Source organism: Myxine glutinosa, chromosome 12 (genome assembly GCF_964187855.1).
Source record: "Myxine glutinosa chromosome 12, kmMyxGlut1.1, whole genome shotgun sequence".
Classification (NCBI taxonomy): domain Eukaryota; kingdom Metazoa; phylum Chordata; class Myxini; order Myxiniformes; family Myxinidae; genus Myxine; species Myxine glutinosa.
The window spans coordinates 20672058-20744146 of NC_136272.1; the positions used below are offsets into that span (position 1 = coordinate 20672058).

Genomic DNA, 72089 nt, shown 5'->3' on the forward strand with positions numbered 1-72089 from the left:
ATTGCTTCTGTCACCTCTTCCACCCTCATTGTCAGTTCCTCCCGTACCATCTGACATTGCCTCTGCGTCGCTATTAATTCGTTTTTAATTTCTTTTTGTGTCGCCTTTAACCCTCCTAGTACCGCAGTGTTCTTTTGAACCTGCTCCACTAACTTAGTTTGTCCCTCTGTCAGCTGCTCCACCTCCTCCGTCAGATCTTCTATTCCCCCTTGTAACTTTGCCGTATTATTTCTCACCTCTTTCTCGATACGCTTTTCGCCTCGCTTTACCTCCTCGCGTAGCCCCGAGACCTCCTCACTCATCCCTCTTCGTATTTCCTCCATCTGGTTCCCCATCTGTTCGATTTCCCGGGCGGATTGTTCCCCCATTTCCCGCAATTTGTCCTCCATCCTATTTTCTAACCCCATTAACCCATTTTTCACCCCCTCTAACTGATTCTCCTGGGCAGCCATTCTGTTTTCCACCCCCGTTAACCCATGTTTCACCCCTTCTATCCCATTGTCTAACCCCTCAAATTTCTTGTCTAATCCCTCAAATTTCTTGTCTAATCCCTCAAATTTCTTTTCTAATCCCTCAAATTTCTTTTCTAATCCCTCACCGGTACCCCTCGCTTCGTCCCTCATTACCCCCATTTGGCCCTCCAATCGCTCACCCTGAGCATCCATCCGGTTCCCCATTACCCCCATTTGGTTTCCCATTACCCCCATTTGCTCACTCTGAGCATCCATCCGGTTCCCCATTACCCCCATTTGGTTTCCCATTACCCCCATTTGCTCACTATTCTGGGCCATAAGGGCCTTCATTTGTATAAAAAAAAGGTTCAAATCCATTGGCATCTCCGGTTCGACTACCGCGACCATGGGCGTGGCTAAATGTGGCGCCGCTGTAATCACGTGCGCTAGAGCGCCATTTTGTGCACCTGAAATTCCCGCAACCACATTGCCATTTTCCTCCTCCCTTTCTTCCACATACATTTCCCCTGGTTCCTGGGTTACCCCTAACCCGTCTATCTCCCCCACCGACATCCGATCGCCTTGATTGTCCATGGCGCGATCTAAAAATTCGGGTTTTATAAAACAACACAATTTCGTCCGCTTTATAATTTTGAGCGCGTGCAGCGCGCTCCGGGTCGATCTCACTCCCCGACACCAATTGTTACTCTAATAGTACAATTGGTGTTCCAAAATTTGGGCCTAACAAATTTAGTCCCAGGTTCGAATCCAACTCCTCGACACCAATTGTTACAGTACTAACACAATTGGTGTCCAAAATTTGGGCTAAATAAATTTAGTCCCAGGTTCGAATCCCATCTCCTGACTACCAATTGTTACAGTACTAACACAATTGGTGTCCAAAATTTGGGCTAAATAAATTTAGTCCCAGGTTCGAATCCCATCTCCTGACTACCAATTGTTACGGACACGGCTTTTAGATGTTATATTGACCGAGCGGTGGTGTATTTAACCGCGTCCGAACAGTTACTCCCCGATTAAAACCCGATTCCACCCGAACGTTGACTAATCGCGCTACAGATATTCAATTGGGAAACCTCTAAAGCGACCGAAAGAGAAGAAGAGAGAAGAAAGACAGAGTTTGGAGGAAGAACAGATTTATTATACACACACAAGCAATATTTTAGAGCGACCAATATTATTTACAGCAATAGATGGAAAAGAGCAGTCACACAGTGCATTGTTAACTTATTCTATTTCATTTACTTAATCCCCAAGACAAACGAGTAGGACAGGACGTTCACACTCACACGGTGGATATTGCAGGCAGGTAATGGCTCGAGGTTGATTGCTTGAGAGGAAAGGCCAGGTCGGAGGCCGCAGCACCCCTCGCGGTTTTGGCGGGAAAACCTCCGTCGCGTATCCGCGGCCGTCACGCGCTGGCTCGGCACACCTGCTCCTCTTCCTGGGGTGGAGCCGTCTCCCTCCGTTCAGCGCGTCTCTCCAACGACAGGGGGGTATTGCAGGCAGGCAGGTAGGTAGGTAGGTAGGTAGGTAGGTAGGTAGGGCTTGCGGTGGATTGCGCTCCTCTTCCAGTTCATCCCCCAGCGTATCTCTCAAGGCCTCTCTCGGTGCAGCCTCGTTGCTCCTCTCCAGCTCATCTCCAGTCATCTCTCATCTGGACTCTCAAAGCAGTCCCCTGCAGTCGCTTTTATCACCTCCGGCGGAATTAAGCCGCCGACTCCGAGGGCACGCCTACCGGGTCACTCACCGCGGTGTTGATTGGCTGTTAGGGCCGGTTCACTCCTGCCCTCTTCTGACGAGGTGGAGACACGCCTTTCTTCTCCAACCTTACCTCGTGGCCAATGGTGGTTTGAAGAAAACCAGCCAAAATGCGGAAGGCAATTGGAAGGGAGGTTTTGGGGAAATTGGAAGGGCCTACGCTTATTTTGTTTGATACAATGCAAAGTCAATCTAGTGGAAAACACATACTTAGCCTACATGGAATAAGGAAATACACTATTTAAAAGATATATCGTGACCTGCGTGTATGTTCTATGAAATTAATTAGGAGGACGGCTGCGACCATTATTTACATTACCAGGATGTTACCATACCAAAACCATACTCTTCACATCCGTTACCCTTCCTCCAAAATTGTTACACTCCTCAAAACCCGTTACACTTCTCAAAACCCGTTACACTTCTCAAAATCGTTACAATATATATATAGACTTGGCATTTAATATGGAATATTTTTTTTCTGGGGGTGAACTTACTTTTCAAGATGACTTTGAACCAAAAGTTCATTGGAATTATGTTTAAATTATTCTAGATTTTGTTAATGTGACCTTTAAAAGAAACAAAAGCCACATTTGACATTTCGCAGCAAATAAATTGATCCTTGAAAGTGATGTAAACTGATATCGAACTCAGTTCACGGATAGTACCATGTTAAACTTCTGTACGTTTTCCAGAAGTATCTCTTTATTTTGCACATTAGCCAAATTTTTTTTTAACAAAAACAAAAGTTAAATTACAACTGGGATTACGGACAGTAAAATTACAGTTCAGTACTTCGTGTAACCCCCACGAGCATTCAGTCGAGCACGTACACGTTGAGGCATGCTGTTCACGAGATTTGCCAAGGTTTGGACAGGAATCGCTTGCCATGCAGTGACAATAGCCTGCTGCAATTCATGCACAGAGGCAGGCTGCTGGTCCAAGTTGTCGATTTGACGCGTTAATTCTGCCCACAAGTTCTCTATCGGATTCATATCCGGGGACATGGCAGGCCACTCCAAATGCTCTACACCACAGTCAGCAAGAAAGTGTTGGATCATGCGAGCATGATGAGGCCGTGCATTGTCATCTTGGAAGACAAAGTTTCCTTGAAAGGCTGCACGAGCAAATGGAAGCAATGTTTCTTCCAGAATAACCCTGTACTTGAACTGGTTCAGGTTTCCATTCAGAACAATCAGGTCAGTTTTGCCCCCTGCATGAAAAGCAGCCCAAACGGTCACCCCACCACCTCCAGCTCGGACTCTTGGCACTATACAATCTTCGTTGTGGGCTTCATGCACTTGTCTGCGCACTCGGACGCGGCCCTCTTGACGATAGACCAGAAATCTAGACTCGTCACTGAAGGTCACGTGATTCCAGTGTCCTGGCTACCATTGACGGTGCTCTCTGGCCCACTGCAATCGGCGCTGGCTGTGTTGTCTGGTCAGGCGTGGCTTTCTCAGGGGACGCCTGGCACGATAGCCTGCTGAACCAGTCATTGGTTGACTAGCCTTCTGGATACAGGCACATTTGTCAGTTGCTGCCACTCAGCCCTAAGCCGATTAGCCGACTTGGTACGGCCATTGCCGACTAACCGGTGCAGCTGGCGATCATCTCTCCTTGTGGTTCTGCGTGGACGTCCTGGCCTCGGTATTGGAGTAGGGACACCCCTCTGAGCATTTCGTTTCAGGATCTTTGACACCTGACCTTGAGTGATGCCATACTGCCGAGCAATAGCACGCTGTTTCATGCCAATAGCCAGAATTTCGTAAAGCCACCACTCCATGACAAACAGCATTGTCAAGTTGACGGACCATCTCCAGAGGAAGCGGCAATAGCTTTTGTAAATGTGCAGCAGTTGTTTTCCACTAATACAGAACGCAACAACCCTTATATACCCGATTGTGAAGCCAATCGTCAAATGTACCTGTCCTTGCATTTTGTCACGCCATCTGTGATATAATCCTGTTATTGACTTCTTGCTGCGAAAGACAATCAGTGACATGGTTCTTTCAACAAAGACATCACCGAAGGGTAAAAGAAACTCACCAGATTGATATACTGAGTTCAGAAAGTAAACCCAAGTCAAGAAAAAAAAAATTCCATATTAAATGCCAAGTCTGTCTATATATTGCCCTGCCATTGTCAATAGAAGTTTTTTTTGAAGGTGTAATCGTAAACTTCAATACTTCAGCCTAAAGGAGGGCCTCCCACTATGAAGCGTTATTACGACAAAGTTATTCACATGCGATCCGACATGCACAGTTCAATGGTTCAGGCAACACAACATGTTCTCAATTTATAGCAAGACTGTCAGATTTGAAACATCCATAACCTCAGCAATTTGAAAAATTCCACAATGTCGAAAGTGATATTCAACAAGCAGTCAATCACAGCTAAAGAAAATAACAAAGTTAAACAAACCATTTATAAATTTAACAATTGCAGTTCAAGTTGGGTTACAATGTTCCCAGATAAAAATAAAATAAAATTAAAAAAATCAGGTAATTTATACAAATCTGGAAATTCGAAAAACATTCAACCGAAAAAAAAAACTTCAGTTGTTTTTATTGGTAAAAGTGAAAATGAAGTTAATCTACACTGTAACTTCAAGAAACTAAGCAAAGACAGGCTTCGATGGGCCCAATGGCCTCCTCCTGCAATGAAGCTCCTCGTAAGAAATCTCATTTATATTATTATCCATGATTAAAACTTCACATCCCAAGAGATCATGTTTACCCCAAGTGTAGACCCTCGGCTGGGTCTCCTGCAGTTTCTTTCAGTCAATAAGCTTGTGGGTGCGGAAGTACCGCCGCAGGAACACAACTTGGAAGAGCGCAAACAACACCGCACACACACTGCTGAAGAAGCCCATGTTGAGGAGCCAGAAATTGGTAAACTCTAAGAAGAAAATAAAAAGGGATGGGAAAACAAAGTTTCGAAGTTGAATGCTTTCCTTTTCAACGACTTTCCAAGCATTGTCCGCATTCAGATAACCTTTTTCTTGGTCCGAGTCATTTTACTGTTACAAGCATAAAGCATTGCAGACGGTTGAAGGTTTCAAGGTTTCTAGCAGAACACCGTGGTTAAAAATACCATGATAGAAAGAAAAGAGAAGGAAAAGGAAGCCTTTATTCTTGCGCTGGTTGAAATATATCAAATTGAGGTTCAATAAGGAATATCGAGTTGTTGTATGCACCTGGCACTAAAAGAAGAGCAAGATGAGTTTTATTACTGATAAATTGAATTTTTTTTATTGGGTTATATGAAGATCATTTTTGGCTTTGGAACGAAGTACATACGGGCTATCCACAAAATGTTGTTCCGGTTTGAAAATGGGCTGTATTTACATACATACCGTACTGTATACCTATACCGATTCATATATTATGTTTTATTTTCATACCTTATACTTATAAATGGTATTGTTTTTCTTTTTCAAATCTTCAAGCCTTTTCCCCTATGGGCCTAAGCCCTGCTTTCTCTTCCCCAAGCAGTAAGGACAATGGATGTTGTGGGTTCAAATGTGCACTCTTAAGGACTCGGATTACAAGATGTTGAAAACTAAACCTCGGCCTCAGGAAAATTACTTTGTTGTTAATTGCCATGACGCTCGTCAGTAAAAACCCAGCTGGCTCATTACTGACCATCAGCGGGTAATCCGCTTTTCCCACTTTGCCTTTCCTACACGCGTGGCACCAGTCTGTACTTTCATAGTAGGTGCGTACATGCTTTTAAGGTAATTTTAGAAGATAACACACACAGGTAGAAAAGTATCGATGGCCGGGATGAGTAGGAACAGAAGAGGCCGATACTTTTCCCAGACGTTTCTGATCTCACCCCCTCATCATCCCCCTGCTTATCCCTCACATCCCATCCTTGTGCACAAAAGCACATGCAGTGTGTATAAGGAAAAAACAAGGCACATACAAGTTTTTAAAAATCCCTCTTTTTTTTTTGGAGATGGCATACTCACTATTCAAGGTATCTAGTCTGGATTCCATTACTGAAAGGGTAGGATTAAACTGAAAATTGTCATCGTGGTGCTTCACAGGCTTAGTGTTGCATCAAAATGTGCAGTCATGTGAAGCAACATTAAGCTGGCTGTCATTGTGCCAATGTGCCAGTACTCTGGACAGATTCCAAAATCCTACCACCCTGTCCTAACAGAGGCACGGTATCCACAAATAGCCATGCCCCAGAAAATGCAACCCAGCAGACCGATTGTGTCACATTTTGATTGCAATCAAATAATAAATTAAATGTCTAATACTGAAAACTTAAATTGCAGAAGAAAAAAGCAAAGAAAAAAAAAAAAAAAAGCAAAGTGAACTGAACTTTTCCTTCTCTTTTTTAACGCACCTGAAAAACTTTTAAAACAGGTTACGCTTCATTAAAATAAACTACAAAACTATGTCAACAGCACTTTCACATTCGTGCACTGGCCCTGGAGCAACAAGCCCTATAATAGGCCCGGTTGGTAAGGTTTTAAGAGGTTTGAAAAGAAAACAGTCACACATCAAAGAAAATCTTGCCACGCTGACGGCAGACAAAAACGATAACCCGGGGTTCAACATGATGGGAACGAATGATAAACTACGTGAAGCAACGGCACAAGATTGAGGGTCGGACACCATCAAAGGGCCCACAACCACACCAGGCGTCTCAAGGATTTCTTTGAGCAATAACTGTGTAGCTTCAAACATCAGCCAAACTGTAGCTTATGCAAGCCATACTTACTGATGCGAGGTACAATAGGGTGATCCCACCATAGGTGACGCTCAAGTAGTTCTAAGCCTCAGGTCCATGTGCAAGGCATTCTGGGAGATCTCGGAATTTATGGGGTTGTACAAAATGTTCTTTATCAGCTTCAATTACATAGTTATGCAAAAAGGAGGAGTTGTGACACCTCGCCCACCCTCCTCCCACATCCCTCGTCCATCAGACTATACATCCACTTGCATGCCTCAAACATTACTGTCCTTTCTTCTCCCTTTCACCTTTTTACCGCCATACTTAAAAGAAAAAATGATTAGTGCCAGGTCGCAATGCCATCTTGCCTTTCATTCCATTCGCTTTCCAATGGAAATCTTCAGGCCAAAGACCCGAGGAAGTCCATGATGCATGCAAGTTTTAAACTTTTAAAAATTCTGCAACCGGCCTGGACAGCATCAGCGCCGGTGTCCTGGAAACCCACTCTTGCACATCCTCTTTTTAGTCTTTTCACACTATCATTTGTCCAGGGCCATATTCCTTCTGCTTAGAGGTCAGCCAGCATCACTACATTGCATAAACAAGGTACAAAAACTGATCCCCCTAACTAAAGGCCTATCAGCATACATCAAATCATCAGCAAGGTCATGAATCCATCATCATTGCAGTCGATATGAAATCCATCCTTTTCCCAAACAACCTCAACTCAGATCACCAATTTAGTTTAAGAACAGATAACTCCACCTTGGACATGCTGCTTCTACTCACCTAACAATGGATGGAGGCCCTCAATATCAGACATGAGATCAGGGCCTACTCTGCAAACATCTCGAGTGAAATAAGTTGGTGGGGGAGGAGGGGCGAGATAACGAGGGATGCAGAAATGGGAGTAACAACGAGACAACACGGGGAAAAAGGCAAAAAATCATGAAGATAGTGAGTAAAACGACAGTACCACAACACTCGACGGAAGTCAACAGATGCACACAGCCGCTACTACACCACACCCTAAACTGACACCACAAAGAAGGGAGAGAGAGAGATGGCAACTGCACATTTACACTCACCCTATAGTCAAGTTACAATGTCACACACAACGTACTCTCCCCACCACACAATCTCACCGTTGCTCCCTCGTCGCTCCCTTCTCCTCGTCTGCATTTGTTCAAAGTAATCTTGCAGTTCCTTTGCCACCTCTGTCAATTGCTGCACCTTTGTTTCCAAGGGTTTCAACTTCTGCATGTGTGCAATCTGTCCAAGACACATCACCACTCAGATTCTCTCATCATGAAGTTCCTACATCCTGCAAAAGTTTTTCTCTTGTTTAGTTTTGGCAAAACAAAAATCGGAACAAACAAGAAAAAGAGCAATCAGAGATTGAAAACCCTCGCCAGGATGTATTTTCAGTGGTTTTTAAGGCTTTTGTGTTTAAAAAAAAAATATATATGGCGGCCGAACCACGTGACCGATGACATCATCTTTTTTTTTTCTAAACTAATTTATTCCTAGATTATGCTCAAGAAATTTAATCTTGATCGGATGAAGTTTTATACTTGTCGAATTATGTCATCATAATGGAGGCACCTATGACATTATCATTAACATATTGTATTCCCCATGGAGAGTTCTTTACAATGAGCCATGTCTCAGTTTTTTCTATTCAGCGCTTTCGGAGATATAGAGGTGCAAAGTTTTTAGATTTTTCCAAGATGGCGGCCGAACCACGTGACATATGACGTCATAATTATCATTAGAAAATTCTACAGGTGGAGTTGCACCTATGGTGAAAATTTCCTGTCAATCGGACTAACGGTTGCAGAGAAAATCATATTTATTCTGTGCGGACAAACAGACAGACAGACAAACAGACAAACAAACGGACTCAAATGCAATACCCTCTCCTCTGGCGAGGGTAATTATCTGTCTACATGATAATCACATTTAATTATAATAATAATGGAATTTGTTCATTAATCTGTTGTTGGTGCGGAAGGATCATTTGCACATTGAACTTTGTTACTTTGATTTCTGGTTCATAATGGTGATCTGGATCATAGGGGTTGGAGCTCTGAAACCTGAACATGGTGGCCCTGCTTTGACTAATCTTATCAGAGAATCGCCGAAAGCTTAGCGGCGGATAATTAACTAGACCACCCAAGGAAGCATCAACGGCTTCGTGCAGAATTGTGCCTGAGTAGGATTGGGGAACCCTTGATGGAGCAAATGTTATCAAAAGGTGGACAAATTTATACTGTAGATCAATCGATGGCATCCCCATATGACTTGAACAGATTATTGTACTGCGAAGGCTAATACAAGGAAGTAATGGCCACAACCTTCCTGCAATAATTACATTCATTGACTTCCGAAAAACCTTGAATCCTCCAAAAAGGCAGGATGATGAAAATCCTATCAGCATATGGAATCCCCAATGAACTTGTGAAGGCGATTTTGAATATGTATCAGGATACGCGCAAATATATGTCATACGTCATAAACGATACGATACGTCATAGCAAAGGGTATGAATACTTATGTCAATGTGATATTTCAGTTTTTTCTTTTTAATAAATTTGCAAAACTTTTGAAAATCCTGTTTTCTCTTTGTCATTATGGGGTATTGAGTGTAGATTGATGAGGGAAAAAGTGAATTTAAACGATTTCAGCATAAGGCTGCAACATAACAAAATGTGAAAAAAGTGAAGGGGTCTGAATACTTTCTGAATGCACTGTATATATGCGTCGGAAAATCATAGAAAGCTGGACATAATATACCTCCACCCACATCAAGTCTTTGCTTACTCTAACTTTGACCTAAAACCTCAAGAACATTTGACCTCAATATCTAATCTGGACATATGTATCATGGTACATTGGTACATGTACATAGTTTAGCACAAATCCCATCGGCAATAGTATCACATAAACAGGAGTTTTAATGTGACCTCTGGCCCTTGACCTTTGAGTAAAAAAAAAAAATCTATCATGGATGGACATTGGACGCCCTGACGGATGCGGATCCGATAATTTTTTAAGTGATTCTTCACCATTGAGAGATATCAAAAATCTTTGATGGAGATCCTCAATGCCAAACAGGAAATCAGAGCCGTCTCCCTTGACATATCACGTGCCTTCGATACGGTCTGGCACCCAGCTCTGCTCACCAAACTCTCCTCCTATGGTATCCATGGAAATCTCCATGCATGGCTTGTGGACTTCCTCTCTGGTCGTAGTCAACGTGTGGCCCTGAATGGATTTCTCTCATCTCCCCTTCCTGTTCAGGCTGGAGTTCCCCAAGGCAGTGTTCTGGGCCCTGTGCTTTTTCTGGTCTTTATCAATGATCTCTCCGACTCTCTGGAAAATCCTCTCTATTTCTTTGCTGATGATTCCACTCTCTGCCGCTCCATTCCTCTTCCCTCAGATCGGCAGTCTGCAGCCTCCTCACTCTCTGAAGACCTGGACAAAATCACAGACTGGTCAAACAAGTGGAACATGTCTTTCAATCCTGACAAATCTCACACTCCTACTATGTCTCTCCGAAAAGATCGACTGGACAACCCTCCCATCTACTTTCTCAACAATCCTCTCCAAGAAGTTCTGTTACTCAAGCTTTTGGGTCTCACTATCTGCCATGATCTTTCTTGGGAAAACCACATTTCCAAGCTGGCCTCCAAAGCCAGTCGCCGACTGGGCATCCTCCGTCATGCGAAGTCCTTCCTCGGCACACCTGAGCTCCTCACCACATACAAGGCTTTCATCCGCAGCTCAATGGAATACTGTTCTCCCCTATGGGCCGGTGCTCCTGCCTCACACCTAGCTCGGCTTCATGCTGTTGAAAGCAAAGCTTTCAGAATCATTGGAATCTCCCGCGATGAAGCTATCTCTGGGGGCCTTTCACTCACTCACTGCAGGCAGGTAGGTGGTCTTTCTGTCTTCTACAGACTCCTCTCCGGCTTTGCTCCCCCAGCTCTCTCTGTGCTCTGTCCCCCAAATATTCCTACAGGTCGCACAAGATCTGCCAGCAACCCTCTGATGGTTAAACTGCCGAAATCTCGGCTCTCTGCTCACCTTCACTCTTTCATTCCTCTTTTCTCCCGCCTCTGGAACAAACTCCCACACCCTTCAATCCCACTCCTCCCTCCAGGTCTTTAAAACAGCTGTTCACCACCATCTCTTATCTTCCCCCATCCAAAACCTTGATCTTTTCTACCCCTGCTAATTCACCCCAGATCCACCTTGTTTGAAATCCCAACTTCTTTCCTGGAAGTCCTGGCAGTGTCCATATGTTTTATACCTATCCCACCCCCCCTTACCATGCCTCCCCCCCCCAAAGCCCTCTCCCTCCCACAGATCTCTCGATGTCTCTCGGTCCCTGCTCTCAAATGTTGTGTTTGTGTCCTTCCCCCTCTCTCCCCATCTTGTCTACCGCTCCCGATGTTATATGTTTTATGTGTCGGTTTGTCTTTCTGTGTGATTAATCTTAGCTCTTTCACGAGCCTCGATCTTGTATACAAAAAAAATAAAAAAATAAAAAATGATATATAGTAGGATATTTTAAACAGTTGTGGATGGGTTATGACAAAACTAAGTGAATGAGTTGGTTTGGTAACAAGAACAAGCAGATTAGATTTTGGTTCAGGTCCGAATCCAGATCCATGCTACGCGTGGATACAAAACGTAAACTGTTCATCCTGGCGGAGGTATGCTCTCTACTGAGTGCCCGTTCTGGTTGGAATGTGCAGTAAAAGGCATGCCGGGGCAGGTCCCCGAGAAGCTCGTTTGTGGCATCAGATGCAATGCATTACAATGGTTCAGAGAGGCCTGCCGGGTCACACAGCTGTTACCTGTTGTTGGCAAAAACAAACACAGACTCTCTTATTACCATAGTAAAATCTGGTAACCTATGGGATGAAATTTACCTCTTTATAATACTTTGCTTCCACGCCATGTTTCAAAGTGAGATGTACAAGCTGATCAGGAAGGAAGGTTCCCATTGCTGAAATGACAAAAGTGTGAACAAAACCTTGTGTTGTTATTAAGACTTCAATTTAAGGAGTTATATGATTGCTGGAATGGCATAATCTAACACGATAACAAGTACTTTTGCAGCAAAATATTCAGCAAAGAAGAAAAAAAGATTAGTGACATAAATCATGGTGGAACTTTGGGTCAGTTGATTCATTACGTTTCCATAGGGTGAGTGGGGAAACATTGATAAAATTAAAACTGAGAAAAGGAAGAAAAGAGACAATAGGAGCGAGAAAGTAGGTTAGGGGTGTGTGGGAGGAAGGGGGGAGATAAGAGAAAGAAGTTTCTGAGATGATCGGAATAAGGCACTTAAGAGAGCAGTGAGAGTGAGATTATTATATAAACTGTGTTTCAAAAGAAAATGTAGAAGAAACTTAACACCGCTCATGCAAAAAGACATGTCTTTAAGAGAAAATGATGTATCGTGAGCTGGTGTGGGTGTCTAACTTGAGCGAGGCAATGATGGCTTCACAATCTTATAAGGGTATAAAACAATTTCTAGAGTGTTGAAAGTTCCCAACAGCAAAGTGAGCTCCATAATTAGGAAATTGAAAGAACATGGAACTACCCAGACTCTTCCTAGAGCTGGCCGTCCGAGCAAACTGAGCAACCGGGCAAGAAGGACCTTCGTCAGGGTGGTGAACAAGACCGAATGACCACCCTAACAGAACTACAGAGTTCCTTGGCTGAGATGGGAGAACCTGCCGGAAGGACAAAAGTCTGCAGCACTTCACAAATCTAGGCTTTTATGGGAGAGTAACCCTACAGAAACCAATCCTGAGAAAAGGCACATGACAGCACACCTGAAGTTTGCAAAGAGGCACGTGGAAGACTCAGAGCATGAGGCAAAATGTTTTGTGGCCTGATGAGACGAAAATGTAACTCTTTGGCCTGAATGCTAAGTGCTACGTCTTGCTGAAACTGAGCACAGTCATCACTCATCTAAGACCATCCCTATCGTGAAGCATGGTGGTGGCAGCATCATGATATGGGGATGCTTTTCAGCAGCATGGACTGGGAGACAATAAATGGAGCCAAATACAGGGAAATCCTTGAGGAGAACCTGCTTTGGAGTGCAAAAGACCTAAGACTGCAATGAATATTTATGTTCTAACAGGACAATGACCCCAAGCATACAGCCAAAATTACACTGGAATGGCTTCAGAACAAGAACATGAAAGTCCTTGAGTGCCTCAGCCAACCAAAGACCAGACTTGAATCCCATCGATAATTATCTGTGGAAAGACTTGAAGATTGCTGTTCATCAACGCTCCCCATCCAACTTGACAGAGCTTGAGCCAATCGGCAAGGAAAAATTGCAGAAACTCCCCAAATCTAGATGTGCAAAGCTGATCCAGACAGACCCAAGAAGACTCAAAGCTGTAATCGCTGCCAAAGGCACTTCTACAAAGTATTGACTCAGGGGGCTGAATACTAATGTAAACAAGAAAGAGCAATCAGAGATTGCAGACCCTCGCCAGCATGTGTTTTTAGTAGTTTTTAAGGCTTTTGTGTCAGAACAAATATGGCGGCAGAACCACGTGACCAATGACATTATCATTATTGTTTTTCTCCACCAATTTATCCCTAAATGACGCTCAATTTCATCTTGATCGTATGAAGTTTTGTACTTGTCGAATCATGACGTCATAATGGAGGCACCTATGACATCATCATTAACATATGTTATTCCCTATGGCGAGTTCTTTACAATGCGCCATGTCTCAATGTTTTCTAGGCAGTGCTTTCGGAGATATAGAAGTGCAAAGTTTGTCGGTTTTTCCAAGATGGCGCCCATACCACATGACCTATAAACATCATGATTATCATTATAAAAGTCTACAGGAGTAGGTGCATCTATGGTGAAAATTTCCTGTCAATCGGACCAATAGTTGTAGAGAAAATCATACTTATTCTGTGCTGACAGACATACAGACAAACAGACTCAAATGCAATACCCTCTCCTCTGGCGAGGGTAATTACATATGTCTGCATTTCATTTTCAATCAAGTTTTAAAAAAATTCAAAAAATATGTTTTCACTTTGTCATTATGGGCCATTTTGTGTAAATCGGCGAGTTATTATTATTATTTTTTTTACAAAGAAGCCCAGAAGGCAATGGCGTCTGGAACAGCGTTTGTCTGTCCGTCCAGTGCATGCATATATGGATGTCCCTTCCGCCGGCATTTTGCAGGTTTATTCCCTTCAAAATTAGCTTTCTCTGCAATCGTTCTTCCGATTGACAAAATTTTCACCATAGGAACCCCTCCTCCTGTATCATTTTTAATGATAGTGATATCATCGGTCACATGGTGTGGGCACCATCTTGGAAAAACCAAAACAATTTGCACCTCTATATCTCCAAAACCGCTCCATGGAAAATAATTTTAAGGTGGCTCATTGTAAAGTACTCCCCATTGTGAATAACATGTGTTAATGAAAATGTCATAGGTGCCTTCATTATGACATCATAAATGAACAAGTAGAACACTTGATCCAGTATGAAATTCAGAATGAAATTCCTTGAGCGTGATCTAGAGATAAATTGGTCGAGAATTTTTTTTTGATGTCATCAGTCATGTGGTTCGGCAGCCATATTTTTACAGTGCAGCCCATAGGTCAATGCTATCTGGAACAGCGTTTGTCTGTCCGTCCCAGCGGTGTATGTATGTCCCTCACAAACGTCCACCAATCAGAGCTGAGGATCTGGTCGCATGACAGGGGGACAGCAGGTCCTCCACTCAGCAGATCCAAGCCCGGCTACGCCGTTGCTGGACAAACATGTCTTGTTTTTTATTTAATCCATTTTAAATACAGGCTGTAACACAACAAGTGAAAAAGTCAAGGGGTGTGAATACTTTCTGAAGGCCTTTTATAGGAATAGTCTCAGAAAATTACAAAATAATTGCATACAAAGTCGAGGCTCGTGGAAGAGCTAGACCACAGAATGGATCAGGGCAATAGAACAAGGGGAACAGTAGAAAGAGAAGGAGGAACACCAACTGCAAGGTTGAGAGGCTTCAAATAAATTTAGATTTCATCAAATGGCCAACGATTTAATGCTACACTAGTGTACCAGATAATGCATCATGTGTATATACCACGAGATGAAATATCTGTTCCATGCCTGGGGAAATCTGTGTATGTGGGAGGGGGGAGGGGGGAGGAGTGGGGGTGGGAGAGTGGGTGGGATCGGGAGAAATGTGGAGGGGGTTGTTGAGGGGTTGGGGGAGCAGTCTGTTTCTGCAGTCCGTGCCCTTGTCATCTGCTGGCGATTATCATCTCTCCTGGCTGAGAGAGCCTCTACTGTTTCTCCAGTCCGTGCCCTTGTCATCCGCTGGCGATTATCATCCCTCCTGGCTGAGAGAGCCTCTACTGTTTCTCCAGTCCATGCCCTTGTCATCCACTGGTGATTATCATCTCTCCTCGCTGAGAGAGCCTCTATTGTTTCTGCAGTCCGTGCCCTTGTCATCCGCTGGCGATTATCATCTCTCCTGGCTGAGAAAGTCTCTACTGTTTCTCCAGTCCGTGCCCTTGTCATCCGCTGGCGATTATCATCTCTCCTGGCTGAGAAAGCCTATATTGTTTCTGTAGTCCGTGCCCTTGTCATCCGCTGGCGATTATCATCTGTCCTGGCTGAGAGAGCCTCTATTGTTTCTGCAGTCCATGCCCTTGTCATCCGCTGGTGAATATCATCTCTCCTGGCTGACAAAGCCTGTATTGTTTCTGCAGTCCATGCCCTTGTCATCCACTGGCGATTATCATCTGTCCTGGCTGAAAGAGCCTCTATTGTTTCTGCAGTCTGTGCCCTTGTCATCCGCTGGCGATTATCATCTCTCCTGGCTAAGATAACCTCTGTTGGTTATGCAGTCTGTGCCCTTGTCATCCGCTGGTGAATATCATCTCTCCTGGCTGAGATAACCTCTGCTGGTTCTGCAGTCCACGCCCTTGCGATTTGCTCACGTGTACATGCCCCGTGTAAGTGTGATCTCGCGAGATCTCGGAGATGGTGGGAGGGATTTTCGAAGCTCCACACGGTCTCCACGTTTTTCGAAGTTAAGTCTGTTCACAATTGTATTTTGTCGAAACTGTATTTATCTTTCGGTGTGTGAAGTTATTGTGTGCAACTTTGGTTGTTTCTCGGTGTTTATCTTTCATAAATTGATCGTCTGTTTGCCGTGTCGCGAGCAAGGCCTTTGCCGCGTCGCGAACGATTTGAAATCGAAGTTAAGTGATTGTTCCCATTTGTATTTTCGTTAAAACTGTATTTATTTATGGTGTTGTACGTATATTGTGTCCCGACGAAGATTTTTCGGTGCAAATCTTTCATACCTGTATTGAAAATCGTGTTAATTCGTGTCGTGTCTTGAGGCCTTGTACAGTGTACACTGTACAACCTTGAGGCTTTGTTTTTTCTCTCAGCGGTCCGTCGTTTGTGATCCAATAACTTTCGTTCTCTGTATTCCCAGTCTTTTCACCCATAGCCTACTTCCTTGTGTAAATCTCAACTCAAAAAAAAACAAAAAAACAAAAAAAAAAACATTTCCTTCTCTGTTCTCATTCGTTTATTCATTCTTATTCGTTCGTTCGTTCTTTGACCACGTGTTTCTCCCCCATTTCCCCAGATAGTTTTCACTGTTATTAACCTTCAATGTTTACACTTTCCCCGCAAGTTATGTATTCCGTCATATTTTATAACACCTTTTTCTTCTTCTTCTTTAAAAGGCTGCTTTCGACTTGCTTACCAAATCAATTCATCCCAAAAAAAATTCCATCTCCTATAGTGCCTTTTTTCTACATTCCCTAAACTCTCCTGCATTCCATCCTTCATCCAGCGTCCTTAAACGTATTTTTAACTCGAAGGTCACAAGAAACTCATTTTGCAATAAATGTTCGTTTCCCATAAATCGTACACTTTCTAAAATCCAATCTCACCCCTCCCCTCCAAATCTTCCCCATAACCCCTCCCCTCCAAATCTTCCCCATCACCCCTCCCCTCCAAATCTTCCCCCTCACCCCTCCCCTTCAAATCTCCCCACCCTCATTGCTTCTCAATTTCCCCCCTCTCACTCCCCCTCCTCAAAGCATCCTCCCCGCTTCTTCCCCCTTCCAACTCTCACCTCCGTCTCCCCCAACCTTCTGCCTCGCTCTTCCCCCTCCTCAAATAACACCTCATTGTGCCTCACCCAATCACCATCAAACCTTTTGTCCGCCCCATCCTGCCCTTTCTCCGAGCTATTCTGAAATCTCTGACACACCTTCAACAGCTCTCCCTACCTCTTCCACCTCTTCCACATCATCTTACCCTACCCCTCCTCCCCCCTGTTCTGTATCTGATGCTCCCCCTTCCTCTTCATTAACGGTATGGACCTCAAACATCCGGGGCCTTCGTTCAAACTTAACTGATCTCTCCATACAGGTTGCTTCTGTCAAACCAGACGTGATCTGCTTAACAGAAACTTTCCTCCTTTATGATGTCTCTGATTCCTTAGTATCTCTCCCGGGCTACTCCCTCCTCCGGTATGATAGACCTGAGCCTCGTCCTGGAGGTGGGGTTGCTATCTTTATCAAAAACTCTCTTCCTCACTCGCCCTGCACTGCACTCTCTCCACCTCACCCCCAGGAATACCTCTGGCTACGGCTTCCCCTTCGCTCCCACCTCTTGTTCATATGTGTGTTGTACCGTCCACCAAACAGTGATGACTCCATCTACATCTCGCTGTCTGATAATATGGACCAACTTCTATCAACTCATCCCAACTCTCTCTTCCTCATATGTGGTGATTTCAACTGTCATCATGCCAGTTGGCTGGGTGTGGGTACCTCTCTCACCAGCCATGGCTCCTCAGCAAAGGACTTCTGCGACTCACTGGGACTGACACAATCTGTCAATTTCCCGACCCGGATCTCAGTCAACGGAACATCTTCTCTTCTGGACTTGGTTATGACTAACTTCCCTGAAAATGTCTGCTGCTCTTCTTCTGCTCCAATCGGATCATCTGATCATGTCCTTGTTAAAGTGGACATCTCTCTGACCATCCTCAGGGAGCCTGCTCAGCGTCGACGAGTCTGGCATTTCACTCAGGCCAACTGGCACGGTCTTCAAGCAGCCATCAATCATCTGGACTGGTCTCCCATCTCTACCACCTCTGACATCAACTCATCCTGGGAATTCTTCCAAAGTAAATTGCTCTCTCTCATGCACAGATTTATCCCATCTCGTCTTCAGTTGTCATACCCTTCCTCCCGTCCATGGTACACGGAATCTTGTGGTGAGGCTGTTGCCCAGAAACAACTTGCCTTCGTCTCCTGGAAAGCAAATCCAACGGAAGGAAATCTCATTTCCTTTCACAAAGCCCGAAACAAGTGTGTGTCCACCCTCAGGAGAGCTAGGAAACAATATCTCTCTGTTCTCAAGACCGAACTCTCTTATCTGTCTCCCTCTTCCAAATCCTGGTGGCGTCTGGTCAAATCCGTTTCTGGTGTTTGTTCCCCCTCCATCCCCTCCCTTACCTCAAACGGCTACACAGCCGACTCCGCACGTGAAAAGGCTGAATGCCTCAACTCTGTGTTTGCCTCTAAATCTTGTGTCCCAAACCCATCCCTCTCTGTACCCACCATACCCAGTCGTACCCTGCTGCTCCTGGACTCCGTGTCCTTTCCTCCTGACAAGGTGAAAAAGTTTCTGTCAACCCTCGACTCTGATTCTGCAACTGGACCCGACGGCATCAGCCCACGGGTCCTAAAATCCTGCTCTGCCGCTCTATCTCACCCTCTCTCTGTTCTCTTCACCCTCTCTTTTGCTCAAGGTCAACTGCCATCTGCTTGGAAATCAGCCAACATCACCGCTATGCACAAAAAAGGTGCAAAAACAGATCCTAGCAACACAGACCAATCAGCCTTCTCCCAATTATCAGCAAAGTCATGGAATCCATCATTGCTTCGGATATGTAAATCTTTCCTCTTCTCCAATGGCTTGATCTCTGATCATCAATTTGGTTTCAGACCAGGTCACTGTACTCTGGACATGCTGCTTCTGCTGTCTCAACAATGGATGGAGGTCCTCAATGCCAAACAGGAAATTAGAGCTGTCTCCCTCGACATATCACGTGCCTTCGACACGGTCTGGCACCCCGCTCTGCTCACCAAACTCTCCTCCTTTGGTATCCATGGAAATCTCCACGCATGGCTGGCGGACGTCCTCTCTAGTCGTCGTCAACGTGTGGCCCTGAATGGGTTTCTCTCATCTCCTCTTCCTGTTCAGGCTGGAGTTCCCCAAGGCAGTGTTCTGGGCCCCGTGCTTTTTCTGATCTTCATCAATGATCTCTCTGACTCTCTTGAAAATCCTCTCTATCTCTTTGCTGATGACCCCACTCTCCGCCGCTCCATTCCTCTTCCCTCAGATCGGCAGTCTGCAGCCTCCTCACTCTCTGAAGACCTGGACAAAATCACAGACTGGTCAAACAAGTGGAACATGTCTTTCAATCCTGACAAATCTCACACTCCTACTATGTCTCTCCGAAAAGATCGACTGGACAACCCTCCCATCTACTTTCTCAACAATCCTCTCCAAGAAGTTCTGTTACTCAAGCTTTTGGGTCTCACTATCTGCCATGATCTTTCTTGGGAAAACCACATTTCCAAGCTGGCCTCCAAAGCCAGTCGCCGACTGGGCATCCTCCGTCGTGCGAAGTCCTTCCTCGGCACACCTGAGCTCCTCACCACATACAAGGCTTTCATCCGCAGCTCAATGGAATACTGTTCTCCCCTATGGGCCGGTGCTCCTGCCTCACACCTAGCTCGGCTTCACGCTGTTGAAACCAAAGCTTTCAGAATTATTGGAATCTCCCGCGATGAAGCTATCTCTGAGGGCCTTTCACTCACTCACCGCAGGCAGGTAGGTGGTCTTTCTGTCTTCTACCGACTCCTCTCCGGCCTTGCACCCCCAGCTCTCTCTGTGCTCTGTCCCCCAAATATTCCTACAGGTCGCACAAGATCTGCCAGCAACCCTCTGATGGTTAAACTGCCGAAATCTCAGCTCTCTGCTCACCTTCACTCTTTCATTCCTCTTTTCTCCTGCCTCTGGAACAAACTCCCTCACTCCCTTCAATCCCACTCCTCCCTCCAGGTCTTTAAAACAGCTGTTCACCACCATCTCTTATCTTCCCCCATCCAAAACCTTGATCTTTTCTACCCCCGCTAATTCACCCCAGATCCACCTTGTTTGAAATTCCAACTTCTTTCCTGGAAGTCCTGGCAGTGTCCATATGTTTTATACCTCTCCCACCCTTGCCCCCCCCCCCCCCCAAAGCCCTCGCCCTCTCTCAGATCTCTCGATGTCTCCATGTCTCTCGGTCCCTGCTCTCAAATGTTGTGTTTGTGTCCTTCCCTCTCTCTCCCCATCTTGTCTACCGCTCCCGATGTTATATGTTCTATGTGTCGGTTTGTCTTTCTGTGTGATTAATGTTCGCTCTTTCACGAGCCTCGATCTTGTATACAAAAAAACAAAAATACAAACAAAAAAAAAAGCCGATAGTGAGCGTCTTCTTATATAGATGTCGATAACCGATACAGATGTAATTTTTTTTAAACAACACATATATGTTATACAACACAAAAAAAATTATGATGAGAATACCAGTTCTGCTCTTTATACTTACGGATTTCCACCTTGCTCGAAAAGCAAATAAAGACAGCTGAGGTCCGGTCTGAAGTAAAAGAGAACTTTCCGTGGGAATCTTTGTGAGTGAAGAGAATATTATTGTTGTCATCGGTTATCTGTAAAAAAAAAAAAAAAAAATAAGGCCTGAAGTCTAACAGCGGCGCAGCTGTGCTTGTAAAATATTATAAACCACAAATACACATAATTAGCTTTTTAAACAGTCACTAATGCTGTTTATAAGATTAAACAAAGAAATTCGGAGGAATCCTGACATCCCTGAGGTAAGCTTTACTTACAAAACTGAGCGAAGATCTACTGTAATCTATATACCCCACAAGGGTTGGGTAAATAACATGACCCTTGCTGCCGCAAAAGTGGCGTTTTTCGTTGCGGCCTTTTGAAACCCACCAATTAAAGTTTTCTTTTGAAAACCACCAATGAAACCCAATTTTCCTGCCGTTTAACACAAAACTGAAAGGGAGGAAGCCCGGGGTGTGCTCATTTACCAAGCCGCTAGCTAACGCTTGCCAAGCCAGCCGTTCCTTACCGGTTTTGAATGGAGTGCTTGGTCGAATGATTAAACCACTTGGCGATCTCTCCACAAGAAACTTGGTAAATGAACACACACCCGATGTTCTTGAGACCCGACCATAGATCGACTGTAATCTATATACACCAAAGAGGAATGCCCCATCCTGCCCCTCCAGTAGTGAGCGGGTGTACTAGTAAATCAAAATGTCGGTCGGTGGAGGCAGCCGTCGTAATGACATCATAGACGTAATGACGTAGCGTGACGGCCAGCCACAAAACTGCCGCTACTTTAATACAAAGAAGATGACGATGCTTTCAAGATTTAATGGTCATTTTAACAATCGGTTTGTTTGCGTTTCACATTGAATGAAAAACGTAAAGGTAGAGCACGGCGATTGTGATATATGACAGGTTCGGCTATATGTTTGGCCTGAGCGACATTGGAATTACAATGCCGGAGTGTGGAGTCAGCTGTTGTACGCCGTAATGCCATCAGACGTAATCACATCACCCTGTCATGTGACCAGATCCTCAGCTCCGATTGGTATACGTTTGAGGGGACAAACATACATACATACATATGGACGGACAAACACTGTTCTGGACTGCTTTGCCCTATGGGCTACACCGTAAAAAAGGGTCAAGTGAACAAAAAAATTTAACAACAACAAACTTCATGTATTCGTATTCTGAGCTACTGCTTCCACTCTACCCACAAACAACCCTTCTTTGTTCTTCCGATGTACCATACTCTGTTCCAGATGTACCATACTCTGCTATTGAAGCAGTTTCTTGGCAAGGATGGTTTGCCATTTATCCAATCCCCACTGGGTGGTTTGCCATTGCCTTCCGAGCAGTAGTTTGGGCAGGAATTTGTAATTTGGGCAAGGTGCCGGCTATAGCTCACCTACTCTTCATGAAGAACACCGTGGAGATCTTTAACATCCACCAAATAATGTCGGTAGAAGGGATGCCCCGTTTAACACCCATGGGAGAGACGGCACACACTGATGATTCACCCAATCTGTGAAATACTGGGATGACAGTTTATAGCTGGGTCAGGATTCAAACCCAGGCGAAAGACCTTAGAGGAAAGTGTGTATACTTTTAGGCGATTTTGTCAGCCCAAGTCATATCTTAATGCACTGTTAACTAGGACACTTGGTAGAGCGCATACCTCTGCCAGGCCGAACAATACTTATAGGCTGGATCTGAACCAAAATCGAATTGGCTTCTTCTATGTCACTACTCAACTCATCCACCTCGTTTCGGCCGAATCCGTCCACAATTTTGAGACATCATGCTTTATATCGTTTTTGGTCCCTATGTCTCAACGGGGAAGAATCACTTCAAATATTTCATATCCGGATCTTCACCAAGATCTCATCATTTCGTTCTCAACACTCATCTATCACATCATGTCCACCAAAATTTCGACCAAAATTCCGTCCGCAACTTTTCAAGATATCCTGTTCACAGACACAAAGGAGAAAACTTAACCTCTGCCAACCTTTGGTGGCAGAGGTAATAAACAGACCGATTCCATATGTTTAAAATCTATCCCATTGGGCATCATGTTCTTCTTCTGGCTGAATGTTGAGCTTTTCAAACACAGAGCAGGAAGCGGCCACCGGAAATGGGAGACAGTCGAATGTACGAACGCACGGACAGACACCACACGGCATTATATAATAGACTAATGGGGCACCCGTGGCAAACCCACAGCCGTAGACTTGTATGACATTTGGACATCTTGAATTAGATGCTGCACATAGAGTTTTACAAAATGATTACTGGCAATTCATCAGATCTGGAAATAATGTAATCTACACAATTTATTTACTTCACATAATATGTGAATACATGTGCATGCACATGTGAAATACAGTTTGTTTATAAATCCTGTACTTGCACACCATTCAGCCTTCAAAACGTTTTTTAAAATTAAAGACCACGATTTTCTTTCCTCTGCATTATGAAAACGTACCATACCTTTTTTGGGCGGTGTATAAAATACCGCTGCCACGATCGCTCCGAAAGAAACATGCATTACCTCGTTTCCTTTGCACGAGTTGTAATTAAAATGTACCTTTGCTTCTTCAAAAGGTAACTTCTTATTCAATGATATGTTACGTACTCCCTCCCTAAACCCCGGCCACGGTGTACCACCTCTGAGCCTCGAAAGGAGTCACAGCAGAAAGATGTGCTATTATGTGTGGGTCCCAATGACCAATGGTAAAACCACACCAAGCAATTGATACAAAACAAATTATTGCATTCAAAACTCACACAATAATAACACTTAATGCAAGTACAAGGAAACTCTCACTTGCACATCATAAACCATACAATTCCTATGATGGTACCACCAATATTTTCCTTAATCAATAACTCACAGTACTCCAACGTGAGTGAACTGTAACATTCCCCAAAGTCACGGTGTCACGACACAAGGCCAAAGTCGATCCGCGCTCTGGCGATCAACACGAAAAGGTCGTACTGGGACCTGAACCCAGGTCGATCGACAGTCAAAGCAGAGAAGAGCCTCGGGCGAGAGGTCGGGCCGAAGTCGGTCCGGTAATGATTCACCCAAAAGGTGAGTGGAAACTCAGACATTCCGTTCAACCGACAATGAAGCCGACATGAACAATCGGCGGTTCCCACGCTGAGGTCGGTCCGGGAAAACCCACGACACACGTGGAACAGGGCGAATGGCTTGTGCGAGGTGAAATGGTGGACCTGCTGATAATGGAGGCATCAGCTTGCTCTCCAACAATGATTCACTCTTGGAACCAAAACCCGTCATGCAGGTTTAATTGCAACTGCAATAACGACACTGTCACAGAAATCCCTTTCCCAGGGAAACCAACTTTCGCTCACGACCAATGTCCAAAAGGTCCGCTCGCCACCACGAAGCAGAGGCAGAGAAGCCCTTCTTCTCCAATCTCTCTCGATTCCCCTCGCCCACCTATTTTATCTTTTTCCGGTTTCTTCTTCACCCATTTCGTTTTTCTTCTGAAACACTATGTTTACCTTTGAAGAAAGTTATCTTCATTTCACACCAAAACCGTAACAATAATAGTACCTGAAACTAAAAATGCTTCAAGTACATGAAAACCACAAAGACGGAAGTGATGAATCCGTAACGGATAGAAGACACGTTGATTCAGTCTTCAAATGGACACCAGTGGCCTATGGAGCCTCAGCTTTGCTGAGTGAATAAAATGGTGGAGATTTTGAAGCCCCTCCCTGAATGGGTGAAGCTCCTCCCTGAAAGGGGGAAGTCCCACTTTAAAGGATGGACAGACAGACCAGAGGAGAGGAGAGTATTATAGTGTAGATGGTGAAGATAAAGTTGGGGAAGAGTCATTCATGCCTTGATTGCACAAGTAACGAACCACTTGGAGCATCACACTGAGCTCTACTGGAATGCTGCACTGAAAACCATCAAGGATGAGGGATTTTCTTTTTCTATACAAAGTCTAGGATCATGGAAAAGTGAAATGACTGAGGGCAAAATGGTAACATATGCAGAAACGAACAGACAAGAAACAATAACCCGCAAGTACGAAGGTTGGTTTAGGTAAGGTTAATAGGAGCATAAAAGATCATTAGTAAAAATGGGGGAATGGCACAAGATGGTGACGCACTACTTCCTGGAAAAAAGAGAGGAATTTAATAGTCTCAAGAAGGCAGTTCCATAAACAGAAGAGGAACAAAAGATAGAAGTGTGGAGAAAGCCTGGATTTGGAGAAGTTTAACCCAGAGTAGGTCACTGTAAGAACAGCATCCTGGAATTGTGAGGGGAACGATGCATCCCATGTAGGAGAGCATTGCTCCATTTAACTACCGACAAAGCCCTTGTAGGTTGAGAGTTCTCATTTTTCAAGGAATGACTTGAAGGTCAGCTTTGCTACATTTTCAGCCGAGGACATGTCCCGGCTATTCGTGAAGCCTAGAATTTCAATAAACCAAAGTTTTTGGTAAAATTGGCTTTAATTAAAATTATACGAGGTCGGTGATCTGGATCTTTAACCCAGGAGGCCTTATGGCCCATCAAAGCCTGCACTTATGGTTGTTTATGTGTGCTCTATCCTTTTTAAATGATGAGCATCAAGCAAGGAAGCAGCTCCCACCATTTTTAACTTCGACGTCGACAGATATGCCTCCACCCACGTTATTACATCATTATACATACTAGTGTACCAAGTTTGATTTAAATCCCTTCAGCTGTTCTCAAGTATCGATAGCCTGGTATTGGCTTAGTGGTTAGGGCACAGGCTTGGGATCTAAGGATCCTAATTTCGAATCCCGGTCGATTGCAAAATTACCGCCAGAGGGGTTGACTCAGCCTGACATCCTTCCGAGGTCCGCAAATTGAGTACCAGCTTGCTGGGATGAATGATTTAGAATAGGTACACCGTATCCCTGCGCATTGTAAGAGGTGACTAAGGGTTGGCGTCAGGAAGGGCATCCGGCCATAGAAACATTGCCTCAAAACAGGGAACCACGATTGTCATGGGGCCCGCAAGGCTAACCCCCACTCTAGCGGGGAAAATGGCCTTAAAACGATCATTCATTCATTCATTCATTCAGCTGTTCTCAAGTATCACATTTTTACCTGGCATGACCTTTGACCTCTTGATGCCGAAATCTAATCAGTTCATCATTTCATCATAATACATACTTATACCAAGTTTTATCAAAATCCCATCACTGGTTCACGACTTAGCGCAGTAAGAGAAATTTACCTAACGGGCCCAGTGACCTTTGACCTCTTGACCCCATAATCTAATCAGTTCATATGTGCATCATTTTACGTAATTGTACCAAGTTTGATTTAAATCCCTTGAGCTTTTCCTCAAGTTATTGCGTGAACGAAAACCTATGACAAACGGACGGACGGACAGACAACCCGAAAACATAATGCCTCCGTTGATTTTGTCAGCGGAGGCATAAAAGGTCTGTGGTGTGACTCGACTGGGGTTCGAACCTCCAATCTCCTGGACTCAGAGAAGATGCTCTCTGAGCATCTGCACCAGACGCAATCCGAGTTCAGGTACAGTACTGAGTTGGTACATTGTGTTACACCTTGGAACATACCTGCTTGAACATACCTTGCTTGGAACATACCGAAATGCAAAACTACAAAGCAACGCAAAATCTAGGGGCCATCTATTACGTACGCAAATATAGCAGAATGTTCGATGTGATGTAACGCGCGAGCGACCCCATGCCCTCCCCTCGGAGCGTCGGAGGGTCACCATATCTGAACGGCAGTTTTTATCGATAGACAGGCTACAAGTGGTACACCATATCCTACCACATATGCTGTGGCTGCACAAATTCCCTTCATGGATCGTACAACGATGTGCAAGAGCTGTACCTTCAGCGTGTTCTCAATGGGGTACACGGGATGCTCCAAAACGGAATATTCTCCTGCCACAAGGAGGTTGGGTAATACGTCATCAATGAGACATTTCTCCGTGTTGGATGACAGGGTGAAGCTGATGGAAGACACTTTGGGCAACACAATGGCCAGAAGTGCGCAGAGAGTCGTCCATTGAGGCATAACCGGGACGCAATGCCCAAAACGGACGGCGCGCGCACTTGCCAGGTGTCACTCACACACGCGCAAATGCGTGAGTACCTACCTGCCTTCCGCATTCACAATACACACACACACAGGTATGATTATTACACGTCTTCTTCTTTTTCTTTTATCCCAAAACATTTAAGAAGAAATTATCCCTCTGATTAAAAAAAAAATTGATATACCTTCAAATTCAATTAAAACGAATAATGAATTTTTAAAAAAAATCGAATTAAAAAAATGATTAATGATTGTGCTTATCATGTGTGATACCTCATAATTAATTTTAATGCTGCGAATCGAGAAGGGTTTTTAATGTAATCGAAGATGAGGTTTCACTGTCGTGTATAAGCCACCCAAAAACGGTCAATGATATGGATGAAGACGAAGTATAAACCCTATTAAAATTCCCATTAAATGGCCTCCTCCGGGAGGAAAGTTTTCTAAAGTTTGACAGCCACGCCCATGTCACGTCACACTCCGCCACGCCCACGCCAAGTCACACTCCGCCACGCCCATGCCACGTCACACTCCGCCACGCTTCAGCTCGCAACAACAGGCTGTCTTCAAATTAAATTGCATTTTGAAACATTAACTTTATGAAATATCTAAAAGTATTTAAAGTTTGAAACCACCAATAGTTAGCACAATTTGACGTGCTCTTAAAAAAGGCGCTCACGATCTTACAAAGCTGGGAACCATTAAGCAGGAGGTTTATACACCGTCCAAAATATTGTTGCGATTGCTTTCTTTAGCGAGTAAGTGTAGGGTTTCAACGCTCTGTCTCTTGTCACTCCAATAAGCTATTACACCAAATGCAGTTAACTCCTCCCCCAACCTGACTCCCGATCTCGACAATAACGCCAAATGAGATAAGACGACACACAAACCACATCACGTGGTACAAGTCCTGCGCAACATCGGATATATCCAAAGCAGGTTCGGTGAAGTGAAGGTGTAATTAAAACACTACACTCGGATTGAGATAAATTGTTTTTTCTACCTCAGCGAAAGTGTGCATGCGTACGTTATGTTTGTGTATCTAATATGTAAATTAAAAAAATTATAATGCCATCCCCTCCTTTAAGGCAAATGTTATCCCCCCCCCTCCCTTTTCTAAAATGGTGCTTCCCCCTGATGCGAAACTTCCCTCTGTGAAACCAGTTGTGATTTATATACATATATATATATATATATATATATAATATTATATTACCGTCTTCCAAGGTGCTGTACGTATGGAAGTAACATTTTGTGGTTTACATTCCCAGACAGTGTACACGTCACAAACAACCGCAATAACGTCGTTTCCATGCCAACAGTTTCTTTCTCTCTCCTTCCGCACAGACCTTGACATTTGCTTTTCTTGGCCCAACACGGTGACTGCATGTCTCTTTGCCATTCATTTTATTTTAACCCAATTACATCAGGGAAGTATTAAATGGAATTAAAAAGCCGTGAAATCCTGCCAATAGATTAGGAATAAATTGGAAATCGCCATGGTGACAAACACTGAAACGGGAAGCGTCCAAAACAAAGGAGAAACAGAGAAACCAAGCAACCTGAAAGCAACACACACACACACACACACACACACACACACACACACACACACACACACACACACACACACACACACACACACACACACACACACACACCAAATAAAAGAATGCCCAGAGACAAAAAAAAGGTGAAACATTTACTTCACATGGATGATTTAAAACTTTTTGCACTAAACGGCGAATTTTTTTTGTTTTGTATACAAGATCGAGGCTCGTGTAAGAGCGAACGAACATCAATCACACAAAAAAAAAAAAAACCCGAAAAAAAACCGGACACAAAACACAATAAAGGGAGCGGGAGACAAGATGGGGAGAGAGAGGGAAGCACACAAGTACAACAGAAGAGACCAGGGACATTGCGAGTTCTGTGGGAGCGAGAGGGCTTGTGGGGGAGGAGGTATGGGAACGGGCTGGGGGGCGGGGGGGGGGGATGGGAGGGTGAGGTATAAAACGCATGGACACTGCTAGGACTTCCAGGAAAGAAGTCGGTATTTCAAAAAAGTGGATCTGGGGTGAATTAGCGGGGGTAGAAGAAATCAAGGTTTTGGATGGGGAAAGACAAGAGATGGTGGTGAACAGCTGTTTTAAAGACCTGGAGGGGGGAGTGTGATTGAAGGGATCGATGGAGTTTGTTCCAGAGGCGGGAGTAAAGAGGAATGAAGGAGTGAAGGTGAGCAGAAAGTCTTGGTTTTGGCAATTTCACCAGAAGAGGGTTGCTGGCAGATCTTGTGCGACCTGTGGGAATATTTGTGGGACAGAGCACAGATAGAGCTGGGGGAGCTAGGCCGGATAGGAGTCCGTAGAAGACAGAAAGACCACCTACCTGCCTGCGGCGAGTGAGTGAAAGGCCCTCACAATCAGCTCAGGAGATTCCAATGATTCTGAAAGCTTTGGGTTCAACAGCGTGAAGTCAAGCCAGGTGTGAGGCAGGAGCACCAGCCCAGAGGGGAGAGCAGTATTCCATTGAGCTGTTGATGAAAGCCTTGTATGTGGTGAGGAGCTCAGGATTGCCAAGGAAAGACTTTGCATGACGGAGGATGCCCAGTCAGCGACTGGCTTTGGAGTCCAGCTTGGAAATGTGGTTTACCCAGGAAAGATCATGGCAAATAGTGAGACCCAAAAGCATGAGTGACAGAACTTCTTGGAGAGGATTGTTGAGAAAGTAGATGGGAGGGTTGTCCAGTCGGTCTTTTCGGAGAGACATAGTAAGAGTGTGAGATTTGTCAGGATTGAAAGACATGTTCCACTTGTTTGACCAGTCTGTGATTTTGTCCAGGTCTGCAGGGATTGAAGAGGCTGCAGACTGCTGATCTGAGGGTTGAGATATGGACTAGCAGAGAGCGTGGAGTCATCAGCAAAGAGATAGAGATGATTTTCCAGAGAGTCGGAGAGATCATTGATGAAGACCAGAAAAAGCACAGGGCCCAGAACACTGCCTTGAGGAACTCCAGCTTGAACAGGAAGGGGAGATGAGAGAAATCCATTCAGGGCCACACATTGATTTCGACCAGAGAGGAAGTCTGCGGAGGTGTGGAAGTCATGTGTGGAGATTTCCATGGATACCATTGGAGGAGAGTTTGGTGAACAGAGCGGGGTGCCAGACCGTATCGAAGGCACGTGATATGTCAAGGGAGACAGCTCTGATTTCCTGTTTGGCATTGAGGACCTCCATCCATTGTTGAGACAGCACTGGCAGCATGTCCAGAGTAGAGTGACCAGGTCTGAAACCAAATTGATGATCTGAGATCAAGCCATTGGAGAAGAGGGAGGATTTGATATCCAAAGCAATGATGGATTCCATGACTTTGCTGATAATTGGGAGCAGGCTGATTGGTCTGTGGTTGCAAGGATCTGTTTTTGCACCTTTTTGTGAAAGGCGGCAATGTTGGCTGATTTCCAAACTGATGGCAGATGACCTTGAGCAGAAGAAAGTGTGAAGAGAATACAGGGAGGATGAGATAGAGCGGAAGAGCAGGATTTTAGGATCCATGGGCTGATGCCGTCTGATCCAGTTACAGAATCAGAGTCGAGGTTTGACAGAAACTTCTCCACCTTGTCAGGAGAGAAGGACACAGAGTCCAGCTGCAGCTGGGTTTGACTGGGTAAGGTGGGTACAGAGAGAGATGGGTTTGGGACACAAGATTTTGAGACAAACACAAAGTTGAGGCATTCGGCTTTGTCACGTGCGGTGGCAACTGTGTAGCCATTTGAGGTAAGGGAGGGGATGGAGGGGGAACAAACACCATAAAAAGATTTGACCAGACACCACCAGGATTTGGAGGAAGGAGAGAGGTTTGAGAGTTCAGTCTTGAGAGTGGAGAGATAGTGCTTCCTGGCACTCCTGAGGGTAGAATTGGCAGAACAACTCAAATTAGTGAAACAGTACTCCGATGACATTCAAATCGAATGTGGCCTGGAGAAGTGTGTGAAGTGCACATTCATACAAGGTAGATAAAAGAAAAATACTCAACATAAAAATCGACCTAAATACAACAATACAGGAGCTAGACAACGAAGCATCATACAAATACCTCGGAGTAGAAGAGGGCCACCAAATACGTCACAAACAAATGCGCAAACAATTACCAAAGAATACCTGCATAGAACGAGGCTGATACTGAAAACATATCTCACTCTAAGGAACAAAATCAAAGCCATAAATCAGCTCGCAATACCAGTATTCCAGTACAGCTGTGGAATAATAAACTGGCCACAGTCAGAAATCAATAAACTCGATATCAAAACAAGGAAGCTCCTCACCATCCACAAGATGTTTTACAACAATCAAAGCATCCTGAGAATGTACCTGTGGAGACGAGAAGGAGGTAGCGGCCTGATGGAGCTCAACAAAGTGTGCAGAATGACAACTGTAGGATTGGCTGAATATGTAAAAAGTGCAACAGACAACCGAATCCAATTTGTAAGCAAATACAAAGACGACAAACCAGAGAAGGTATCCCTAACTCACCTCGAAAAAAAAAATATTCCAAAGACAGGTGTGAATGGAGGACATCATATAACGAACCGAAACAACAATGGGTACAGCTGGGGTACAGCCCCAGCAATTGCAAAAAAGAAGAAAGAAGAATACAAAACAAAATATGAACAGGTGTACACTGACAACTGGGAAAACGATAAAACAGCAGGAAGGTATTAAAAAAAAAAGAGTTCGACAGATTTGGGATAGACAAAGAAGGCTCTTTGGAATGGTTAAGAAGAGGTAACCTCAACTGGGATGGAGAACGTATCATTATAAGTGCGCAATACCATGGACACTGCACCAATGTCTTTAAGAGGATGGTGGGACTGAGTCAATCAGACAAGTGTAGGTTCTGCAAGGTAGAAACAGAAAGTACGAGTCACCTCCTATCGGGATGTAAAAAAACTCATGTAAGAGCAGCTGTACACCAAAAGGCACAACAAAGGTACGTAGGGTAATCCACCGGCACATCTGCAGAAATGTCAATATCCTCGTTCCAGAAAACTCATGGAAACATGAATCAAAAGCAATCGTTGGAAAAAGGACATAATGCTCACCATCAAGGACTTAATGATCCCATCAAATGTGAACATAGAAAACAAAGCATTGCAACCGGATATAATGCTGAGGTACAAAAAAAAGAAGAAAAGTTCAAAAGCCTTTGACAGAGTTTGGCATCGGGTCTGATATCAAAGCTTCCCTCTTTCGGCTTTCCTCCTTCACTCTGCGCTCTCATATCAAGTTTTCTCTCCGACCACTCTATCTCTGTAATTGTTGATGGTTCAACATCTCCCTCCTTCCCTATCAACAGCAGTGTCCCTCAGAGTTCTGTTCTGTCTCCAACACTCTTGCTTCTTTTTATCAATGACCTTCTTTCTTCTACAAATAACCAAATGTACTCGTATGCTGATGACTCGACATTACATTTCTCCATGTTTTTCCCATCTGTCCCCATCTTCCCTCACTGGATCTACATCTCATTTGATCACAGCCACCTCTTTGAATCCGAACTTGGACAAGATTTCCCAGTGGGGGCAAATGTAACCAGGTTAAGTTTAATGTTTCTAAAACTCAAATTCTTCCCATCTCTCTCTCTAAAACTCCAATCAACTCTCCAATCTTCCTTGAAAGCTCCACAATTACACCATGTGATAAATAAACCTACTAGGTATTACCCTAATATCAAATTTATACTGGAATCCACACATTACACAAATGGCTAAGTCAGCCTCTAAGAAAGTAGGAGTCCTGTTCAGATGGCGAAGATTCTTTGACTTCTCTCAAGAGTTTCTTCAACTATGTAAAGGATTTATTCGGCCTTGTGTAGAGTACTGCTCTCACATCTGGGGAGGTTCTAGCTCCACATATTTACTGGACGGAATTGAATCCAAAGCAATCCGACTTATCAACTCTCCCAATCTTACCTCTGACACACGTGCATGGGTCGTGATTGACATGTACACATGCACGAATTTGGTTTATATATGTTTGGCTTTGGTTTTGCTTTGGCATGTTTTGCTTTGTTTCGCATGACATCATATGCAGTGTATTGATTGTATGCACACATTATTTTTATGCGTCATATACATATATACATATTGTGTACATGTTGTATTGTGATTGTGTACACGCGTCTTGTGCGTGACATATTGCCCATATTTTGTGCACACACACATACATGCACACACACGTACAACATGTACACACACACACACACACACACACACACACACACACACACACACACACACACACACACACACACATTGAGACCTGGGAGGGGTCCGTTTCACCTTCTGAAACCCACAAATAGAGATAACAACCAATCGGATGTTCTATAAATCGGTGAACTTTGTAATAATAAACAGTTATTAGTCTAAGGTCAAATCCTGGATCTTTTATTCTTGGACTGGACTGGAGACAGACTGTGAAGAAGAACCCCCATTTTGCTGTGTCATTCCGTTGTCATTCACGACTGATGCACTCCATGCAGTTCCCATAATGATTCATGGGTTATGACTTGGTGGAACATGCTAATCGAGACTGATGTAAAAAAGGACTTGCAATCGATTTATGGATTATTTCGGTCATCTATTTATTTATAACTCTGCTTTAAAAGAAGAGCAGATTAGAACTGGTGCACATTGGGGAAGAGGGGGTGGGAATCAATATTTTGCTAAATAGGCGTACGCAATAAATAGATGACATCTTACGTAATAAATAGATGACATCGTATTGCGTGAAAACAGGATGAGATAGGGATATGAGATCTGCAGCTTAATTTCCTCGTAACGAGTGTTTCTTGAAGTTGACGTTTATCGTCCCTCCCCCCTATCTAAGGGGCTGTCTGTTTATTACGTACGCTAATATTGCGACATTTTCTTACCCTGCGCCCCTACCTGTAATTATGCTCCATCACATGCATTCTAGGATCTTCTTTTCCCTCCTTTTAATTCACTCGTTTCCCAATCTTTCTTTCTCCACCCCTCCCCACCATCCTCTTATCTTCCCTTTAATTTTCCCTTCTATTCTCAATTATTTAAGCGTTGGCAATGTAGCCATCCCGTGCATACGTAATAAAAAGATAGACGTTATACAATTTACAAAAATAAAAATTCAATATTTTTTTCCTAATTCATGCGTAAAAGCACTTTCTTTTTTTGCACTTTTTTAACCACCTCACCTTTTCCTTTCCCTAACCTAACCCCAACAACCTAACATTAACCCTAACCCTAACAACCCGTCTATCCAGTAATATACACCTTCTTTTTCACAAACTTCAAAGGTACGCCTTCTTCTTCACAAACTGAAACTGGCTGAGCTGTGCTCCTCCGGTCTCCCCCATCCGCGTAAAAAAGGCAGGCCTTCCGTGTGGGCCCTAAACACCCATCCGCACACTCCCTCCATTCTCCCCCATCCGCACACTCCCTCCGTTCTCCCCCATCCGCACACTCCCTCCGTTCTCCCCCATCCGCACACTCCCTCCGTTCTCCCCCATCCGCACACTCCCTCCGTTCTCCCCCATCCGCACACTCCCTCCGTTCTCCCCCATCCGCACACTCCCTCCGTTCTCCCCCATCCGCACACTCCCTCCGTTCTCCCCCATCCGCACATTCCCTCCGTTCTCCCCCATCCGCACACTCCCTCCGTTCTCCCCCATCCGCACACTCCCTCCCCTCCTCCTCCTTACCCGCCCCCTCCCTCCCCCTCCTCCTTACCCGCCCACTCCCTCCCCCTCCTCCTTACCCGCCCCCCTCCCTCCCCCTCCTCCTTACCCGCCCACTCCCTCCCCCTCCTCCTTACCCGCCCACTCCCTCCCCCTCCTCCTTACCCGCCCACTCCCTCCCCTCCTCCTTACCCGCCCACTCCCTCCCCCTCCTCCTTACCCGCCCACTCCCTCCCCCTCCTCCTTACCCGCCCACTCCCTCCCCCTCCTCCTTACCCGCCCACTCCCTCCCCCTCCTCCTTACCCGCCCACTCCCTCCCCCTCCTCCTTACCCGCCCACTCCCTCCCCCTCCTCCTTACCCGCCCACTCCCTCCCCCTCCTCCTTACCCGCCCACTCCCTCCCCCTCCTCCTTACCCGCCCACATCCCTCTCTCCTCCTTACCCGCCCACTCCCTCCCCCCTCCTGCTTACCCGCCCACTCCCTCCCCCCCTCCTCCTTACCCGCCCACTCCCTCCCCCGCCCTTCCTTACCCGCCCACTTCCTCCCCCTCCTTACCCGCCCACTCCCTCCCCCTCCTTACCCGCCCACTCCCTCCCCCTCCTTACCCGCCCACTCCCTCCCCCTCCTTACCCGCCCACTCCCTCCCCTCCTTACCCGCCCACTCCCTCCCCCTCCTTACCCGCCCACTCCCTCCCCCCCTCCTTACCCGCCCACTCCCTCCCCCCCTCCTTACCCGCCCACTCCCTCCCCCCCTCCTTACCCGCCCACTCCCTCCCCCCCTCCTTACCCGCCCACTCCCTCCCCCCCTCCTTATCCGCCCACTCCCTCCCCCCCTCCTTACCCGCCCACTCCCTCCCCCCCTCCTTACCCGCCCACTCCCTCCCCCCTCCTTACCCGCCCACTCCCTCCCCCTCCCCTCCACCTTACCCGCCCACTCCCTCCCCTCCCCCTCCCCCTTACCCGCCCACTCCCTCCCCTCCCCCTTACCCGCCCACTCCCTCCCCTCCCCCTTACCCGCCCACTCCCTCCCCTCCCCCTTACCCGCCCACTCCCTCCCCTCCCCCTTACCCGCCCACTCCCTCCCCTCCCCCTTACCCGCCCACTCCCTCCCCTCCCCCTTACCCGCCCACTCCCTCCCCTCCCCCTTACAAGCACCACTCCCTCCCCTCCCCCTTACAAGCACCACTCCCTCCCCTCCCCCTTACCCGCCCAATCCCTCCCCTCACCCTTACCCGCCCAATCCCTCCCCTCACCCTTACCCGCCCAATCCCTCCCCTCACCCTTACCCGCCCACTCCCTCCCCTCACCCTTACCCGCCCACTCCCTCTCCTCCCCCTTACCCGCCCACTCCCTCTCCTCCCCCTTACCCGCCCACTCCCTCTCCTCCCCCTTACCCGCCCACTCCCTCTCCTCCCCCTTACCCGCCCACTCCCTCTCCTCCCCCTTACCCGCCCACTCCCTCCCCTCCCCTTACAAGCCCACTCCCTCCCCTCCCCCTTACCCGCCCACTCCCTCCCCCCAGTGTAGAGTGTTGTGTGTATTTTGTAGAATGTAGCTTGTAGTGTGTATCGTGTACAGTGTCGATTGCAGAGTGTATCATGTAGAGTGTATAGTGTAGCTTGTAGAGTGTACAGTGTAGATTGTAATGTGTATAGTGTAGTTTGTAGTGTGTATAGTGTAGATTGTAGTGTGTATAGTGCAGCGTGTAGTTGTATAGTGTAGATTGTAGGGTGTATAGTGTAGATTGTAGTGTGTATCGTGTATAGTGTAGATTGTAGTGTGTCGATTGTTGTGTGTATAGTGTAAATTGTAGTGTGTATAGTGTAGATTGTAGGTTGTAGCGTGTATACTGTATAGTGTAGATTGTAGTGTGTATCGTGTATAGTGTAGATTGTAGATTGTAGTGTGTATCGTGTTTAGTGTAGATTGTAGTGTGTATCGTGTATAGTGTAGATTGTAGAGTGTAGATTGTAGTGTGTATAGTGTGTATTGTGTATAGTGTAGATGGTATAGTGTAGATTGTAGTGTGTATCGTGTATAGTGTAGATTGTAGAGTGTATAGTGTAGATTGTAGTGTGTATCGTGTAGGTTGTAGATTGTAGTGTGTATCGTGTTTAGTGTAGATTGTAGTGTGTATCGTGTATAGTGTAGATTGTAGAGTGTAGATTGTAGTGTGTATCGTGTATAGTGTAGATTGTATAGTGTAGATTGTAGTGTGTATCGTGTATAGTGTAGATTGTATAGTGTAGGTTGCAGTGTGTATCGTGTATAGTGTAGATTGTATAGTGTAGATTGCAGTGTGTATCGTGTATAGTGTAGATTGTATAGTGTAGATTGCAGTGTGTATCGTGTATAGTGTAGCTTGTAGCGTGTAGATTGTAGTGTGTATCGTGTATAGTGTAGATTGTATAGTGTAGATTGTAGTGTGTATCGTGTATAGTGTAGATTGTAGAGTGTATAGTGTAGATTATAGTGTGTATCATGTATAGTGTACATTGTATTGTGTAGATTGTAGTGTGTATCGTGTATAGTGTAGATTGTATAGTGTAGATTGCAGTGTGTATCGTCTATAGTGTAGATTGTAGAGTGTAGATTGTAGTGTGTATCGTGTTTAGTGTAGATTGTATAGTGTAGATTGCAGTGTGTATCGTGTATAGTGTAGATTGTATAGTGTAGATTGTAGTGTGTATCGTGTATAGTGTAGATTGTATAGTGTAGATTGCAGTGTGTATCGTGTATAGTGTAGATTGTAGAGTGTAGATTGTAGTGTGTATCGTGTATAGTGTAGATTGTATAGTGTAGATTGTAGTGTGTATCGTGTATAGTGTAGATTGTAGCGTGTATAGTGTAGTTTGTAGTGTGTATCGTGTATAGTGTAGATTGTATAGTGTAGATTGTAGTGTGTATCGTGTATAGTGTAGATTGTGTAGTGTAGATTGCAGTGTGTATCGTGTATAGTGTAGATTGTAGGGTGTAGATTGTAGTGTGTATCGTGTTTAGTGTAGATTGTATAGTGTAGATTGCAGTGTGTATCGTGTATAGTGTAGATTGTATAGTGTAGATTGTAGTGTGTATCGTGTATATCGTGTATAGTGTAGATTGTATAGTGTAGATTGCAGTGTGTATCGTGTATATTGTAGATTGTAGAGTGTAGATTGTAGTGTGTATCGTGTATAGTGTAGATTGTATAGTGTAGATTGTAGTGTGTATCGTGTATAGTGTAGATTGTAGTGTGTATCGTGTATAGTGTAGATTGTATAGTGTAGATTGCAGTGTGTATCGTGTATAGTGTAGATTGTAGAGTGTAGATTGTAGTGTGTATCGTGTATAGTGTAGATTGTATAGTGTAGATTGTAGTGTGTATCGTGTATAGTGTAGATTGTAGGGTGTAGATTGTAGTGTGTATCGTGTATAGTGTAGATTGTATACTGTAGATTGCAGTGTGTATCGTGTATAGTGTAGATTGTAGAGTGTAGATTGTAGTGTGTATCGTGTAGAGTGTAGATTGTATAGTGTAGATTGTAGTGTGTATAGTGTATAGTGTAGATTGTATAGTGTAGATTGTAGTGTGTATCGTGTAGAGTGTAGATTGTATAGTGTAGATTGTAGTGTGTATCGTGTAGAGTGTAGATTGTAGAGTGTAGATTGTAGTGTGTATCGTGTATAGTGTAGATTGTATAGTGTAGATTGTAGTGTGTATCGTGTATAGTGTAGATTGTATAGTGTAGATTGCAGTGTGTATCGTGTATAGTGTAGATTGTAGAGTGTAGAGTGTAGATTGTAGTGTGTATCGTGTATAGTGTAGATTGTATAGTGTAGCTTGTAGTGTGTATCGTGTATAGTGTAGATTGTATAGTGTAGATTGCAGTGTGTATCGTGTATAGTGTAGATTGTAGAGTGTAGCTTGTAGTGTGTATCGTGTATAGTGTATAGTGTAGATTGTATAGTGTAGATTGTAGTGTGTATCGTGTATAGTGTAGATTGTAGAGTGTAGATTGTAGTGTGTATCGTGTATAGTGTAGATTGTATAGTGTAGATTGTAGATTGTATAGTGTAGATTGTAGTGTGTATCATGTATAGTGTAGATTGTATAGTGTAGATTGTAGAGTGTAGATTGTAGTGTGTATCGTGTATAGTGTAGATTGTATAGTGTAGATTGTAGTGTGTATCGTGTTTAGTGTAGATTGTAGTGTGTATCGTGTATAGTGTAGTTTGTATAGTGTAGATTGTAGTGTGTATCGTGTTTAGTGTAGCTTGTAGTGTGTATCGTGTATAGTGTAGTTTGTATAGTGTAGATTGTAGTGTGTATCGTGTATAGTGTAGATTGTATAGTGTAGATTGTAGTGTGTATCGTGTATAGTGTAGATTGTATAGTGTAGATTGTACAGTGTAGATTGTAGTGTGTATCGTGTATAGTGTAGATTGTATAGTGTAGATTGTAGATTGTATAGTGTAGATTGTAGTGTGTATCGTGTATAGTGTAGATTGTATAGTGTAGATTGTAGAGTGTAGATTGTAGTGTGTATCGTGTATAGTGTAGATTGTATAGTGTAGATTGTATAGTGTAGATTGTATAGTGTAGATTGTAGTGTGTATCGTGTTTAGTGTAGATTGTAGTGTGTATCGTGTATAGTGTAGATTGTTGTGTGTATCGTGTTTAGTGTAGATTGTAGTGTGTAGCTTGTAGTGTGTATCGTGTTTAGTGTAGATTGTAGTGTGTATCGTGTTTAGTGTAGATTGTAGAGTGTAGCTTGTAGTGTGTATCGTGTTTAGTGTAGATTGTAGTGTGTATCGTGTTTAGTGTAGATTGTAGAGTGTAGCTTGTAGTGTGTATCGTGTTTAGTGTAGATTGTAGTGTGTATCGTGTTTAGTGTAGATTGTAGAGTGTAGCTTGTAGTGTGTATCGTGTTTAGTGTAGATTGTAGTGTGTATCGTGTTTAGTGTAGATTGTAGAGTGTAGCTTGTAGTGTGTATCGTGTATAGTGTAGTTTGTATCGTGTAGATTGTAGTGTGTATCGTGTTTAGTGTAGATTGTAGTGTGTATCGTGTTTAGTGTAGATTGTAGTGTGTATCGTGTTTAGTGTAGATTGTAGTGTGTATCGTGTTTAGTGTAGATTGTAGAGTGTAGCTTGTAGTGTGTATCGTGTATAGTGTAGTTTGTATAGTGTAGATTGTAGTGTGTATCGTGTTTAGTGTAGATTGTAGTGTGTATCGTGTATAGTGTAGTTTGTATAGTGTAGATTGTAGTGTGTAGATTGTAGTGTGTATCGTGTATAGTGTAGAGTGTATAGTGAGTGTATAGTGTATAGTGTAGAGTGTATCGTGTATAGTGTAGAGTGTAGGGTGCAGTTCAAATAAACAAGGGTTGCGTCGCATGAACTGGTGTCGCAAGTGGCCGATCCGGTCCGACCTCAGCACGGACCGACCGACTCCCTGTGCGCGGGCGGAGATGTGAGCCAGAGCCGTAGGCAGCGCCTGCCGGGAAATGGAAACGCAGACGTCTGTGCTATGCGCAGCTTACGGGAACACCCCGGGCACTTTCCCAGCAGCGGAATGCGCCACGGGCGAACGTTCCTCGCTCGGGTCCGGGCTGCATGGAGCTGGGGTAACGCATGAGACCAGAGCAGCAGCGTTAAAACAGTACGAGGATGACGTCATTGAGCCCACAGTTCATCACTCATTAACATCAGCAAATGCTAAACCACCTGCATTTTGGCGAATATGTTTCAAAATAAGTTTCCGTGAATATATCATTCATTTATACAAGAGGAGTAATAATCTCGGAAATTCATAAACTTTACTTGCAAATGGATTGTGCCCAATATGGATCTACCAAGGCTCGTTGTGTTTATGATATAGTAATTGGTAGAAATAACAAATACACCAGCTCCCTGTATCAGAGACTTTATCTCGACGACGGTGGTACTCGTGGGCTGCAAACAAAATTAATTTTATGACGTCACGACTTTACTTCGGATGTTACTAGCTCTTGTGTAATATCCGCAGTATGCAGTTCTCATTGCGTCATAATGATATAGTAGTACAGTATGTTGCATAACCACGAAAAAAAGGTTATATTATATATATATTTACAGTCGTGGCCAAAAGTATTGGCACCCATACACTTTTTCAACTAATGCACCATTTCTTCCAGAAAAATTTTGAAATTTAAAAAATCTTGTGGTGTCCACAAATGTATTTCTTTGGTTTGCAGTGGAACAAAACCAAAAAAGCTGAAAAAATTACTAAATCTTAGCTTATTCCACACAGAAATCCTAAAATGGCCCGGACAATATTATTGGCACCTTTTCGAAGTTGTTAGAAGTGATTACATTTCAAGCAGGTGATTCTCCTTTACTTTGGACTCATAAAAAAGGTAATTTTTTTTTGGGGGGGGGATCACAAACACTCCTGGGAGTTTCCCCAATTCAACGTAGTTGGATTTATTGAAATCCGTTAATCCATTCTCAAGTTATAACACGACAGACAGACAGACAGACAGACAGACACTGCTCCTTCTATAATATAGATGATCACCGCAGTTAAATTCACCATGAGACCAAGTTTATTTAATTTAATAAGTAGCAGGGACCCGTGGAAATTCCACATAATGTAAAATGTGACAAAGTCCCCTCTCAACCCCCCCCCCCTTACTCGCCCTCCCAAACCCCAAGTCCTCAACCTCCGCCTCCCAAACCCCAAGTCCTCAACCTCCACCTCCCAAACCCCAAGTCCTCAACCTCCGCCTCCCAAGCCCAAGTCATCAACTTCCCCATCCTAACCCAAAGGCGTCAATCCTCTGCCCACTCCAAACCTTCAAACAACCTCCCCACTCATCACGTTCACCTGTATAACTCACAATCCCACAAGATATGTGGAAAAGGTATGTGACCATGAGCAGGTCATGGCCCGTCAGTCACCTGTATAACTCACAATTCTGCAAGATATGCGGAAAATAATATGCCATGACCAGGTCACGGCCCATCATGGTCACCTGTCCAACTGACAATCCCACAAGATACGTGAAAAAGGTATGTGACCATCAGCAGGTCACGGCCCATCATGGTCACCTGTCCAACTGACAATCCCACAAGATATGCGGAAAAGATATGTGACCATCAGCAGGTCACGGCCCATCATTGTCACCTGTCCACACAAGCACAACAGTATAGAACAAGGACGTCGGTAGATCTGTGGAAGGGGGAGGGTTGGGGAGGAGGGAGGGGTACACGGTATAAAACAAATGAACACTTCTAGGAATTTCAGGAATGAAGTTGGGGATTTAAAGAGGCAGATTTGGGGTGTTTTGGTATATATTCGCATATACACCCGGTATATATTTGTATACATACGATTTGGGGTATATATTCGTATACACACGACTACTACATGAGCCTCGACTAAGTATACAAAAAATATTAACAATATTTCCTCCTTTCCTCTTTGTCGATACCCACGTCCCTTGGTGGTCTGTCAAGCATGTTTCTCTTGGTCGCTTTGCTCCTTCAAAAGGTAAAAACTCATAAACGTTCGTTATTCAGCATGATGGGACTCCACCTGTGGTATTACTGCACATCGGGGTGTTGAGCTACCCATGGACCAAAGGGAGCATCACTTTGTGCAGATGATCCCCAACGAGGATGAAATGTGCTCACAGCTGCCCTCCGGATGCTCTCTGTGGCTATGAATCCGCCATGATGGCTGAAACACACCAGAGGTGCTCAGTAGGTGTCAGACAGGAACTCACTGTTGTTTTTCTCAAGTTTTAACACGCAATAGTTATTTTGATGAAAGTTTAACAACCGTTTTCAGTGTGTCGTGTATGACGTCATGACATGTATGATGACATGGGTGATGACATGGTGACATGTATGACGTCACTTGGGGGTTTCGTGCTGACATTGCTGCAAAGTTTTGTTGTTGGATTAAATTATTCACCCAGAATTTTTATTTATTTATTTTATAGAAAGGTTGTTTACGTTTGGGTTTTTTTCAAAAACAACTTTCTTTGTTATGTATATTTGAGTCCAACATTTTACGTGCACACAAATCATGGCAATGCCCACCTGAGTTTTAGACAAACACTAACGATAAACGATCTGAGTTTTCCACTGACGTTTCCAGCCTCGTTGGAATAAACGACCTTATTCTTAAATAAAGAAACCGTTCAATTCAGAGCTCTGGTCCATCGTGCGTCGCACGTGCAGCGTATATACCAAAGCGATTATGACGTCACGTGCGGCGGAACAGCATCCTCCTCGTCGCAGAATCAATTGTGGTTACAGGGGAGGGCCGGGAGGAAGTAGAGTTGCCTCTCTCGAAGGTGGATGCAAATATAGGTGTGCCGTCAGAATGACGCCCAAAAGCTAAGTGAGCGGAAACGTAAACAGGCTCTCGGCGCCCCCAGCACCTCCCGCACCTCCAGCACCCCAAGCACCTCCCATCACCCCCAAGCACCTCCCAGCACCTCCCAGCACCCCCCGCACCCCAGCACCTCCCATCACCCCCAGAACCTCCCAGCACTCCCCCCAGCACCCCCCAGCACCTCCCATCACCCCAAGCACCCCCAGCACCTCCCAGCACCCCCAGCACCTCCCAGCACCCCCCCAGCACCTCCCAGCATCCCAGCACCTCCCATCACCCCAAGCACCTCCCAGCACCCCAAGCACCTCCCAGCACCTCCCAGCACCCCCCGCACCCCAGCACCTCCCATCACCCCCAGCACCTCCCATCACCCCAAGCACCTCCCAGCACCCCCAGCACCTCCCAGCACCTCAACATCCCAAGCACCTCCCAGCACATCCCAGCACCCCCAGCATCTCCCAGCACCCCCCAGCACCTCCCAGCATCCCAGCACCTCCCATCACCCCCAAGCACCTCCCATCACCCCCAAGCACCTCCCAGCACCCCCAAGCACCTCCCAGCACCCCCCGCACCCCAGCACCTCCCATCACCCCCAGCACCTCCCAGCACTCCCCCCAGCACCCCCCAGCACCTCCCAGCACCTCCCAGCACCCCCAGCACCTCCCAGCACCCCCCAGCACCTCCCAGCACCCCCCAGCACCTCCCAGCATCCAAGCACCTCCCATCACCCCCAAGCACCTCCCAGCACCCCAAGCACCTCCCACCACCCCCCAGCACCTCCCAGCACCCCAGCACCTCCCATCACCCCCAGCACCTCCCATCACCCCAAGCACCTCCCAGCACCCCCAGCACCTCCCAGCACCTCAACATCCCAAGCACCTCCCAGCACATCCCAGCACCCCCAGCATCTCCCAGCACCTCCCAGCACCCCCAGCATCTCCCAGCACCTCCCAGCACCCCAGCACCTCCCATCACCCCAAGCACCTCCCAGCACCCCCAGCACCTCAGCACCTCAGCACCACCCAGCACCCCAAGCACATCCCAGCACCCCCAGCACCTCCAGCCCCCAGCACCCCCCCCCGGCACCCCAAGCACCTCCCAGCACATCCCAGCACCCCAAGCACCTCCCAGCAGCCTCGCTCGATGATTCAGGGCGCAAATGAGAGGAGGGCTCGCGGTTTGCATCTCAGGACAACTTGCACCGACCCCTCAACCATCGCGTTGTGTGACCCACATTCCTGGTGCAATCTGGCGGGGAAAACGCAAGTTTGGAAAAATCATTAAAAACCCCGGGAAGTCTGGCGAGAAGTATAATCAGGCAGAACCTTAAGCGATGTCACGATCGATGCGAGATGAACTTTGGGAATGAATGTTTTTCTCCATCGCACACTCCATTTGTGTTTATAGGGAGCACCATTGTGCGAGGGAGATACAATGCTTGCACACCTTATCTCGCGGTACACAAACCGTAGTCGAGATAAAGGTCCCTTGGAAGGCGAGGGTTGTGGTGTTGGCGGTTGGGTGGGGCGGTGTAGGGGTGTTGGCGGTTGGGTGGGGCGGTGTAGGGGGTGAGGGGTTCAGGAGGACGAGGAGACGTCGACAACATCCCGTGTCACGTGACTTTTGTTAAAAAACACAACGCACTCATTGCACAACACAGTGAGTTCAGCTGTCTTACAGGGGACTGGGAGTTCTGTCTGGCAAAGGGATGGGAGTGGCGGGGTAACGAATGGGTCACGTGAACTACCCCTGCATTCCATCTTATTTTGATACAAAGAACGAACGGGTCCATCCCTTACACTCTTACAGTACAACTCGTGTCTTTACGTCTTTACGTACAAGATATGTTATAATTGTCAGCAATACAATTGGGAAATTTAAAACAGGATCAACCCTCCAAAAATTGGTATTTGGGCCGTTATATTATTATTATTATTACATTTTTTTTTGGAAGAAATTCAAAATTCCTATCCTGACTTCCGAAGTCGGAGTGGCGACTCGACCATATATATATATATATATGAACGAAGCTCGATAACTGCTTCGGCTGAGAAGGCAATGGCAAACCACCTAGTGTAACCCTTGCCAACAAACTTTCAGCAGCACCAACGCTCCGCATAAAGCATGGTACATGGTGATGATGATGATAATGATGATTATTCTGATGAGGATGATAATGACGAGGATGATACTGATGAGGATGATAATGACGAGGATGATACTGACGAGGATGATACTGATGAGGATGATAATGATGAGGATTATTCTGATGAGGATGATAATGACGAGGATGATACTGATGAGGATTATTCTGATGAGGATGATAATGACGAGGATGATACTGATGAGGATTATTCTGATGAGGATGATACTGATGATGATAATGACGAGGATGATAATGACGAGGATGATACTGATGAGGATGATAATGATGAGGATTATTCTGATGAGGATGATAATGACGAGGATGATACTGATGAGGATTATTCTGATGAGGATGATACTGATGATGATAATGACGAGGATGATAATGACGAGGATGATACTGATGAGGATGATAATGATGAGGATTATTCTGATGAGGATGATCATGACGAGGATGATACTGATGAAGATTATTCTGATGAGGATGATACTGATGATGATAATGACGAGGATGATAATGACGAGGATGATACTGATGAGGATGATAATGATGAGGATTATTCTGATGAGGATGATAATGACGAGGATGATACTGATGAAGATTATTCTGATGAGGATGATACTGATGATGATAATGACGAGGATGATAATGACGAGGATGATACTGATGAGGATGATAATGATGAGGATTATTCTGATGAGGATGATAATGACGAGGATGATACTGATGAGGATGATAATGATGAGGATTATTCTGATTAGGATGATAATGACGAGGATGATACTGATGAGGATTATTCTGATGAGGATGATACTGATGATGATAATGACGAGGATGATAATGACGAGGATGATACTGATGAGGATGATAATGACGAGGATGATACTGATGAGGATGATAATGATGAGGATTATTCTGATGAGGATGATAATGACGAGGATGATACTGATGAGGATGATAATGATGAGGATTATTCTGATGAGGATGATAATGACGAGGATGATACTGATGAGGATGATAATGACGAGGATGATACTGATGAGGATGATAATGATGAGGATTATTCTGATGATGATAATGACGAGGATGATAATGATGAGGATTATTCTGATGAGGATGATAATGACGAGGATGATACTGATGAGGATTATAATGATGAGGATTATTCTGATGAGGATGATAATGACGAGGATGATACTGATGAGGATGATACTGATGATGATAATGACGAGGATGATACTGATGAGGATGATAATGATGAGGATTATTCTGATGAGGATGATAATGACGAGGATGATACTGATGAGGATTATTCTGATGAGGATGATAATGACGAGGATGATACTGATGAGGATTATTCTGATGGGGATGATACTGATGAGGATGATAATGACGAGGATGATACTGATGAGGATGATAATGATGAGGATTATTCTGATGAGGATGATAATGACGAGGATGATAATGACGAGGATTATTCTGATGAGGATGATAATGACGAGGATGATAATGACGAGGATGATACTGATGAGGATGATACTGATGAGGATGATACTGATGAGGATGATACTGATGAGGATGATACTGATGAGGATGGTAATGACGAGGATGATACTGATGAGGATGATAATGACGAGGATGATACTGATGAGGATGATAATGATGAGGATTATTCTGATGAGGATGATAATGACGAGGATGATACTGATGAGGATGATACTGATGAGGATGATACTGATGAGGATGATACTGACGAGGATGAGGATGATGAGGATGATACTGATGAGGATGATACTGATGAGGATGATAATGACGAGGATGATACTGATGAGGATGATAATGATGAGGATGATACTGATGAGGATGATACTGATGACGATGATACTGATGAGGATGATAATGACGAGGATGATACTGATGAGGACGATACTGATGAGGATGATACTGATGAGGATGATAATGATGAGGATGATACTGATGAGGATGATGAGGATGATGATGATGAGAATGATATTGATGAGGATGATCATGATGATAATGATGATAATACTGATAGTGATAAGCATGATATTGATGATAATAATGATGTTGATAATGATGATATTGATGAGGATGATAATGATGAGGGTGATAATGATGATAAGGATGATAATGATGATATTGATGAGGATGCTAATGATGATAATGCTGATAATACTGATACTGATAAGGATGCTAATAGTGATGGCAATGATGATAATTATGATATTGATGAGGATGAAAATGATGATAATAATGAGGATGATGATAATGATGTGGATGATAATGACGAGGATGATAATGATGAGGTTTATTCTGATGAGGATGATAATGACGAGGATGATACTGATGAGGATGATAATGATGAGGATTATTCTGATGAGGATGATAATGACGAGGATGATACTGATGAGGATGATAATGACGAGGATGATACTGATGAGGATGATAATGACGAGGATGATAATGATGAGGATTATTCTGATGAGGATGATAATGACGAGGATGATACTGATGAGGATTATAATGATGAGGATTATTCTGATGAGGATGATAATGACGAGGATGATACTGATGAGGATGATACTGATGAGGATGATACTGATGATGATAATGACGAGGATGATACTGATGAGGATGATAATGATTAGGATTATTCTGATGAGGATGATAATGACGAGGATGATACTGATGAGGATTATTCTGATGAGGATGATAATGACGAGGATGATACTGATGAGGATTATTCTGATGAGGATGATACTGATGAGGATGATAATGACGAGGATGATACTGATGAGGATGATAATGATGAGTATTATTCTGATGAGGATGATAATGACGAGGATGATAATGACGAGGATTATTCTGATGAGGATGATAATGACGAGGATGATACTGATGAGGATGAAACTGATGAGGATGATACTGATGAGGATGATACTGATGAGGATGATACTGATGAGGATGATAATGACGAGGTTGATACTGATGAGGATGATAATGACGAGGATGATACTGATGAGGATGATAATGATGAGGATTATTCTGATGAGGATGATAATGACGAGGATGATACTGATGAGGATGATACTGATGAGGATGATACTGACGAGGATGAGGATGATGAGGATGATACTGATGAGGATGATACTGATGAGGATGATAATGACGAGGATGATACTGACGAGGATGATAATGACGAGGATGATACTGATGAGGATGATAATGATGAGGATGATAATGACGAGGATGATACTGATGAGGACGATACTGATGAGGATGATACTGATGATGATAATGACGAGGATGATACTGATGAGGATGATGAGGATGATAATGATGATGAGAATGATATTGATGAGGATGATATTGATGAGGATGATCATGATGATAATGATGATAATACTGATAGTGATAAGCATGATATTGATGATAATAATGATGTTGATACTGATGATATTGATGAGGATGATAATGATGAGGGTGATAATGATGGAGAGGATGATAATGATGATATTGATGAGGATGCTAATGATGATAATGTTGATAATACTGATACTGATAAGGATGCTAATAGTGATGGCAATGATGATAATTATGATATTGATGAGGATGAAAATGATCATAATAATGATGATGATGATAATGATGTGGATGATAATGATAATGATGAGGATTATATTGATGATGATTATTATATTGATGATAATAATGATGATGACAATGATGATAATGATGATGCTGGTGATAATGACGATGAAAATGATAATGATTATGAAGATGATGATGTAATTGGTATGGAAGCCATACTTTTGGCTTTGGAAAAATAAAATATTTCAGGGAAAAAAAGTTTTGATTACCCTCTCATGTACACGATCGATCGATCCATTATTGTTTACATCAGAGCATTCCAGCACATGCACATCCATTGGGTTGGCAGAAGGAAATTGTAATATAACAATGGCGGAAAATGCAATCCGACTGACTACTGGCAATGTAGATTGGAGTGCGGATCACACCAGACACTGGTCCGAACATGCAGTGGATTTGGATCGCTCCGCTGGAGTCAAGGTACCACGTGCAAACTTTACACTATATGATGGTAAATTCACTTTACCCAATCCGTGCTAATTTCGAATGAGTAAAAACTCACCTTTCCAACCCCTGCCTCTCCCTGTTGACTACTCTATGCACATTAATACAATTATCTCATCAACACACTGGCTATTTACCCAAAGGAAACCAAGAAAGCTTACAAACACCTGGACGTATGTAACTACCTACTCCATGTTGGGACATGTCAAGGCATGTTTTTACCATGTAATTAAGGAAGCTCGTCCGTCAAGTTGCATTTTGAACACTAATTAATAACCTGTTGGTGTTGGTTCAATAATTAGCTCCAGGGGACAGTTCGGAATCCTGAATATTAGAAGCAGACAAGTATATTTTGAGTCGATATAACCACTTACCTTATGAGAGAGACGCTGTTGTCATTGCATCATCTCTCAAATCCATATAATAAAGCAGTTCTGGTTGTCCGTCCGTCCCCAAACTTACTCCCTCAGTTTTGGGGCTAGCCCCACCCAACTTCCTGTGGAACCTTTTGGGGTCCCAGCGGGTGTCCTAAAGTGGGTGGGACTTTTCATAAATTTCTCAATACAATTTTGATTTTGAGTTTCCACCCGTACGAAAATCTGCTCTCTCTCTCCACATGGAAACTCATTCACGGGTTCGCCATTCGCAGTTTCGCCATTTAACGCACGTGGAAACATTCGCTGGTTCGGTGATATGTTATCAACTTGATCCCCCACAGTTTTGGATCCAGACCCACCAAATTTTCTGTGCAGCTTTTGGAATCTCCGCACATGTCCTAAAGTGGGTGGGAGTTTTCATAAAAAATTCTCAAATATTTAAATTTTGAGATTCCGGGCTCCCAACTGTGCGTAGCCTGTTGACTAGATGGATTTATGAAAGAAAGGCCATGTATAAGCTTCTAGGTGCATTTTTGGGTAAAAGTTGGGAACCTCACTTTTTAACATAATTAGGGTATGCTGAATTCGATTAACCCGGTTCCCAATTCGAAGTTTGCGTTTTTGACCTTCTAATTAGCATAAACAAAATGGCCGCCAAATTGTTATTTTTGGACAATTAATTTGAACAAGCATTTATTTATCATGTATATACATGCAGCTCTTTTACTTTAACTTTACAACTTTTAACCCAAAATGTACCTAGAAGCTTATACATGGCCTTTTTTCATCAATCCGTCTCGTCTATATTATGGTTGGCGACATATTGAAAGAGACATTCAAACTGATATTGAAATTGGACACTATAAAATGGGAAATGGTTTTAATAAGACAATGTTTCATACAACCATTTATTCTAAAATTAAGTATACATGGCCATGAAGCACAAACATTCAGGAATGTCACACATGTTGTTTTGCCAAACTACATCAAATTCATACAAGGGGTCTGATCATCAGTCTGTTGCTGACAGGCACACATTGATGTGCACCTCAACTCTGAATAGCGACATTTGCAGCGTCGAGTCTTGCATTGCTTCTGGCAAGCACAACAAATCATCTCGAGGCAACTTTCTGGGATTGGACTCAGTGGCATCAGAATAGGCTCTAGTCCTGAATCACCACGTTGCCATCCCATTTACACAGGTGCAGGAGGTCAGGTATGGCACAATGAGCATTTCTCCATACCATGGCTTGATAGTGTACTCGCATCAAATGGAAATGAAGAGCATCACTTGTCGGTGACATTGCTTCTGGTTTACCAGTCTTGGAGAACAACATATGTCGTGCTGAATCAACAGAGATTGTTCTGTGCACATTATATATTCTGAAGACGAACACTTCTGCAGATTTGATTGTCTCCTCTGTGAGTTTACCAATGCCCAAGTTCTTCAGCAGTTTATGATGTTCTTTGAAGACTTTCCATGATGTTCGTTTGGTGTGATTTGCAAAATAGGAGGTGGTGTCACACCCAGTTAATGCGTGAAATGGTAGCAGTGCTGTGGACAAACTTCTCGGTAGATTGTTTAAAACAGCATCAATTGGTGTATAACGCATAGAGCTGCACGTATATACATGATATATAAATGCTTGTCCCAAGAATGTGTCAAAAAATGGCAATTTTGTGGCCATTTTGTTTATGCTAATTCGAAGGTCAAAATCTCAAAATTCGGCTTGGGAACCGGGTTAATGGAATCAGCATACCCTAAATATCTAGATCCAGGTAGATCTGCATAGGTAGGTGCTCGACTGTCGTGATAGGGAATCTACCTGTAATAAGTTCTATGTTTAGCCATATGTCGGAATAAGTTCTATCTGTGTCCCCACCACGAGGGGGTGGGGCATGCTAATTAGTACAGGGATTATGGGTAAAATTCCCTTGTTTGTCGTTCCCTCTGTGAGCAACCCAGTATCCCTTATGGCAACACACTCATAAACATTAGATAGATCCATTAGTGCACACATTAATTAATTCCCCTCCGCCACAATAAGACTTACAGGAAGAACAGGCAGGAAGCCAGATCGGGGCACCGCCGATGGGGCCGCAGCCAGCCACATCACCAGCTGGCATAGCAACAAACATCGTGCAAGGCAGGCTGGAGCCACGCCCAGAAGAACGTGCGATTGGTTGGGGTAAGAGGCTGGCCACTGATTGGTGAAAGGAAGGTGGAAGGAAGCGGCACACTGATCAGCCACCGACCATTGACACCTCGGCCAATAAGTGCGGAAGGCGCAAACACTCGGCCAATCAGTGCGGAAGGCGCAAACACTCGGCCAATCAGTGCGGAAGGCGCAAAACCACTACTTAGAAGTAGGTCGCTGATTAGAGGGGAAGGGCCGGTGGCGTCAGAAGGCGGGAAAAGATGACAAAGAAGTGAGGGACTGGTTGATTAGAGAGGAACAGAGCTGACAGAGGGAGCACAAGTGACAAAACGACTTGTCCGCGGGCATTGTCGTCGTCATCTTCCCTGGGTTCTTCTTGGTGATCTTGGTGCTCTTGGTGCCTGGTGCTTGGAGCAAGGCTTGGTGCTACGAGCAAACGGGACCTCGCATGCGACCGACGAGCGAGGCATGCCACTGAGCGGACGAGGCCAGGGCGAGCGGGTGGTTCGGGGCCTGGCAGCGGGCGAGCGGGGGCACATCGAGGCCTTTCTTCGCGCCAACCGTAGCTGCGTTGGATGACGTGCTCGAACATCGACCCGACGCTACACTGCCAGACAGACAAGCTCGCACCCACCGACACGCACACAACAGTTTCTTTCTTTAATTCATTCCCCTGTGCTGTAATTGAAGTAAGGTGTGCGGGATCCCGATTTAGGACATTTATTTACCGGCGCGTCCATTGTTCTCAGGTTCCGTTCAATAAACGTGTTTCTTTTTGTACCATAAATTCCATTTTCGCTCACTTGATTTCATTTCCTACAGGATCGAGGGCTGCCGTCGGGGCTACAGGTGAGAGCTCGCCGCTTCTTCCTCTTCCTTCTTCCTCCCGTGCTTGTAGAGTCAAAATCCGTAATTGATCGTTGCCTCCATTAAAGTTCGTTTTGTCATCCGCGAGCCCACCGTATTAACTGAGGGAATCGCGCAGCATTATGTTAAAAAGTGATGTTCCCAACTTTTACCCAAAAATGCACCTAACATTCACATTTCTCAGAAATCCGTCTAGTCTAATGGGTACCTCGCTGGTATGGAGATAAATTAAGTGGAACCAATGGAACAAAATTAAAATGTACAAGTAAATATCACACAGGGTCGAGGTGCGAGTACCCTGACGTATGATGTTCGATTCAATCAACCGACTCCAAATCAAGAAGTATTTGAATATTGATGATGATTCAGACCCACCATCCATTCAGATCTGTTCACCATCCATTCAGACCCACCATTCAGATCTGTTCACCATCCATTCAGACCCACCATTCAGATCTGTTCACCATCCATTCAGACCCACCATTCAGATCTGTTCACCATCCATTCAGACCCACCATTCAGATCCATCTTTCAAAGCGTTGCATCGTTAATAATATTCAGCACTTGGATTCGTGTTGAATGAGTTTTCTGTGGTTTTGGCACGCACTGTCACGACAGGCACACACACATACACACACCTGCACTTTGCAGTCGCTTAGAACTGCAGCCACACCTTGGATTTGTTTCACTTTTGACATCTGCATATGACACATTCTGTGTACTGTCTAGGAACTGGATTATAAATATATTGCAGTTGTTGCAAATCATTATTGTCCAAACACCTGCCATTGTCTGCTGGTATTGGCAGATCTGCGTTGGGTATGATTGTTGATCTGCAGACAAATGCCTGGAGGTGGGTCCTCGCTGATATGCTGTCAGCTGTCAGAATATCTGCTGTAGGAGGTCAATTGTAAGGGCCCTTCATCCCTTTAAATATGAACTTGTATCCTACACTACCGGCCGAAAGTTTTAGAACACCTCAGTTTTTCCAGTTTTTATTGAAATTTAAGCAAATCAAATCCAGTGAATAACCTGAAATGGTACAAAGGTAAGCAGTAAGCTGCTCGAGGTTAAAATAAAAGTTTAGGTTAGCAAAAACGGGAAAATAATGTAAATTGCCCAGTTATATTGTAAAAAAAGGCCTTCTTCAGGGAACAAGTAATGGGTTAACAACTTACAGCTGTTCTGCAGCAATGTAAGTAAATTAAGCCTTGAAGGTTGATGGAAACAATTCCTACAGGTGTCCCAACCTCTGCTGATTACTTGATTACAACCCCCCTGTCTGTATAAAAGTAGTATTGGAACAGACTGTTATTACACCCTCTGAAGCATTATGGACAATATTGCACTGCAGGAAGTAGTACATTGGAAACTGGAGGAAACTCTGACAGGAAGAGGTCTGGCAGACCCAAAGCCACAACAGAATCAGAAGACAAGTTTCTGAGAGTCAACAGCTTGCGTGCTAGGCGGCTCACAGGACAACAGCTTCAAGCACAGCTTAACACTGGTCGAAGTAAGCAAGTCTCGGTTTCAACTGTGAAGAGAAGACTTTGACCTGCAGGTTTGACAGGTCGAGTGGCAGTAAGAAAGCCATTGCTAAGATGGCAAAATAAGAAAAAGAGGGTTGCCTGGGCCATGAAGCACCGCCATTGGACTACTGAAGACTGGAAGAAGGTCTTATGAACCGATGAATCAAAATTTGAAATCTTTGGCTCATCACGCAGGGTTTTTGTACGCCGTCGAGTTGGCGAAAGGATGGTTCCTCAGTGTGTGACACCAACTGTGAAACATGGAGGAGGAAGCGTGATGGTCTGGGGCTCTTTTGCTGGATCCAGAGTCGGCGATGCACAGAGTGACTGGCACCCTGAACCAAAAGGGCTCCTGCAGCATTTTGCACCATGCAATACCCTCTGGTATACGCCTAGTTGGTCAGGGGTTCATCCTACAGCAAGATAATGACCCTAAACACACCCCCAGGCTATGTCAAAACTCCCTTTGAGGAAAAGAACAAGACAGTAGGCTTCATATCATGGAATGGCCAGCACAGTCTCCAGACTTAAACTCCATCGAGCTGGTTTGGAATGAACTGGACAGAAGGGTGAAAGCAAGGCAACCTACAAGTGCAACACATTTGTGGGAACTTCTGCAACAGTGTTGGGAAGCACTTCCCGAACAATATTTGATTTCCATTGTAGAAAGAATGCCACGAGTGTGTTCGGCGGTTATATCTGCAAAAGGTGGCTACTTTGCTGAGTCAAAAATTTAAATTAAATTTTGTTAAACAAAATGATTCTATGATTTCTTTTTTATCTCCAATTGTTTATTTGTTCTATGCTTAATTTCAGAGTACATTGAGGCATTAAACTGCGTAAATTTCAATAAAAACTGGAAAAATTGAGGTGTTCTAAAACTTTTGACCGGGAGTGTACATTAAGATTCAGATGATTCAGATGACACGTAAATACTTCTCCATTATGTGGTGCATATATATATGCTATCAGATCACCTATTCCGAGGTTTTCCAGAAATAGAAGTGCCTGTTGTTCTCAAAACAACAAAATTAAGGTTTAGATGTCTAATAAACGATATCGTGGAGCAGATAAGCGATTATTTTTTCAATCGAATCATTCAAATAGTGATGCAAGCACAAACATTGGTATACATGTTGTTACAGGCCACTGGTCGGTCTGGTTCATGAACTGAACTCAGTGAGTCACTCAGCGACCAGTCGTCTGTCACTCCCACCACAGAGATTCCTGGCTGGGTCCTCGTGCCCAATGGCATGTTACCGTGCCGATTGGAATCTCTGGGCCGGGCGAGTGACGTGCCGTGGATAACACGAGAGATATACTGTTGGCTGGCCAAGCAACCAGCTTCCCATGTTGCCATACTCTTAGCATTTCATGATCACGCCAATCTCTATATCAAACAGATGCCCCAAGAGCTGCCAGATCTTATCTTCCCCCATCCAAAACATTGATCTCTTCTACCCCTGTTAATTCACCCAAATCCCCCTTTTTTGAAATACCGACATCTTTCTTTCCTGGAAGTTCTAGCAGTGTCCATGTGTTTTATACCTTTCCCACCCCCTCTCCCCCCGCCTTCCCATGCCTCCTCCCCCCAAGCCCTCTCCTTCCCACAGATCTTCCACTGTCTGTGTTCTCTGCTGTTGTACTTGTGTGCTTCCCCCTCTCTCCCCATATTGTCTCCCGCTCCCTTTATTGTATGTTGGGTGTGTCCGTTGTTTTTTTTTTGTGATTGATGTTAGCTCTTACACGAGCCTCGATCATGTATACAAAAAAGAAGATGAAACCGTTGTGAGCAAGCAGGATGAGTTGAGGCCAAGTCCGGTTCAACAATTGTATTTGTGTGATGCAGAATACACATGTAAAGAACAGCGACCGCACTAATAAATCCTCAATAATTGTTAACCCATACCATATACATGTCCCAATGAGCAAATCATTGACAGTAAAAATCCTTACTTATCTACACCTTAAGGCCTCAAAAATATGCGACTAAAGACTAGGCATCAAGGCAGATGATGAACACACCATGGTGGGAGGGCCATGACGCTGGCAGGACAAGACAGTGCTGGGCTCCTTGTACAGCTCGTCCGAGTGCATACTGCTTCATTGAGCACAGACATTTTTCCCCTGTGTCTCTTTTAGCCAATTCATTTTATAACCATTGCCTCCCACCTCAAACAGTGATGCATTCCGCCCCTCCTCGCTCGCCTGCTATTGGTCCGAGTCCCGACTGGGCACGGGAATTACTCATATACCAAGTTATGTCGTGGTGACTTTTGGTACTTTGGCATATACGACCACCTTTTCATGCCTAAACTCGAGGCTTATGGCCTAGAAAACACATTTTAAGGCACATCTATCAGCTAAACTAAGGTAAGAACATGATATGAAGTTCAAACAGCATGTAATAATTTCAGACACACACTGGGGTGGGTTTCACATCTCATGCTATATAAATTAGTGACGCATATATTTACCCTAACATTTAATTACTTTCACGCTTACTCTAAAGTCCAAACACTCTTGGAAATAACTACCGTTGGTATGCTATAAATCTATAATAAATGCGTTATTAAACGGAGTCATATCCGCTACAATATCCTCTTTGTGTTACTTATTCAGAAGAAAAATCTCACCAGTGTCCAAAGGAAGCAGTTCAAATTGGCATTTTATATGAAATAGGCAAAGCATAGAAAAGAACGAAACCCATTAGAATTACCCATTAGAACCCTTTATAATTACTCTTTAGAAACCTTTAGAATTACCCTTTATAACCCATTAGAATGACCCTTTAGAACCCATTAAAATTACCCTTTAAAACCCTTTAGAATTACACAAAAGAAACCTTTAGAATTACTCTTTAGAAACCTTTAGAATTACCCTTTATAACCCATTAGAATTACCCTTTAGAATTAATCTAAAGAATAATTAATCTTTAGATGAATTAATCTTTAGATTAATTAATCTAAAATTAATTAATCTAATTACTCTTTAGAATTAATTAATTAATTACCCTTATAAATTACCCTTTAGAACCCATAAGAATTAATGGCTCTTCAGCAAAGGACTTCTGTGACTCACTGGGACTGACACAATCTGTCAATTTCCCGACCCGGATCTCAGTCAACGGAGCATCTTCTCTTCTGGACTTGGTTATGACTAACTTCCCTGAAAATGTCTGCTGCTCTTCTTCTGCTCCAATCGGCTCATCTGATCATGTGCTTGTTAAAGTGGACATCTCTCTGACCATTCTCAGAGAGCCTCCTCAGCATCGACGAGTCTGGCATTTCACTCAGGCCAAATGGCACGGTCTTCAAGCAGCCATCAATCATCTGGACTGGTCTCCCATCTCTACCGCCTCTGACATCAACTCATCCTGGGAATTCTTCCAAAGTAAATTGTTCTCTCTCATGCACAGATTTATCCCATCTCGTCTTCAGTTGTCATACCCTTCCTCCCGTCCATGGTACACGCAATCTTGTGGTGAGGCTATTGCCCAGAAACAACTTGTTTTCGTCTCCTGGAAAGCAAATCCAACAGAAGGAAATCTCATTTCCTTTCACAAAGCCCAAAACAAGTGTGTGTCCACCCTCAGGAGAGCCAGGAAACAATATCTCTCCGTTCTCAGGACAGAACTCTCTTATCTGTCTCCCTCTTCCAAATCCTGGTGGCGTCTGGTCAAATCTGTTTCTGGTGTTTGTTCCCCCTCCATCCCCTCCCTCACCTCAAATGGCCACACGGCTGACTCCGCACGTGAAAAAGCTGAATGCCTCAACTCTGTGTTTACCTCTAAATCTTGTGTCCCAAACCCATCCCTCTCTGTACCCACCGTACCCAGTCGTACCCAGCTGCTCCTGGACTCTGTGTCCTTTCCTCCTGACAAGGTGGAAAAGTTTCTGTCAACCCTCGACTCTGATTCTGCAACTGGACCTGACGGCATCAGCCCACGGGTCCTAAAATCCTGTTCTTCCACTCTTTCACTCCCTCTCTCTGTTCTCTTCATCCTCTCTTTTGCTCAAGGTCATCTGCCATCTGCTTGGAAATCTGCCAACATCACCGCTTTGCACAAAAAAGGTGCAAAAACAGATCCCAGCAACTACAGACCAATCAGCCTTCTCCCAATTATCAGCAAAGTCATGGAATCCATCATTGCTTCAGATATGAAATCTTTCCTCTTCTCCAATGGCTTGATCTCTGATCATCAATTTGGTTTCAGACCTGGTCACTCCACTCTGGACATGCTGCTTCTGCTTTCTCAACAATGGATGGAGGTCCTCAATGCCAAACAGGAAATTAGCTGTCTCCCTTGACATATCACGTGCCTTCGATATGGTCTGGCACCCGCCCTGCTCACTAAACTCTCCTCTTTTGGTATCCATGGAAATCTCCACGCATGGCTGGCGGACTTCCTCTCTAGTCATAGTCAACATGTGGCCCTGAATGGGTTTCTCTCATCTCCTCTTCCTGTTCAGGCTAGTGTTCCCCAAGGCAGTGTTCTGGGCCCTGTGCTTTTTCTGGTCTTCATCAATGATCTCTCTGACTCTCTTGAAAATCCTCTCTATGTCTTTGCTGATGACTCTACTCTCTGTCGCTCCATTCTTCATCCCTCAGATCGGCAGTCTGCAGCCTCCTCACTCTCTGCAGACCTGGACAAAATCACAGACTGGGCAAACAAGTGGAACATGTCTTTCAATCCTGACAAATCTCACACTCTTACGATGTCTCTCCGAAAAGACCGACTGGACAACCCTCCCATCCACTTTCTGAATAATCCTCTCCAAGAAGTTCTGTCACTCAAGCTTTTGGGTCTCACTATCTGCCATGATCTTTCCTGGGAAAACCACATTTCAAATCTGGCCTCCAAAGCCAGTCGCCGACTGGGCATCCTCCATCGTGCGAAGTCCTTCCTTGGCACACCTGAGCTCCTCACCACATACAAGGCTTTCATCCGCAGCTCAATGGAATACTGCTCTCCCCTCTGGGCTGGTGCTCCTGCCTCGCACCTAGCTCGTCTTCACGCTGTTGAAACCAAAGCATTCAGAATCATTGGAATCTCCCGCGATGAAGCTAACTCCAAGGGCCCTTTAGAATTACCCTTACCCTTTAGAATTACCCGTTAGAACCCTTTTGAATTACTCTTTAGAAACCTTTAGAATTACCCTTTATTACCCATTAGAATTACCCTTTATAACCCATTAGAATTACCCTTTACAACGCAATAGAATTACCCTTTAGAACACTTGATAATTACTCTTTAGAAACCTTTAGAATTACCATTTAGAACCCATTGGAATTACCATTTAGAACCCATTGGAATTACCCTTTAGAACCCTTTATAATTACCCTTTAGAACCCATTAGAATTAACCTTTAGAATTACCCTTTAGAAGCCTTAGAGTTAAACATGGTGGGCTAGGAAGGTTCTTATTCTTCATATTTTTGACGGAAGGAGGGACATAGCCAAATATTGAAGCGGCTTCACCGCTTAAAAAAAAATTGACCAATTTAAAATTCAAAATGGCGGTCTTTTTAAAGATGGCCGACATTTGGTAGGTTTCACTTTAAAGTGTCCTTATAAATTGACAGCGATGTGCAATTTAATGATGTTTGGTGTAGTGTCTCCTACGACCTACTACACTATTTTGATGTCATGTGACATGTGAATTTTACCATGAGTGTGGTTTTACCGTTTTTACCAAGCAATCATCATTTTTCTTTCTGGGTACTTTCTCCACTCTTTGGCCTGGTTTTGGAAGGAGAAAAGGTGATTTATTTTATTTTTTGTCCGATCTTCATCGAGAGAGAATGACGTTACTTGGTATGGAAAGGACAGTGTCGTGGCCTATCAGCTCAAAGGTGAACTAGGACGGCACTCTTTGACATCATGACGTCGACTGATATGCCTCCGCCCACATTATTACATCATTATAATACTTGTATCAAGTTTGATTTAAATCCATTCAGCTGTGCCCAAGTTAGCACATTTTTACCTGACATGACCTCTGATCTTTGACCTATTGACCCCAAAATTAAATCAGTTAATGTTTACATTATACATACCTGTACCAAGTTTTAAATTAAACCCCCAGCTGTTCACAAGTTCTCACATTTTTACCTGACATGACCTCTGACCTTTAGCCTTTGACTTCCGGACCCCCAAAATCGAATCGGCTAATCGTTACATCATTATACATACCTGTACCAAATTTGAATTAGATCCCTTTAGCCATTCTCAAGTTATCAACATATTACAGACTTTGACCGTTAACCTTTGACCTCTTGAACCCAAAATTTAATCAGTTAATCCTTACATCATTATACATACCTGCACCAACTTCGAATTAGATCACTTCAGTCATTCTCGAGTTAGAGACCTATTACAGACTTTGACCTTTGACCTCGACCCAAAATTCTAATCATTTAATCTTTACATCATTATACGTACCTGTACCAAGTTTGAATTAGATCACTTCAGCCGTTCTCAAGTTATAGATCTATTACAGATTCTATTACAGACAGATTATTACTCGTCCAACAGGGATTGGGCAAGGAACGGAACATCGACTGCTGAAAGTAATACCGACGGAAGTCAAAATAAAATGCTACGAACTCGTCCAACGAAGGCCAAGTTGAAACTTGGTGCCCAATCTTCCTCTGCCACCATTTGGTTCGTGGATGTTAAAGACCCAGCGGTGTCCGTCGTGAAGAGTCTGCGACCTGTCGGTGGCATCACGATGAAATTACAAATTTTGCCAGAACTACTGCTGGGTCGGCATTGGCAAACCACCCAGTGCAACCCTTGCTCAAGAAGCAGCTTGGTACATCAGAGTACATGGTACATCAGAGTACATGGTACATCAGAGACGTACATCAGAGTACATGGTACATCAGAGTACATGGTACATCAGAGACGTACATCAGAGTACATGGTACATCAAAGTACATGCTACATCAGAGTACATGGTACATCAGAGACATACAGCAGAGTACACGGTACATCAGAGTACATCCTACATCAGAGTACATGGTACATCAAAGTAGGCTACATGCTACATCAGTACATGGTACATCAGAGACATACAGCAGAGTAAATGGTATATCAGAGTACATGGTACATCAGAGTACATGGTACATCAGAGACATACATCAGAGTACATGGTACATCAGAGTACATGGTACATTAGAGACATACATCAGAGTACATGGTACATCAGAGTACATGGTACATCAGAGACATACATCAGAGTATATGGTACATCAGAGTACATGGTACATTAGAGACATACAGCAGAGTACATGGTACATCAGAGACATACATCAGAGTACATGGTACATCAGAGTACATGGTACATCAGAGTACATGGTACATCAGAGACATACAGCAGAGTACACGGTACATCAGAGACATACATCAGAGTACATGGTACATCAGAGTACATGGTACATCAGAGTACATGGTACATCAGAGACATACATCAGAGTACATGGTACATCAGAGTACATGGTACATCAGAGACATACATCGAGTACATGGTACATCAGAGTACATGGTACATCAGAGACATACATCAGAGTACATGGTACATCAGAGTACATGGTACATCAGAGAACATGGTACATCAGAGACATACAGCAGTGTACATGGTACATCAGAGTACATGGTACATCAGATGCATACATCAGAGTACATGGTACATTAGAGTACATGGTACATCAGAGACATACATCAGAGTACATGGTACATTAGAGACATACAGCAGAGTACGTGGTACATCAGAGTACATGGTACATCAGAGATATACATCAGAGTACATGGTACATCAGAGTGCATGGTACATCAGAGTACATGGTACATCAGAGTACATGGTACATCAGAGATATACATCAGAGTACATGGTACATCAGAGTACATGGTACATCAGAGACATACATCAGAGTACATGGTACATCAGAGTACATGGTACATCAGAGTACATGGTACATCAGAGACATACATCAGAGTACATGGTACATCAGAGTACATGGTACATCAGAGTACATGGTACATCAGAGCACATGGTACATCAGAGACATACAGCAGAGTACATGGTACATCAGAGACATACATCAGAGTACATGGTACATCAGAGTACATGGTACATCAGAGTACATGGTACATCAGAGACATACATCAGAGTACATGGTACATCAGAGTACATGGTACATCAGAGTACATGGTACATCAGATACATACATCAGAGTACATGGTACATCAGAGAGAAAGAGTAGTGATGGTGGCGGCAGGTGACGTATCTCTGAAGCAGGTAAGTGTGTTACAATGTGGATGTGACGTCATATATGATGTTTTCCTTGTGCCTCGATTTGTTTTGACACTTTTAACAAGACGAGCCCAGGACCGTCCGACGCAACAGGGTGTGGAGGACAAAAAAAACTTGAAACAACTTTCCATTTGCACCCGCCTCGGCGGAAAACCGCCATTATAGCTTGGAAGCTTTGGCGTAAGCAGAGCTCGATGACGTAACGAATGTGTGATGACGTAACGTAACGAATGCGTGTGCTCGTGCATCACCCTCCGCCGCTCACTCCTCCGCGTTTCAGGCCTGTTAATGGGAGGTTGGGACGACCATGGGGGAGGGAACGTGTTGTTGTCCCCAATGGGCACCGGCTTGGTGCTGAGTGCTGCTTTGACGCAATGCGGGTTCATAGTACAGGTGCGCACTTCGGTGCAAAACAACATCGGCAGGTGCTGTGGCATCGCACCGACCGGCTGTTCATATGGAAAAGAAGTCGCATGCAACTAAATTTGCACTTCCATTGAAAAATGCCTCGAATTCAACCCCTGGATTATGACGCAGGGAATCCCAGGTTCAAATCGCAGACACTCACTCTCAGTCTCGTTAGACATCCTTGTCTATTGTCTTGTCTACTGCAGTCCTTGAGATTATTGTACACTGGCATGCAGACGAGACTTGTTGTCCTGCTTCCTCCATGAGTCTTGGATTAACGTGAAAAAGATAAACACAAACAGCTATGGACAGACCACCCACCACATGTTGTGATCTCCGGAATAATATTCCACAGTGCAGTGAACTTCCAATATGTACATAACGCAGGGATAATCAATAAGTCTGTGGCCTGACAATGACAATGCTTTTTTTGTATAAGAAGTCGAGGCTCGTGGAACATAGAACGGATCAGGACAGCAGAAGGAAAGGAATCGGATAAGAGAGGAGGGGAAACAACAACAGCAGGGATGAGGGACAAAATAGAGGGAGACGTGTGGGAGAATGAGGGTCGGGGAGGATTGGCGGAGCTGCTGGATTGGCGGAGCATCGATGGCATGGAATAGAGGAATGTTTGTTGCAATTTTGCTTCAACTATCCTGTTCTGGACTGCAGGAAGTTGGGATGGAGAAGAGAGATACAGAAGCAAACTCTTATGAAGGGAAAACTGGAAGTCTTGGAAGAGGTCGGCTTGGGGATGGTAACTCAGGGTAGGCTTTTGTCATCTATGGTTTTTTTTTGGGATGGGCGATGGTGGTGATCACCTGTCTTGAAGACCTGGAGGGAAGAATAAGATGGAAGAGGATGAAGAAGCTGGTTCCGCAGGTGGGATTAAAGAGGAAAGAATGAGTGGAGGTGAGTATATTGATTATGGATTTTGAGAGTTTTACGAGAAGGGGGTTGATGGTGTACGCATGTGGCCTGCAGATATCTGCTGGGTGGGGGTGAGGAGGACAAAGCACAGAAAGAGCACAGGGTGCAAGACCAGAAAGAAGTTGGGAGAAAACAGAGACCAATGACCTGTCTGCGATGTCAAAGTGATAGATCCATAGATTTATCCAGTGATCGTGAAGGCCTGGGTTTCCACAGAGTCAATGATTGACAATGGCAAAACTGTTATGTTCCACATATTTGGAAGAAGCCTAGTTGTTGGCTTAACTATCAAGGTAGCCGGCTGAAGAGGTTATGGTCTTGAGTTTAAGCCCCTGGCGAGCTGTTAAATAACACCGGGTGGTTTGACTCAACCTGTCGTTCTTTCGAAGTCAGCAAAATCAGTACCAGCTTACTGGTAACAGGGGCACTGCATCAGCGGCACAGCTGCACTCCCAGAAATGATGCAACCAGCAGCGCCACAGGCTGAATACGAATTACTATTATTATTTTGTAAATTAATTCTTCTTTTCTTCCTACAAGAACGAGGTTCATGGGGCAACAAGTACTTCATATATCATATATATTGTTGCGAATATGGAATGTGGCCTCCATATCCGCTTGTAAATATTCCCCTATTTTCTCCAATACTCCCCAACTCTCCCTTACCCCATTCCCTAGTCCCATTGTCTGTAAACAACACCCATTAGAGCCGATCTTCCCCTTCATCCCCCCATTAAATGTCGTGCCCAGGTCCCCCGCACCACACGTAGACAATTATAGGACATCTTGCTAGTTATTCTTAATCTATGTCAGTTAAGGACTTGTTTCCATTAATTATGACTCTTCGTTGCACCAGAATGTGATTATATGGCACCTGTTAGGAAGTTTAGGACCTCCCCATACCTCTCCGCATCTCTTCCCCATGAAGAAGCGCCAACTACAACAACAACAACAAAAGAGGGGGGCGGCGCGGTGACGGCATGGGGAGTGGGCGTCCTCCTTCCGGCTCGGTTAGCCGCCATTGACCACGCGCTCCACGGGGTTACCACGAAGGGGCTCCCTGTCGGCCCCTCGTCAAGGGCGGAGCCGGTAACCCCCGCACCCAATGAGAAGCCATGGGCCGATGCCATCTGGGGCGGCGCTAACGAGCCGAGGGCGTGTCACTCCCCGCCGGATATACGCGGCCCCGCGCCGGACGTGACGTGAGATGCGCCCCGAGCTTGGAAGGAAAAGACGCCACCCTCCCGAGCGCTGAGCGACCTCCCCAGCTTGAGACCAAAGTCGCGACCCACAAGCGCTGTGATACCTTCACGCATCTCTGGACACCACCGTACGTGATTCTGTCCCTGAGCCAGGTGCACCTGAGCCATCGCGACCTGCCTCCCCTTTTCATCAACCCCCGTGTGAGTCAGCAATTTTGTCCCGTGTGTCCGTCGTCTGTCCGGGGATAATATAAGAGTGTGTCTAAGTGCCTGTCTTCCTGTAATATACCTCTAGCCCCTGTAATCTAACCTTTTTCCGTACGAATATACTTGAGAACTGAACCCTTGGTGTCGTATTGTGTGATTGTAATCCAGCCGGGTGTCTTCTCTTTCCTATTGAGCCAGCGTAGCGCGATTAGTTAACATTCGGGCACAATCGGGTAACTTGTACGGATACGGCGGCCATCCCGCTCGGCCCACCATACCATCAAAGTCGTATCTGTAACAATTGGTGTCGGGAGTGAGATTCGAGGCCCGACCAAATTTTGAAAAAAAAAACGAATAGAGGAAAAAAAAAAATTTGGTCAAAATTTGGAGCGGCCGAAATTCGTTTTGTTTTACAAAACCCGAATTTTGCAAGTCGCGCTATGGCGGATCAAGACGGCTGGGGTCCGGTTAGGGAGAGTGAAGCAGGGTCGGTCCAGGACCAAATTGAGGGACATGAGGGACATGAGGAGAGCGAAACAGCGGGGGTAGCAGATTCGCAAAATAGCGTCGTCACGCACGAGGTAACGGGCGCGCGAAATGGCGCCTCGCAAGTAGCTACGGCGGCCGCACCCGCTGCACAAGTGGGAGGGATGGCCCAAATGCAGGCCCTCATGGAGCAATTTATGGCGCAAATGCAGGCGTCCCTCAACCTGCAGAAGGACGATATGAGGGCTAATAGTGAGCAAATGAGGGCTGATAGTAAGCGATTGGGTGAGCGATTGGAGGACCAAATGGGGGTAATGGGGAACCGGATGGATGCTCAGGGTGAGCGATTGGAGGACCAAATGGGGGTAATGGGGAACCGGATGGATGCTCAGGGTGAGCGATTGGAGGGCCAAATGAGGGTTGATAGTGGGCGATTAGAGGGCCAAATGAGGGGTACCGGTGAGGGATTAGAAAAGAAATTTGAGGGGTTAGACAACGGGATAAAAGAGGTGAAACATGGGTTAGAGGGGGTAGAAAACAGAATGGCCGCTCAAGAGAATCAAATAGAGGGAGTGAAAAATGGGTTAGAGGGGTTAGAAAACAGTATGGAAGGCAAATTGAGGGACATGAGGGACCAAGCGGAAAGGGAAGTTAAACAAATGGAGCAGCAGATAGAGGGGGTCAGAATGGGGGTAGAAACCAAACTGGATGCTCACAGGGAGGAAATGGAGCAGATGAGGGTGGCATCTGGGCAGGAGATGCAAGTGATGGGAGAGGAGATCAGAAGAGGAGTGAGTGAGGAGGTCGGAGGAGTGCGCGAGGAGGTGAGGCACTGTAAGGAGCGCATGGAGAAAGAGGTGAGAAAGGGGACTGTAAAATTGCAAGGTGGTATAGAGGAGTTGACGCTGGGAGTAGAACAACTGACAGTGGGACAAAAGGAGTTGGGGGACCAGGTAAAGAAGAACACAGCGGTAATAGAGGGTTTAAAATCGACACAGAAGGAGATGAAAAAGGACGTAGGGGTAATTAAAAAAGAGTGCCAGACGGTACATGAGGACCTGACGAGGAAAATGGACAAGGTGGTAGAGGTAATGGAGGTTAAAGAGCGGGAGGTGCGGGAGCACATAGAAAAAAATAAAGTGGAGTTAGAGGAAGAACTTAAAGGGGCGCACGAAGAGATGAAGGAGATGAAGCAAAAATTAGAGGAAGTGGAAGAAGGGGTGAGCGAAATTAAGAAGCGACGGAGAGAGGATAAGAAAGAGATAAAGGAGGAAGTAAAAGAATTGGTCCAAAGTCTGTGTTCGGATCGTGATGATGTGCTCATTAACCGGATGAGGGATTCGCAGGTGATGGAGGAGAAGCGAAGAGAAAGAGGACCCGGTGTAAGTGGTGACCAATATGGTCGTGCGTATGATGCGCCAGGTGATTTAATAAGCTTGGGGGTCGAGATAGACCCGGATGTTCGTGAGAGGCCAAGAGTGAGGTGTATGGCTGGTCCGGAGGGTATGGAACGAGAGGTGCGAGGTGTGGGTGAGCAAGGTTGTGGTGGTATGGAATGGGTAGCGGGTTGCGGAGGTGTGACCCATGCATCGACACCAACAGGGGTAGTTGTTGGAGGGACCGGGGAGGCACGAGAGCCCCTTGGGGGTAGTGTACTGTGGGGGCCCGGCCGGTTCGGCCCCGCGCTGACCCCGCAAGGGGCGACGCACGGGGTCCGGCCGGCGGGCAACGACTCGCATACGAGGTGGTCCCACAAGGTCCCACTCGCGCCGTATGACGGCAAGAGTGATCTACGCGCGTACCTGGCGCAGTTCGACTGTGTGTGTAAGGGTAACGGTTGGGGTGAGGACGAAGGTGGAGTACACCTGGTGGCCGCATTGCGCGGCGCGGCGGCGGAGGTGCTGACGGCATTACCAGCGGGTGCTCTCACCCTGCCAGCCCTCCGCGACGCCCTAATTAATCGATTTGGAATAGAACAGCAGAGCGAGCTTGTTAAAGCTCAGCTCGCGCTGCGAAAGCGCAAGCCCCAGGAAGCCATCGGGGAACTTGCCCACGACATTCGCCGCGCAGTGGGGATCGCACATGCTAGCATGGCAGCGGATTCCCGGGAAAGCCTGGCGCTGGACCATTTTATCCAGGCCCTCCCGGATATTGAGCTCCGGCAACAGCTCGCCATGTGGCGCCCGCAGACTCTGAGCCAGGCGGCTGACGCTGCGGCCCGTTGGGAAGCAGCGAGGCCCCTGGCCCGGGGGGGCGAGCGTCTCGCAATGGCGGTCCGCCAGATGGGACCCCCGATGGAGGGCGGACCCCTTAGGGGGCCCGCCCCCGACGTGGGTCCTGACCTGGCGGGCATGGTCCGGAGGCTGGTGGACCAGCGCCTGGCAGGACCTGGACCATGGCAGGCGGCCCCGGAGGTGGCCCGCGGTGGACCACGAGCGGGTAATCCAATTCGGACCTACAGGGGGGGGAATTTGGAATTCCGGAGGCAAGCACCTTATCAGGTGAGGTGCTATACCTGCAACCGCCTGGGTCACCTGGCGCGGCACTGTCGAAACGCGCGCCGGGATGATCCCCGGCAGTTGAGGTCCTCAACTCCGCCCAGGGGGGAGCGGGTTAGCCGACCCCAGACACCCCCCCGCCAGACCCCGGGAAACTAGAAGGTGTCGGGCACGTAGGGCGGTGTTCGGCAGCAGAGGATGGAGGAGAGCCCTCATTGACGCGACAGGTCATTTATTGTGGCCAAATTGGAACCGGTAGCCTGACAATTAGATGCAAAATTGCCGGCGTGGGGGTAGACGCCGTCGTGGACACAGGAGCTAGCGCCACGATCATCAGCCCTGTGGTCCTTGATTCGAGCGCAGGTGGCTGGGATAAGATCCAGCGCCTGCAAAATTATAGTTTGCAGCTTGCTACCGGGGTAACGGCCCCGATCATAGGGCGTGGTTCTGTGACCCTCAAGTTAGGGTCGGTAAGGAGGGAGATAGATGTTTGGGTGGCGGAGGTGTGCGACCCATGTTTAATAGGGTTGGACCTGTTGACTGCCAGCGGTTGTAAAATCGACTTGTGCCGGGGGATCCTGCAGGTGGGAGTAGAAGAGCTGCCGTTAGGGGGAGTGAGCACGGCCGAGAGAGCGGAGCTGGAGGCTTCCGAGGCCGTGACCATCCCCCCCAGGGCCGAGGCGATAGTGCCGGCCCGGTGGGCAGCTCGCCCAACATGGCAGGAGTCCTGCGGCCTGGTCGAACCGGTGGCAGCGCAGTCCATACCGGGTTTAATCGTGGGCCGCACCCTTGTAAAAACGGACGGACCGGTAGTGGCCGTCCGAGTAGTAAATGTGAGTACAGAACCACGCACTATAGTAAGGGGCACGAGGGTAGCTGGCTGCACCCCAGTGGAGGAAGTCGCGACAGTGAGGGGCGAGAACGTCCAGCCGAGCCGACCCCGGGGGGAGCCTTCAACAACAAGTAGGAATTGGCCCGATCCCATTTGCGAGATGGTAAATCGTAGTAGCGTAGAGTTGGGAGGTACCCAGAGGGAGGCCTTACACAAACTGGTTGGGTCCCATTTGGACCTCTTCTCCCTGTCCACCGAGGATATTGGACGTACGGGCCTGGTGAAACATCAGATCCACACCGGTGAGGCCCGGCCTATTCGTCAGGCCGCCCGACGGCTCCCTTGGAGCAAGAGGGCGGAAGCTGACGAGCAGGTTGCAAAAATGCTCGACGCAGGTGTGATCGAGCCCTCGGGAAGTCCTTGGATGTCACCTGTTGTGCTGGTCAAAAAGAAGGATGGGACCACGCGGTTCTGCGTGGACTATCGCCAGCTAAACAACGTGACACTCAAGGACTCATATCCCCTGCCAAGGATTGATGACACCCTCGATGCCGTTGCGGGCTCAAATTGGTTCACAACTTTGGACCTCAAGAGTGGGTATTGGCAGGTGGAGATGGATAGGGCAGGGAAGGAGAAAACGGCATTTTCCACAGGTAAGGGACTGTATCAGTTTACTGTGATGCCGTTTGGTTTGTGTAACGCCCCCGCCACCTTTGAGAGATTGATGGAGCATGTACTAGGCGGCATGCCATGGCAGTCATGCCTGGTGTACCTGGATGACGTCCTGGTACATGCCCAAACGTTCCCCCAGGCACTAGCTAATTTGGACCAGGTGTTCGGGTGCCTCAGACAGGCAGGGTTGAAGCTGAACCCGAGTAAGTGCACTTTGTTTGCAAGAGAGGTGGCCTATCTAGGTCACGTGATTGGCCGCGAGGGGGTAAAAACAGACCCAGACAAAATTAAAGCGGTAGAGGAGTGGCCCGCACCACGTACCATCAAAGAGGTGCGGGGATTTTTGGGACTCTGCTCCTACTACCGGCGCTTTGTGGCGAAATTTGCGGAGTTGGCCCGTCCCCTCCACCGGCTTACGGAGAAGGGGACGCGATTTAATTGGACACGGGAGTGCCACGAGGCCTTCCAAAAATTGAAGGGGTGTCTAACATCCGCACCCCTTCTAGCTTACCCCACTAGTGACGGGACATTTACCCTGGACACGGATGCGAGCCAGGAAGGATTGGGCGCAGTTTTGTCTCAGACACAGGAGGGCGTGGAGAGAGTGATTGGTTATTATAGTCGGGCCTTAAGTAGGCCCGAGAGAAATTATTGCGTCACTCGCAAAGAGTTATTGGCTATGCTGGCTGCCATGAACCATTTCCACCCGTACTTGTACGGGCGGAAATTTTTGGTTAGAACTGACCATTCCTCCTTGCAATGGCTCCTTCGGTTTAAGGAACCGGAGGGCCAAATTGCAAGGTGGTTGGAAAAGTTGCAGCAGTACGATTTTGATGTGGCCCATAGGGCCGGGAAGGCCCATGGTAATGCGGACGCACTCTCTCGGCGTCCTTGTCTGGGGGAAAACTGTAAATTTTGTGCGAGACACGAGGAGAGGGAGCAATTGGGCGATTCCGCCCCGATTCTCGTCGTCCGGGCAACCCGGGTGAGAGGGCCAATTTTGCCACTAACCGCGGACGAGGAATTTGGAGAGTTGGCTTGGAGCACGGCCCAGCAGGAGGATCCTGTTCTGGGGCCGGTGTTCCAATGGGTCAAATTGGGGCAAAGACCAAAGGGGGAAGAGGTCACCCCCCTCGGGGCGCAGACAAAGGCATATTGGGCTCAGTGGCAGACCCTGGAATTGAAAGGCAACATCTTGTATCGCAAGTGGGTGGAGGTTCCCTCTGATCGAACTTCCTGGCTGGTGATAGTCCCTGACAAATTCAAGAACGTCATATTGCAACAGGTGCATGGTACCCGCTCCGGCGGCCATTTGGGCAGGACAAAGACAATATCTCGGGTCCGCCGGAGGTTCTATTGGGTGAATATGGGGCGCGACATACAGGACTGGTGTCGGAGATGCGACGCCTGTTCTGCCAAAAAGGGACCAGCACGGAGGATGAGGGCCCCCCTTCAATTACATCAGGTGGGGGCCCCCCTTGAGCGGGTGGCTATGGATATTCTAGGACCGCTGCCCCGCACCCGCCAAGGTAATAAGTATATCCTCGTTGTGATGGACTACTTCACCAAGTGGCCGGAGGCCTACGCCCTCCCCAACCAAGAAGCAGGGGTGGTAGCGCAGGCCTTCGTGGAAGGATTTGTGTGCCGGCATGGGATTCCACAGGAGTTGCACACCGACCAGGGACGAAATTTTGAGAGCAAATTACTAAAAGATGTGTGCAGTCTCCTGTCAATTCGAAAAACCAGGACAACGCCTTTAAGACCTCAATCTGACGGGATGGTGGAAAGATTCAACCGAACTTTAATCCAACAACTGGCACTGTTCACCACCACCCGTCAGGATGACTGGGACGAACATCTCCCTTACTTGCTCATGGCCTACCGAACCAGCCAGCACGGGGCCACCGCATGCAGTCCAGCGTTGCTTATGTATGGGCGGGAGTTACGGGCTCCCGCCGACTTGCTATGCGGTCCCGTGCCAGACACAGTGGTTAACCCGCCGAGGGAGGGGTACGCACGTCACCTAGAGGAAGGCATGGAGCTAGTCCATGCCTTCGCCCGCCGCCAACTCCATCTGGCGGGGGAAAAGATGAAGCGCAGGTACGACGACCGGAGCCAGGGGAGTCAATACGCTCCGGGGATGAAGATTTGGTTCTTTAATCCCCGGAGGCGGAAGGGAAGGTGCCCAAAACTCACCTCCCCCTGGCAAGGCCCAGGAGTCGTCCTGTCGCAAATCTGTGACGTGGTCTTTAAGATCAAAATGGGGCCACGAGCCCTCCCTCGGATCGTCCACGCCGACCGGATAAGACCTTACACCGGCGAGCAGGCGCCCCCGTGGATCGCCTCGGCTTTAGATGCCGAGGCGGGACCCAGTACCTCTGAATAAGGGGGGCTTATTAGTGCCAGAGGACTGGGGGATTGAGGAGCGATAGGCCCGGTGGGAGAGGGTGGCATCCCTGCCACCTTTCCCATGGGGGGGCAAAGGAGCAATAGCTTATGGGGTGT

General features: G+C 45.6%; 1 protein-coding gene across 1 annotated transcript; it reads right to left on the minus strand.

Moving 5' to 3' along the window:
• Window positions 1-4520: 4520 nt before the first annotated feature.
• LOC137438134 (transmembrane emp24 domain-containing protein 10) lies at window positions 4521-27243 on the minus strand. The gene is made up of 6 exons (XM_068133106.2): window positions 27035-27243; window positions 26555-26826; window positions 20636-20753; window positions 11867-11943; window positions 8072-8198; window positions 4521-5135 (listed from the first exon to the last, which is right to left on the minus strand). The coding sequence occupies exons 2-6, from the start codon at window positions 26738-26740 to the stop codon at window positions 5014-5016; spliced, it is 630 nt and encodes a 209-aa protein (XP_067989207.1). The 5' UTR covers window positions 26741-26826; window positions 27035-27243; the 3' UTR covers window positions 4521-5013.
• Between the last annotated feature and the right edge of the window lie 44846 nt (window positions 27244-72089).

Excerpts from the sequence above, each read along its gene's own strand:
- LOC137438134 (XM_068133106.2), bottom strand. The coding sequence starts at position 26,740 with ATGCCTCAATGGACGACTCTCTGCGCACTTCTGGCCATTGTGTTGCCC. Across the intron at positions 11,944-20,635 it reads TTCGAGCAAGGTGGAAATCC|CAATGGGAACCTTCCTTCCT; the intron begins GTAAGTATAAAG and ends TTGTCATTTCAG. Across the intron at positions 8,199-11,866 it reads AAGCAAAGTATTATAAAGAG|ATTGCACACATGCAGAAGTT; the intron begins GTAAATTTCATC and ends TGTCTTGGACAG.